The 72089-nt window shown below is 33.7% G+C and overlaps 3 protein-coding genes and 3 long non-coding RNA genes across 15 annotated transcripts; 2 read left to right on the forward strand and 4 right to left on the reverse strand.

The window, feature by feature from the left end:
• Positions 1–5653: 5653 nt before the first annotated feature.
• LOC114915903 (uncharacterized) lies at positions 5654–6647 on the reverse strand. The gene is made up of 2 exons (XR_003804091.2): positions 6158–6647; positions 5654–5937 (listed from the first exon to the last, which is right to left on the reverse strand). It is a non-coding gene; the product is annotated as an uncharacterized LOC114915903 (long non-coding RNA).
• Positions 6648–19736: 13089 nt separating this feature from the next.
• Positions 19737–22246, reverse strand: LOC114915904 (uncharacterized). Its single transcript, XR_003804092.2, has 3 exons — positions 21173–22246; positions 20600–21101; positions 19737–19966 (listed from the first exon to the last, which is right to left on the reverse strand). It is a non-coding gene; the product is annotated as an uncharacterized LOC114915904 (long non-coding RNA).
• Positions 22247–32996: 10750 nt separating this feature from the next.
• On the reverse strand, positions 32997–39747 carry LOC109791535 (protein pns1). Of its 8 annotated transcripts, XM_083062456.1 has the most exons (8): positions 39436–39747; positions 39129–39227; positions 38703–38843; positions 37607–37674; positions 35137–35291; positions 34742–35053; positions 33754–34655; positions 32997–33630 (listed from the first exon to the last, which is right to left on the reverse strand). In XM_083062456.1, the coding sequence occupies exons 1-3, from the start codon at positions 39745–39747 to the stop codon at positions 38808–38810; spliced, it is 447 nt and encodes a 148-aa protein (XP_082918582.1). In that variant the 3' UTR covers positions 32997–33630; positions 33754–34655; positions 34742–35053; positions 35137–35291; positions 37607–37674; positions 38703–38807. The 8 variants fall into 8 exon arrangements, 6 of the variants coding, with proteins under 6 accessions (XP_082918582.1, XP_082918578.1, XP_082918571.1 ...); XM_083062452.1 differs by lacking the exons at positions 39129–39227; positions 39436–39747 and having other exon boundaries at positions 32997–33270; positions 33358–33630; positions 35137–35181; XM_083062445.1 differs by lacking the exons at positions 39129–39227; positions 39436–39747 and having other exon boundaries at positions 32997–33270; positions 33358–33630.
• Positions 37973–38839, forward strand: LOC145950759 (uncharacterized). The gene is made up of 3 exons (XR_014428618.1): positions 37973–38284; positions 38378–38563; positions 38711–38839. It is a non-coding gene; the product is annotated as an uncharacterized LOC145950759 (long non-coding RNA).
• A 55-nt stretch (positions 39748–39802) lies between the features above and the next one.
• On the reverse strand, positions 39803–40942 carry LOC145949244 (uncharacterized). Its single transcript, XM_083070352.1, has 3 exons — positions 40847–40942; positions 39931–40512; positions 39803–39862 (listed from the first exon to the last, which is right to left on the reverse strand). Exons 1-3 carry the CDS (start codon positions 40940–40942, stop codon positions 39803–39805), a joined length of 738 nt encoding a protein of 245 aa, XP_082926478.1.
• A 4614-nt stretch (positions 40943–45556) lies between these two features.
• Positions 45557–49483, forward strand: LOC145950762 (uncharacterized). 3 transcript variants are annotated; one of them, XM_083062467.1, is made up of 7 exons: positions 45557–45730; positions 45839–45960; positions 46089–46134; positions 46268–46335; positions 48029–48352; positions 48601–48702; positions 48790–49483. In XM_083062467.1, the coding sequence occupies exons 5-7, from the start codon at positions 48065–48067 to the stop codon at positions 49330–49332; spliced, it is 933 nt and encodes a 310-aa protein (XP_082918593.1). In that variant the 5' UTR covers positions 45557–45730; positions 45839–45960; positions 46089–46134; positions 46268–46335; positions 48029–48064; the 3' UTR covers positions 49333–49483. The 3 variants fall into 3 exon arrangements, with proteins under 3 accessions (XP_082918593.1, XP_082918589.1, XP_082918598.1); XM_083062463.1 differs by having other exon boundaries at positions 45557–45960; XM_083062472.1 differs by lacking the exon at positions 45839–45960.
• The last annotated feature ends 22606 nt before the right edge of the window (positions 49484–72089 follow it).

Here is a 72089-nt window from a genome sequence, read left to right on the forward strand (position 1 = left end):
CTGCCAACACAGTGCACTGATAATTAAGTTCAGCAAAATGTCATAAAAGTAGTGTTTCATTTAATTTCTGTTCGTAATGATAGGGACAAAACTGGACATTTTATTTAGGGAAAAAAAAAAAACAAAAAACAAAACAAAACAACACGTTACAACATCAATGATTTTTCACAACTTTTAAGAGAAAACCAAGTACAGCAAATTTATTCGCATTGAATCTGCTTCCAAATATATAAAAACTACTAGCTTTAAATAAATTTGCCCCAGAAGACCAACACTTGGAGACCAAAACTCTACTTTTATTCCTTTGCGTCGTTCTTTTTGTACTATATATATTAATTTTACTAAAAAAAAATTGCTTGATCTATTGAAATTAAAATAATACTGTATCCAATCCTTTTTATAAGAAATAAGTGGGGATGTATTTTACATTGTAACTTATGTATAACCCGGTACATGTACTTCCTTAGGTAGTACATATAATTGGAAATATATATGTAAAAGAAAATAATAATAGAAAGAGTGTTGATTATGAGAAAGCATAAGGAGAGAGAGAATGGTGGTGTTTGGAATTAAAGTGGAAACATAAGGGAGTTTCGAAGAAAATAAAAGCATGGTGACTTAGCATAAGATTTGGGTGTGAAAACACAGCGTGGGAAAGGTGGTGCCTTGGGCAACAAGTAGTAGTGTGTTAAGGTTTTTGCAGACTTGAATGGGTTGTGTTAGTCGAAAGAGAGAAACCGTCAATGATTTGAAATGGGTGAGTTGTATTGTATGCTATTGTTCCCTCCATTTTCCCAGAACGTAATGGAAATATTATATTCTATTTCTATATCAACCATCCGCGCTTATCACACGCCTTATCCCTGAAAGGAGTCAAACGACGTCGTAGACCTAACATCTTACTTATTTGGCCCAAGCTTTTCTTCCCTATTTTTGCCTTTCAAATAGCCCTTTTAAGAATATATTCACAATATTCAATCTGTTTGTTTAAATTTTTTTAAAATATCAAATATTTCTTTTAGAAAGTAATTTTTAAATAAATATTTTTAAAGAATAAAAACTAATTCATTGAAATAAGTAATTTAGAATAGAGTTTAAAAAACGAGTTGGGTTTAGGGATTGGCCTGTCTAACCTACAAAAATAGGGATAAGGTCACTTGTTAAGTCTACCATTCTGTTGTAACTCGTTCTATCCATCTTACTAACTTAGCGTGACAATGAAATAATTTGCTATAGACCACTTTTATTTTCTACATATAAATATGTAATGCACAATATATTAATGTGTAAAATCAATCATTGAAAAGGCAATGTTTGCTAAATACCTAAAAGTTAGTCTAATATTAGGAAGAAAACCTTAATTATAATAGATTATACATTTAAAGTTTTAAAATACAGTTATTTTTTTTTCCCTAAGTAATTAGATAAGAAAATTTTCTTTTAGGCTAATCACTGTAAATCAACTACTATATATAAAATCATGAGCGATTATTTTATGTGAAATTTATTTTTAGGAGTTTGTTTTTGCCAAAAGAATTTTTAGATATTTGGTTAACTTCATACATAATTCAATTTTTATTTATCATAATTAATTATGAATTAAATTTTAATATTTTAAAAAAATTATCAATAAATAAAAATAATATTATACTATAATATAAATTATATATCATACATATAAAATAAATTTATATATTTTTTCAAATTTTAAATATAATTTATATATTCAAATATAATATTTATTTATATACATATTTAATTTAATTTTTTAGTTATATATAATAAACATTTAACTTGTATATTACATATGCTAAAATATTAGTTATTAATATGTTTTAGAGGCTAAAATACTCTTTTAGTCCATATAATTTTATTGACTTTATCTTTTAGCTTCTATAGTTTAAAATATACAATTTTAGTCCTATATTTTTTTTAAAATATTTTTAGTCCATATAATTTAAGATGAATCTTTTTAGTTCCTATATTTATAGTTTTGTAATCCTTGTAGTTAGGATCGTGTTTAAAAAAATTTAGACCTAAGAAAAGTTTTTTATTTAATTTTTACTCTAATTTAAATAAATAATTTTTATTTTTATTTTTTTTATATTTTTATATTTTTATTTTTATTAATAAAATTATTAATTAGAATTAATAATTAAGAATTTTCAACACCTCATACAATATGATAACTCATTTAATCACCATTTTGTAGCATATTCTGTAAACATATATTGCACACATTTAAGAAATTAATTTTTTAATATATTTAATACTTTTAATGAAATACTAATTTGTTTTAATTTGTTAGTGATTTTTAAAATTTTCAAATTAGTAAAAAAAAAATTATGATCACTTATATAAAATTAATATATTTTTTTTTTCAAAATCATACTTATTAAAATTTAAATATATTTCTTAAAGTGATTTCATATTTTAAAATCCTTTTCTAATATGGTGTGGATAAAGTAAAATAAAATAACTTAGTATTTATACAAAATAATTTATTATTATTATTATTTAAAATTAATATTTATACGTACTAATCCAAACAATTTTAGGAGATAGAAATAATAATAGTTTTCTTGTACGTATCCACTCTTTCAATGAAACTCTTCTTTGTTGTAAAAACAAAAAAAAATTCTTGTAGCGTTAATTTGCATCCTCTGTTGAAGACCATTGGAATTTTTCTCTTCCCTCGCCATAAACCTTATATATATATATATATAATGATATAATATAATATTAAAAATTATTTGTACACATGTTCAGAAGAATTTTTGAAAATTTTTTTGTTAAAAAATATTCTTTATTTCTAATTAAAAAAAAAAAAAAAAAACTCTCAACCATGTTGTAGCTGTATCCGACCTCTCTCTCGTGTCGTAAAATAGAAAACCTTTATAAGATCGAATATGGAAAAATGCAACAGTGTATTATCACAATTATTGAACGTAAATATTATGCAACAGTATAGTCTTGTTTTAATTCCTGATTATTTAATATAACGGAGTTTCTGCGAGCAAGGCACAATTGCAGGAAGCAAAATCATGGACCCGTAAAATTCACTAGTCATTGGTGAATGTTATACAAAGAATACTAACAAAATGAATAGAAATATATTCTTGCCAAGAATAAAAAAAAAAAAAAAACAAAAAACAAAGAGAAGACATTTGATCTTTGTATTACTAATCTTCCATGCATCACACAGGAACTCTAGGGGTAATAATAACAAACAAACAAATTCAACAAATCATGGTAAACCCTAAACTAGTTAATAACATGCTTCCATTCCCATGTCTATATCCATCCCTATGCCTATACCTGCATTAAGAAAAGGAAAAACGAGGACATTATTATTCGAGTTAAATATTTATATATAGCTATAGCCAAAGGGACGAGAATATTAATTAATTATTTAAAGCAAATTAAGGAGATAAAAAGTGTGCAATTATATATTATTTGCAGATGATTTAGGGTTAGTATTAGTAGTAGTACCTTTTACGAGATCATGATGATCTATTCTTGGGATAAAAGATCTCCTTCGCAGTTGGAGGCTTCTTAACCCTGGAGCTTGAAGAGGTTGAGCTACTTCCACATGGTGGAGTCTTAGTGGGAAGAAGAACCCTTTGAACATTGAGGTTGCTGGAACTCATGTTGCACACAACTTTTGGCAAATCGAAACCAAATTTTCCTTAGGTATTACTAATTGTTATTGGATATGCTACAATCTCAAATACACACCTAAGAGGTATATTTATATTGATTGATTTAAACCAGAAAACGCGTTTTAATTCGTGGCCACATTTAAATCAATTAATAAGAGGGTCTTACCAAGCAATGCAATGGTAATGGCCAGGGAAATTTCAATTTCATTTTTCCATTATATTGTGAAACAAATAATAAAATGGCCTATTTTGGTAAGCAAGATAAACATAAATTGGTGACTGAACCGTGTAGAGTTTCTTCGTGCCGTGCATTTGGGTTATATTAGACTGTGAATTTACACAAGTTTTCGACGAACATGCATGCATAATATGTATCCTCACGGCTCACGCGGCTTTGATTTGTTGTGCCATGAATGAGAAGAGGGTAGTTAATTAATGTTTGAATTATGTCAACGGTTTCTTTGTTAAAAGAACGTTTGTCATACGTCACGTCCTGACTCTCTTTTCGAGGCTATTCAGATGAAGCCCTCATTCCTTAACTAAACCCAAAATATTTTATGATTAATTTGATTTCATAGTCGAGATAAATATTAGTTTTAATATGTTTCGTCAGTCAAATCTATATTATTTTGAGATTTTTTTTTAAAAAAAAAGGGTTTTATTAGGATATATTCTCTTATATGTGTTTTGATATTTTATATAAATTAAAATGATCAATTTTCATATAATATAATTCGATTCTTCATTTTTTTTTAATTACAAATTAATAGACTCGAACAAATTACAATTATCAGGTTTTAGTTTTTAAAAACTTAAGTTTTTATTTTATTTAGGGCTCTAAATCAATTTAATTTGATAGTTGTAATGGTAGTGTTGATGATAATGGGAGTGCTAGTGACAATAGTAATTAGTGGTAATGAAAGAATCATTGTTAAATAATGTGAAAATATATTTAAAAAAAAAAACTAAACCCTAAATTCATAAATATTGTTTTCTCAATTTAGATAATGAATGTAAAATATTTTAAAAAAATTAATTAAAAAAATTTATTAATGTAAGACTAAATTTTAAAACATTGGTGCGAAAGAAAAAAAATATTTTATTTTAAAAAATTACATTTCAGAATAAAAAAAATCTCTTAACCATTTGAAGTTACCCTAAGGACCCGTTTCGGGTGGTTCAGGTTGCAAGTTTTTTATTTTTAAATGCAATTTTTAAAGCAAAACATGTTTAATAAAAATGCTTCTGAAATGGTTTTTAAATTAATTTAACATGTTTATACTTTTATTTTCAAAAAATAAATAGAATTGCAAATTTTTGTTTTTAGTGTTGTTATATATATTATGCTATATATATTAGACAATAATCCTTCCTTTGTTACCATTAACACTCACATTACCACCGCCACTAACACCGCACAAACAAATTATAAAATTAATTTTAATAAGATAGAATTTGATTTTATTTTAAACCTAAAAAAAATTGTAAAAAAAAAAACTAAAATCTAGTTGTAGTTTCTATTTTTTTTTTTTAACTTACAGCTAATTAAAAATCGCTCCAAACCTAGCTTTTGGATTTTAACTGGCCTTACACGCCAAATTAAATAGTTCTATCCTTTTCGTTGACTAGAAAGAAAATTTTTTTAAAAAAAAGAAACAATCTTTTTATCATTTATTTTTTCTTCTAGACTACTTTCCTCACGCTTCTGTTATCTTATTGACTAATTAATTCAACAAGAGATATGACAAAAATTAACTAGCAGAGTTATTAGTAATTAATTAAGAGGGATTCTTTCTTTCACACATAGTCATCACTATATTAAGGATGTGAAGGTAATTACGTAGCGTAAAAACAATAAAAAAATAATTAAGGACGTGAACTTGAGACAGGAAACAAACTAAATATTTGAATCCGAGATATAGAAGACATTGATTTTTACCTTGTCAATAACTCAATCACGATCTCAGGTTAAGGAACAAAAAAACATTAACTTCATTTCAAATTCTGTATACCACTTTATTGCTCAACATTTTGATGAGTAGTACTATAGCTAGCACAAATAAAAAAATAAATAATAGCACAGTATTCCCTACATAAATAGAGATTATAAACTGTGCAACTTTAATCCCCATTATTGGAAGCATGACATATAGGAACCCTAAGTACAGGAACAAGGAAAATAACAAATATAAAGTAACGAAAAGTGACTATTTGGTATAAATGCTTCTGTTCTTTTTAGTATTAATGCTTCCAATATTGGCCCTTCCACGTAAACCTGCATTAAACAAAATAAGCAACACTCTCAAACAAATATATACGAACCAATTAATTTATAGCAAAACATACATGATACATGTATTTAATTTTAATTTTTTTAATATAAATATAATATTATAACGAAATATTCATTACTTAAAAGATATATGATACTTATTTTTGAAACATAGCAAATAAAAAAGGCTAGATTTTTCCTTATTATCATATATAAAGAGTACCTTTTCATTTGAAATCATCTATTCTTGGGATAAAATATATCCTTCGCGGTTGGGGCCTTCTTACCCCCAGAGCTTGAAGAATTTGAACTAGTGCCATTTGGAGGGGGCCTTGTAGGACAAATGGACTTTTGAATGTTGGGGTTCTTGGAGCTCATTTTAATCAAGGGTCTTTAGAAAGGCAAAGACAAAGGTTTGTTAAGGAAATGACTTGTTTCACGGTTATGAAATTGGCATACTACTTCCAATACCCTCAAAGAGGTATTTATAGTGAAAAGTTGAAGCCATTCACTCTTTGGCTAACTTAAATAAGCTTGGAACTTACCGAGTAATTTGAGAGTAATTAATAGGGAATTATATTGTCGATTACCACATATAATTAATTCTATAATTATACTTGAACTTACCGGTTGTCCAATAGATAATTAATTCTTTTTGGTATAATTAATTATTTCAAAAGCTTAAACTATCAAGTAAACATAAAAATAGTTATATGATTTTCAGTTCAACAAATAAAGATCTAAATCAAATTATAATTAAATTTTGATTAATCACTAAATGGATAATAATGTTTAATTTAAGGATTTTTAGTATGTTATTGATTTTCTGTTCAATAATCTTAGGGTATCATTCCCTATTTACTAATTTACTCATAAAATTTATATATATATATATATATATATATATATATATTACCATTCAACTCCTCGGACTTGGAATATGAACAATGCACGGTTGTTACGAATAATTTTAATTTTTCCAATAAAGAATGAGGTGATAATAATCAAAGTGATCGGTTGGTCATAACCACTAAAATATCATGTTGTGAACTATTTCAAAAAAAAAAATTGTAAACCAGATGGCATATATAAGAATTGAATAGTTATATATATATATATATATATATATATATATATATATATATATATTTATATATATATATATATTATTTTATTTTTTTATTTTTGGTTCGTCTTTGGAGTGTCCAGGGCCGATGCAGTGACTAATTAGGGAGGCACCTCAAAGAGTGGGATAGCTGGCCCCAAGATTTAACGCGGCTGCATACATAAGGCAGGATTTGAACCCTGACCTTGCTTAAGCGTGGATCAACCCATACCTCTGAACTACATACTTGGGACTTAGTTTTATATAATATATACATATATACATAACCTTTTTAATGAAAAATTGAAGCCATTCCACAATCTAGGAAGGAACTTACCAAGTAATTTGATAGAAATTAACATGATTTTCCATCGTCCAATACTACGTATATATGACGTAAGTTGTGAAAACTAACCCAAATAAAATTGATGATGCATGTGTGTGAAGCAAGGTCATAGTTGATATATGGTAAACTATACAATTTGGTGACAAAGTAGACTAGGTCGTACCGTGTGCTTTTGCATCCTCTTTGGTTATAAAAAAAAATCACTTATTTTTTCATTCTTATTTTTGTGGAAATATCATTAACCAACGTATCCTTACAGCCAGATACAAACATTTTTTCTAATTAATTTTTATATATAATTTAAGTATTTATTTTATTTTATTTTTATAATAAAATAAACATGTTTAAGTGTTATTTATTTTTTATTTGATAAAATATTTTTTTGTAGTCTTTGTTACGGAGATTATAGTTTTTTCTCTTATGAAAAAATATTTAAATAGAATTTTTTTAATTTTTTTTAAATAGTCTTTTTATTTTTTATTTTTATTATTTTAATGTTAAAAGTTATATGTTGTGTAAAAATCTGAATACACTTGAACGAGATAAATAAAATGATTTGTGTATGTGTAACATATCAACAAGATTGTGCAGTTGATGAAAATTTAAAGAAATTAATTTGTATTATTTATATCAACAAGATATATCTGCATTTTAATAATTCATTACTTAAAAACTTTATAGTTATACGTATTTGAAAAGGAACAATTTAGGAATAAAATTATTTTTATCACATATTTAACCTATAAAATATAGTTAATAAAAATATCATTTTTTTATTATAAGTTTATGAAGCTTTGTAATAACATGTGAAAATAATGATTAAATATTTGTAATATGGAGTCTTTAATTAAAAAATATATTTAATTTATTTTCATGAAATAATATTTTCTGCTATATATTATTGAACTAATTAACAAAACACACAATTACAATATTTTGCTACTTTAATGTTTATGTATAACTTAGATAAATTCTTATTTTTAAATTTGTCACCGTCACTCACAGCCATGGGAGTTGTTTTGCGTTAATGGAGGCAAGTGCTTTATCTTTGACAAGTCTTTTTTCGTGGACAATTCAGTTCAGATAGATTCTCCTATTGTATATCTGAAGTCAAAATTTGAATGATGTAAATTAGAAGGATATTTCATTACCTTTTGCTTGTATTTTTCTATTTATTTTAAACAGGGGTTATAATTACACTGATGTAACTTTTACCAAATATTATACCGCTTAATAACTTTATATTAAATGTAAATTTTGTAAATATAATCTAAGAGTAAAAAAATTTTAATCTAATGGTTGGATTTACAAAATTTACATTTAATATAGAGTTATTGAGCGGTGTAATACTTAGTAAAAGTTATACTGTTAGTATTATAATCATCTTCTTATTTGAAAAGTACGTTTTAATTTAAAAATATCTTAAAAATTATATTATTTAATCATATTAATTTTTATTTTCCCAATTGAAATAAACACCTAAAGCTATTTGCAAAAAATATTCTAAAGCTAAATAATAAAAGTTACATCTGAAAAAAAAAAATTGATTCAAACAGATGAAATGAGGTAGTGCCGTGTGCTTATTCTCTCTGGGTTGTCGAAATCACTTAATTTTCGTGGAAATATCATTTGCCAGCGTATCACAGTTCATAGGACTTTGTTTTGTGTTAATGGAAGTAGTTATATCTTTGACTGTTTGAATGTGTTAAACTTTTTAATACGAGAGGGAAATTAAATAGTTTTTTCTCTAGGACCTTTCGTTGACAATTCAGCTACAGATGCCATTAATATTTATGAATTCATATTTTTTTTGTATGATACACGGCAAGATATTTCATTACATTTTGTTTGTATTTCACTTTACTTATTTACAAAGTGTTTTATTTTAAAAAAAAAATTATCTAAGAACTTTTAAATAAATAGATAATTAAAAATAATATTGTGTCTCATTATAAATTATTTTTCATAAATATAAACTGTAACTAATTAAAGATTAAATACAAGAAGAGAATTTTTTTTTTGAAAGATTAACATAAATAATTTTTTTACTAAAAAAAAATCGAAGTCTATTTTGGAACCCCTAGTATTAATGTGGTCGGAGCAATTGCTCTTGTCTCCAAGACTCAGGCCTGACTTGAGTAATGTACATGTCAAAGAAAGGATTCAAAGACATTCTTATCAACCAGCAAGGTCGTGTAAGTCCAAGGTCAATAAAGCATTTGCCTTAAGTCTCCAATAAAATACTTATATTCACATCTTATTTATAATTTTAATAAATTATTTGGTAATATTATGTTATCATGATATAATGTTATTTACCATTATTATTATTAAAATTTATAATCATAAAATATGAATATAAATATTTTTGTAAATTATTTAAATGCAATCTTATTATTTATGTACAAAATTAAGAAAAATATTTTACATCTATTTTGAATTCTACCTCTTTCCATCCAAAAAAAAGTCATTGAAATTAGTATAAATTTATTGAATACATTCATTATTAAAAAAAAGAAAAAAAGAGGATTTTTTGGTAAAAAATTTAATAATAAAAACTAAAAAAATAAAAAGGTGTATTAAATTAAAATTTTAAATATAAACTTTATTTTAGGCCTTATAATTTCTAGATGGTCCTCAAAGACAGAGACATTCCATGCATATATATATATATATATATATATATATATATATATATATATATATAATTAAAATAATAAAAAAATAGAAATTAATTCAAAGATCGGTTATATGGGATAATTAATTAAAATGGTTAAAATACCTATTAGTTTTTTTTGAATGAGTTTGTTATACGGAAATGAATTCCAAAAAAAAAAAAATTAACTTTATATGCTTGGACGACTAACATAAATGAATATATTGTGTGATTATTTAATGTCGAATAAACATATTTTGCGATTAACAATTAAAAAGAAACAAGAATGTAAGAACATTATTTGATGTCAATAATTTTGGGATAACTAACATAATTAAGAACTTCCACTAAAATAAAACCCAAATATAAGATTATTTTATGTTATTTTTGGATTAACAAATACTTATTGAAGGGGAATTGTTGACAAATTAGTAAATAATTTTTTTACCAAAAAATAATTGAAATAAAGATTTGTTAATAATATTTAATGATAGTTTTTTTTAATTTTTTTTTACTTTTAATTTTTCAGTTATTATTGATATATAGAACAATAGTTACCAAAATTAATGTTAAAATTGACTCAACCTTTTTAATTTTTTAAATATTTGAAAACTGAAGAATAATTCTCTTAACAACCTTAACAAATTAAGTAGATATGTCCATAATAACAACTCATATATATATATATATATATATATATATATATATATATATAAAGAGAGAGTTATTGAATAATAGTCGATGTAACTTGTAAAGTTGACCAAGAGACTTTAACCTAAGTATGAAAATCCCCCATATGTACATATGTGTTCGTTGGACTTTTTCTATAAATAAAAAAAAAAATTATTTTACCATTTTGGTACTTCTCTTTAATTATCATTTTGCCATCTACACTAAGATGGTATATCTAATATTTTACATATTTGATTGGAAGTAAAGATGTAGAAAGGAGAAAAAAAAAAGAGAGAGTTATTTTTGTTGAGTAAAAATAAAGGTAAAACAACATTTATTACAATTAATGGAAATTCTTGTTATGTTCGCTGGATGTGCTGCGCGTTGCTTCTAAACCTCAATACGCTTTTAATAGCAATTTTTTTCGGGTGAAACCCTAGCATATCTCTTCCAGTTCTATTATAGTTACAGTTTTTCACGACTAAATTTTGTCCATAGGAAAATTTTCAATTTCGAATTTTATCTTCCTTAGATAGTCATTTATAGTTTAATGGCTGTGAAGCTTCTTTAGCATCCTTAATAGGCCTTTTGAGTTTTCTTTTTCCCATTAGTTCATGGGGTCAATGGAATTCTTCAAATATTTTGGCCAAAATCGAATGTTTCTGTTGTGAACACCATTTATTTTTATTCTTTCCAATTGGTAGGTAAAAGCTCTCTCTCTCCGTCATCAACTTCATTAATGTGCTGTTTGATAGAGGAAAAATAGGTAAAAAAAAAAAAAATAGAATGAAGAGAGAGTAGAAATAAGTAAGGTTGTTTGATTGAGGTTTTGAGGAAAAATAAAGTAGAGAGAAATTAAGTGGTGATGAACCCCACTCTTTTATTTCTCTCTCTTCTCTCTTGTACATACTTTATTTCTCATATTTTTCACTTATTTATTTTACCTATTTTTCTTCAACCAAACAACTAAACTTTTACTATATTTCTTATATATTTTTATTCACTTTTTATTTCTCGCCTATTTATTTTCTCCATCTGTGAAACACACACTAAGGGACTATGCGATCTAAGTTTGATATTGGTCAGAGAAAATTTTACTCCTTTTCCCTGACGCATTTTAGTTTTGCTATAGAAACTCGAAAGAGACTCGTCACCTAACCTTAATTAACTAGAATTCTACAATTTTCTTCTTAACTAACGGCTAGCTCCACAAGTTTTTCATCTTTGGAGACTAAACCCAATTATGTTCGACCTTGTGACACTTTATCGATCGTGTCATAAATTAGTTAAATAAACATGATTGTTAAAATAAGAAAAATGTCATGCAAAATTTTGGATTTTTTTTAAACATAAGGTAAAGGATAACATAACATGTATACTATTTTTTTTTTTAAATGTCATGATGCCAAGGTCATGATTTGTTGGAACTAATTCTCAATTTGAGCGTCCAATTAAAGGTTACATGAAGAGTATTTGTTTTTAGTAGTGTTGAAACTATTGTGTTTGAGAATCTAATACAGCATATATAAGATATAATTATGTCTCATATGAGAGACAAGTGATGTATAAATAGACTAATAAATAAACAATTAAACAATTGGGGGCTAAATGATATAAATGGGCTTAATGGAGTAGTTTTGAGAATAATTGTTATTTGATAGAAATAACGATCTTTAAGAGGTTATAAATATCTACTAATGTAAAACAAGGTCTACACCCCTAACAAAAAGTATTCTCTCAAACTCTAGTCATCACGAAAGATAGAAAGAATAGAAAAAAGAGTCAAAGGAAATGAAATCATGATTTTCTTCTCAAGAAGATCAAAGTGTTCTAAGGATCAAAAGAGATTTCTATTATGAAAAAAGGTATATATTATTCCTTATTATTATGTGAGAATCAGGAATTTCAAAGATCATTTTAATTTTCTATAATTGATAATATTAGAAAATTATAAAACTTTCAGGGTACATACATACATACATATATATATATATATATATGTGTGTGTGTGTGTGTGTGTGTGTGTGTGTGTTGTGTGTGTGTGTATGTTGTATTATTTGATTCCGATAAAATAATTCTTTATTTCTCTTCTCTATGTTAAAAAGCTAAACTTTCATGTGTTGTCTAAAATATGATTTAGTTGTGGAGACTCTTATTAATGGTCTTTTAACTACTTCTAGAGTGCTTACGTAGTGTGAAAGTTCCACAAGGGTACTCCTCAAATGTTAAGAGTCTGGTGTCTATGCAAGATTTGAAGTTAATTGGTTTAAAGTCTCACGATTTTCATGTCTTAATGCAACAACTTTTGCATGTGGATATTCATAACATTTTACCATTTTCTGTTAGAGTTGCTATTACTCGATTGTGTTTATTCTTCAATTTCATTTACAACAAAGTAATTGGCCCTGTAAAGTTAGATGAGTTAGAAAATGAAGCAATCACAATCTTGTGCCAATTGGAAATTTATTTTCCACCTTCATTTTTTGATATCATAGTGCATTTGATAGTTCATTTGGTTAGGGAGATTCGATTGTGTGGCTCAGTTTATCTTAGATGGATGTACCCTATTGAGAGATACATGAAGATCTTAAAAGGATATGTCAAGAATCAATAACGCCCAGAAGCCTCTATTGCGGAGAGGTACATTGCAGAAGAAGCCATTGAGTTTTGTTCAGGGTACATGTCAAAATTAGAACCAATAAGAATTTCTAAGACTCTACATGATGGGAAACATTTTGGTAAAGGTACTCGAAGTTTAAATATTAGAACTGTGAGTCGAACAGAAGTTGACCAAGCACATTTGTACATATTGAACAACACCGATGAAGTAATTCCTTACATATCGCAACACATAGATGAAATCAAGATAACACACCCCCGAATGAATGAGAAATGGGTATTGAATGAACATAACAAGAGTTTCTTAGCTTGGTTTAAGAAAAAGGTTTACGGTGAGGTTAATGCTTCTAATACACTTTTGAGACTCGCTCATGGGCCTAACAACTATGTCATTACATTTGGCGGGTATGACATTAACAAAATATTGTTTCTATACAAAGATAGAAGATGACAAAAGTAGAGTACACAATAGTGGGGTTACAATTCAGGCTGAGGCTGTGAACTTTGCTAGTTCTAAAGATAAAAATCCCATTACAGCATCTATGAGTTATTTTGAAGTCATACAAGACATATGGGAAATTGATTATGTTACGTTTGGAGTGTCTGTGTTCAAGTGTAAATGGGTTGATGGCAATACGGGTGTGCGGACAAATGATTTAGGATTTACTTTGGTTGATTTGAACAAGGTCGGATATAAGGATGAACCTTTTATTATGGCATATCAAGCAAGACAAATTTTTTATGTCAGGGATCCATGTAATGAGAAATGGTCAGTGGTCCTCGAAGGAAGAACCATACATGGAACTCACGAAGATGAGTCTCTAGATATGCATGAGACATCGTCTTTCTCAAGTAGATCATTTGGTTCTATTGCGGACAATGAAGTGGACAAAATACATGCTATTCGAAGTGATCATGATGAAGGAATATGGGAAAACATACCAACCTAATAGGTTTTTGTTTGTGTATTATTTGTTTTTTTATTAGTTGTTTTGTTGCTATATTGTTATTATCTTTTTTACTTTATTTATCTATTCAGTTAATTCATTGTTTTAATAATGAGAGTTTAATTTTTTCAAGATTATGGAAGATTCAGGGTCTGGCAGTGGAAGGAGGGAAGGTAGATCTGTCACCCGATTGTCTAGGTTGACAGCTAGACACATTGCCAAGGAAAGGACACCGGTTGAGGTGGATCCTCGTTTTGGCAAGGCGCCAGGCCCAAATGCTACCAAGTTTAGGAGCTATTTGGGAGTCCTAGCTCGATGTCATGTTTCTATTATCATTCCATCATGGAATGACGTTGAGGAGAGCTGACAAGAACCTCATGTGGCAGGATATTCAGGTATATACTTTCACATCCATTCAATATTATATAACTTAAATACATTTTTTATTATTTGTTGTTATTTTGATAGCAAAATTTTGACATTCCCAACACTGAGGTCATGAGGAGGAAGATGTTATCTGCCCTTGCCACCAGGTGGAGAGACTTCAAGACTTTCTTGACATGGGAGTATGTAGTTGGCCATGGAGAGCGACAAAATGAGACTCCCTGTCTAAAGTACCAGATCACTGATGAGGAGTGGATGCAATTTCTTGCCACTCGATTGGACCCTTCTTGGTAGGTTAGTTATTGATAACTCTTACATTGACACAAATAATTAAGGTATATTTTAATTAATCTCATTTTCTTATTTGTATTATTGTAGGCCAAAAGAGTAGCTGCCTAAGAACGATAGAGCAAGAATGATGCACCCCATCTATTGTCAAGAGGGGGATATGAATTAAAAAAATGATGAAGGATAGGGTAGAGGCATCAGAGGTTGAGTCTGCTGACCGTGTGGAGTCACCTCCCCGCTATGAGATGTGGATAGCAGCCCGAACAAAATCAGAGATGGGCAAATGACTTCTAAGTCTGCAAAGGTCGTTACTGATAAAATAGTAAGTAAAAATATACAAACTAAGACTCTTCATTTCAACTCATTTAAATCATAAGTGTAGTTTAGGGTATACTTATTGTTAATATGTTGCAGGAGGGTTTAGTTGAGCAGACCACCCAGGGCTCATTTGTTCCCCATGGTCGAGATGATATCCTGCAACGGCTATAGGAAGGCTAGAGCACGCAATGCGTGTGCGTGGTGTTGGTGGTTCTTTGAGTCACCGAGATTACTTTGGTGCACCACCATCGAGGAGTAGTACTGTTGAATCTTGCAGTCAGGAGGCTATGTAGAGAACGGAGATGCAGTTTGAAGAGAAATTGAAGAACATTCGAGAAGAGTTTGAACAGAAGTTTGAACTTTTGGCTCGTTCTCAGCAACAGACTGTAGTTGCTCATGATGGTGTTCGAGTCAGCAATAAAGGGAGTTGTGCTGCTCCAGATCCCTCAAGAGAACAGACTCACACTGATGTACCAAACTAGTGTGAGTTATATGTTGAGGATGACCCCTCACGGTTAGTGGCTATTAGCCGAGTATTTGAGGGTGGCTCAACCATCCATGGTGTCCCTCTATAGCCATACTGGACACGGGTTGTGGTTGACCAAGTTCAAGATGCTACTGCTCCAGTGCCTTGCCCAATACAGAGGTTCAACTAGTGGGGCAGGCAACCGACACATTCTTAGCTTGGCCAAAATGTTTGGTGATGCCGCTTTCAGCACGAGCAAAGGTAATTCTATTATTGCTCTTTTATATTCTTATAATTCTATTATTGTTTAACTAATTTTAATTATTTCTTTAGGATTTTATCAATCGTGGTAAGGAGGTCATGAGAAAAACTCATGTTGATCATGCTAATATCGCAGAAGTTAAGAATGATCCCATATCTAGGCTTCTAACCATATTACCACGATTAAAGAAGAAACCAATTCAATTGTAGTGGGACATTAGAGTTTTTGGGGTTGATAGCTCTGATGTTCCACTATACATATCCCTGCCCGATGCATTAGAGATTGTTGGGGGAAACTCCATGTTAAATATATCTATCATATAGCTATGGGCCATGTAAGTGATATTTTCTTTTATGAGTCTAAATGTACAATAATTACATTTAACTTATAATAATTAATTGTGTTAGGTACATGGACAAATTGAGTGTGGAGCAAGAACAAGCACAAGTATATGTATTGAGCCTCAATCCATCCAAAAATAGGAAACACTCAAGTCCAGATCCAACAATATATGCAAACATGGATGAGTGAATCAGGAAGAGATATATACATGGCTCCATACATTGACGGGTTAGTTTTTTAATTGGTTTTTTAATCATGGTAATTTTATAACTAATTTGTTTGTCATACAATGTAGGTCCCATTGGCAGTTAATGGTAATCATTCCTAAGGAATACATTGTGGTGTGGTTTTGTTCACTACATCGAAAACCAAGCCATGAAATTAAATGTCAATTACAAGGGAAACTAAAATTTTTCATTATGTTTTAAAACTGTAATTATATATGTTGGCTAACATCTATTTTTATTTCAATTAATTAGAATCGTGTCTGGAGCTAATATTTTAAGTGGAAGAGGCAAATCAAAGACATTGTACTTCATATACCCTAAGGTTAGCAAATTAATTAATAGAGGCAATAATATTTAAATTTATTGACTTTGGAAATAATAGTTATTTGTTTTTCATTTTAGTGTAATAAGCAACAAGACTCGTTTGAATGTGGCTATTACATCATGTATTGGATGAGAGTCATAGTTTCTGCGGGTATTACTGATTCTTAGGCGCATGTAATTCATAGCAACATTTATTTAAGTATATTTACCTTTACGATAATTAACATTGCATATTAATGAAACTTAAATTAATGTTTCAGGTCTTTCAAGATCCATCTCCATTACCCGAAGATGAGATCATCAAGATAAGAGAACAATGGACAACTTTTTTTCTTCAAAGTATATAATAGTTAGATTTCTAAGTTTAGTTAGTTAGGTATTATGTTTCTAGTTTGATAACATTGACAAACATGTTTTATAGCTTTTTTAGGATAATAGGATTTACATTGTCATAATTTATGCTTTTTAAGATTTATATATTATTTTCTTTTTGTCATTCAATTTTGAAATATAATTTGAATTTGTATTCTGGACTGCCTGGTTTAGGTTTTGTATTTTGGACTGTATGCAGGTTTTGGGTATATCAAAAAACAACAAAAATTTAAAAAAAAAATGCCAGAATTTACATCGGACTACACCATAGCCGACGTAAATTTACGTCGGACACACCATGTCCGACGTAAATTCTTGCATCTATTTTTTAACATTTGAAGCCCTATTTTACGTCGGTCATAGGGCATATCCGACGTAAATTTACTTCGTCTGTCACAGCCAACGTAAATTTACGTCTCTCGCATTAACGTCGGAGTCGTTTCTGACGTAAAATCCTTAAAATATCCGATGTTAAAGACCCTTTTTATACTAGTGAATGCTGTAAGACACATGATGATATACGATATTAAAAAATTAAGAATAATAATTATAAATGTTAGTATATAAAAGTTGTCAAGGGAATAATTGGTAGAACAATAGAAACTTATTTGAATTTAGAGAGCAGTAGTAGTGGTGGTAATTGTTGTTGTTGTTACAATGAAGTCTCAATTTGCCTATTTATAGGCATGGTTCTAATTCCACCCCTGCTCCTTGATGCAAAATTCGGTAACTCCAAGCATAATCCATAGTTGTTCAAAATTTGCTCTTGGTAGTGCCTTTGTAAATATGTCTACAACTTGATCTTCTGTTGAGCAGTATTCAAGTTGACTTTGCTTAGTTATCTCTGCTTCTCTGATGAAGTGATATTTGATGGCTATGAGTTTTGTTCTTTGATGATGAACTGGATTCTTTGCCATTGCTATTGCTGATCTATTGTCACAGTAGATAATAGTCGGTCCATCTTGTTGTTCACTCATTTCTTCAAGTATTCTCCATAACCATATTGCTTGACTTGTAGTTTTAGCTGCTGCTATATACTCTGCTTTTGCTATTGATTGTGCAACTATTGCTTTCTTCTTTGATGCCTAAGAGAAAAATCCAGATCCTAGTGAGAAGGCATATCCTGATGTACTCTTCATGTCATCTATTGATCCTGCCCAATCACTGTTGGTATAGCCAATCATCCTTGATTTGGTCATGGTTTTCTACCATATACCAAACTCCTTTGTGCCTTATAGATATCTCAATATTCTTTTTCCTATTCCATAGTGAATTTGACTTGGCCTTTGCATGAATCTTGATAGAAGACTTGTGGCATACATAATGTGATCGAATCACACTAAGGCCAAGAAGACCAAAAGGTGATATATTGAAGAAGGCAAGAAGAATGAGTTAGTTTTGAAAATCATAAGAGGAGTGGGCCTACTTTTAGGCCTTAGCTCCTACATTTTTTTTATTAGTATAAGATTTATTCCTATTTTACCCTTATCTTTAATTTCCTATTATATCCTTATATTTTAGGTACCTTAGACATAGGATTTATTTATCTTGTATTTCCTATTTTACACTTGTATTTTGGAGTGTCTTAGTTATAAGATTTATTTTTACTTGTATTTCCCATTTAACCCTTGTATTATGGGGTGCCTTAGATTATAATAGGATTTTATTTTATAACTAGGGTATTTTATTAGGGTGAGAAAATAAGGCCTAGATGTGTTTTTTCATAGCCTTGGATTTATTTTTTGACTTGGCAAGGTTTAGGCCCAAGTGGAGGGCACCTACGTTGCATGGTCTTATCATGCACCTAGATATAGCTTAACCAAACCCAAAGATTCCATCATTGGCCACCAAGTAGCATCTAGGGTTAATTTAGGTTTCATTTGAAGTGCATTTGGATTGCACACTACAATAAATGAGCTACACAATAGAGGTTATTTTTACATTTAGTGGAGGGTTTTACCCTCCACAAAATAAATCGCAGAGGTTTCTAAAAACCTCTGTAGTTACATTCACTGCAATAAATTAGCGGCACTTTTTAGAAACCTCTAGTATTGTGAGTGTTTAGCGGCAGTTTTGTTAAAAGAGGTTTTAAACCTACACTAATAGTGGAGGTTTTTTAAATGATGTTTTAAAGTTATGCTAACTGCAGATGTTTTTTAAAGGAGGTTTTAAAGTTATGCTAACTGCAAAGGTTTTTTAAAGGAGGTTTTAAAGCTATGCTAATGGCAGAGGTTTTTTTACTGGAGGTTTTGAAGTGGAATAATAGTAAAGATTATTTAGTGGAGGTTTTAAAGTAAATTAACTATTACAATCATTAATCAATATATTTTTGTGGAGTTTCTAATCCTCCCTATTTTCCTATGTATAATAATTTTTATACTCATTTTAATTGCATAATTTACATGTATTACAATTTCCCATTTTCACTTTTGATATTTATAAGAAACTTAATGAAAAAAAATACACATAAAATGGATGAAGAAATTCCATTACTAATAACCAAAAACATAACATATAGTTCAAAGATTTATAATTCAAACTTCTATTATAAATCCAAGTACAACATAAAATCCATAACATTGTCAAATTAGCCTCATACTAAACTTTAAATCCAAAATACTTTATATGCAAACTAAGGGTTGCTAGCACCAAATGATCCTCTTGCATCCAAAGGTGTATTAGGAACACTTGAAGCATCGATTGGCTGATATAAGAAAAGAAAAAACACTCAGTCAAGAAAAATATATATCACAAATATTATATGATAATGACAATTCCAAACACACATGACTATATTATCCAAGGACCAAAATAGACCAACCAGTTAACGTAACCAGCAACATAACCCATAGTTAAAACTAGAACTACAGACCAACAACTCCATGAAGCCAAAACATAATAGCAACACCAAACCAGAGATGTGTAGCAGCCAACTAGTTCCTAACCCAATAACCAAGGACTAAGAGTAGTCCATTTAGACTCTAAACAACCAAAACTAGAACTAAACCAACAAAACATCTAGCCAAACCAAAAATTGCAATAGAAATCATATTTCAAACCATGCAACCAAATATTATAAGCCAACAAAGCAACCAACCAAACCAGAAATTGCAGTAGAAATCATGCAACAAACCATGCAGCCAAAGACCATGAACCAACAAAACAACCATTCTAACCAGAAACTACAACAGAATCATGATATAAACCTTGCAATTAAAGAGTATGAACCAAAAAAATAGCCACCAATACCAAAAATTGCAACATAATCATGCTACAAACCATGTAGATAAAGATACCACACATATTATATAATAATATATGCACATTAATTACTTACATGTGTTTCAGGAGTGAAATAACTAGCTAATTTTTCAGGGATCCTTCTTTCATGTAGGCCTTAAAAGCTGATTCTAAATTGTTGTATTTCTCTTGCCATTGGTTTAAAGATGGAAAGGCAACACCAGATGAAGAAGAGCTCAAGCTAGAAACACAAAGTCTTGTATTCTTAAATGTATTAGAAGGAACAACACCCAATCCCATGCATCGTACTCTCCTAGAGTGCTCTGGCCCTAGCACTCTACCAACAACATCTAGAGGAGAAACTTCATATTCATCAACTATGCTTTGAGTCAAACCTACTTGAATTTGTTCTTACAAACATGTAACAATATCAAATATAAAAAAGTTTTAAGATTAAACACAATCCTTGAAATCAATGTTTCTAAAGAAAAATTTACCACTATAGTCTTTGCTGCATCATTTACAAATGATCCATCTTTCCTTTTATGAGTTTCAATATATAATTGTCCATGACTTGGTACCTTCCGTGTTTCTAGCAACTAAGATAAATAAAGAGTGAGTAAATATTGAAAACATTTTAATTAGTAAAGTTAACATTTAGTGTCATTACCAACTCATTTCTTCTTCTAAGATTAACTTTGGAGCCACCAGTGTGTGGAATAACTTGCTTGCTTCGAATTTCTTTATTTCTCTTATAAAGTTCCTATAGGCAAAGCAATTAAAAATTTTCAACTTCACATAGTAATCATATAATTATCCAGAAAAATAAATTAATATTTAAAACAATCAAATTTGTACCTATGTTGATGGTTTTTTACGATAATGAACAAAACGAGCCTATTGATCTTTATCTATGCCTATCGGCACATTTCTTATGATTTCATCTCTTGTTTTGGTTGGATCATTGAATTCATTCCACAAGCTTTGCCTATTTGCAGCCCATTTCCTTCCCATACTCATTTTGCAATACCGTTTTGCACTAGCTTCATTAATCTTAAAATAAAATCGAGGCTAAAAAAAGTAAAAATTTGTCATTATCATATCAAATTTAATCTTGCATAAGCAAAATAATAGAGAATATATGCAAGCAAGTACAGATATGTAGACCCCTAAAATTGTCCGGGTCGGAAATAAAGCTTGAAGACTCTCGAAGACTGAAGGAAGATCAGCCAGAAGGACTCCTGGAAGGCCCTAGGAGGGTTCTCTGTAGGTCTAGAGGTCTTAGAATAGCTCAAAATAAGGAAGTGGAGGGAATGAAGCCCAATACGGCCGTATTGAACTTAATACGGCCGTATTGAAGCTTCAATACGGCCGCAGTGAACTCAATACGGCGTATTGAAGTTTCAGAAACTTCAATACGGCCGTACTGAAATCAATACGGCCGTATTGAAGCTTCAATACAGCCGTATTGAACTCAATACGGCCGTATTGAAGTTCAAAAATTTCAATACGGCCGTATTGCTTCTGTAGGCCGTATTGCGCCTATTCCCTATAAATATGACGTCAATTGGACGTCATTCCACACTTTTTTCACATAGTTTTAACCCTCTCCTTGAGTATTCTGGGGTTTTTGAGCAGTGTTCTGCCCTAGAAATCACTCGGAGAGTTGATCCGACAAAGTTCTTGAGCCCCGAGCCATTTTGCTTGAGGATCGAACCTAGTCGAAGGGAAATCCTCCGGATTTCCATAGTTAAAAGTTTTAGGAAGGAGCGAGCGAGCTTGTAGAGCGAGGGAACGCCAAAAAGCTTCCCAGTTTTACTCAATATATAAAAGCACGCTTCAAGAGGTTTCTTCTTAAATCCTTCCTTTTACTGCTTTCTGTGTGCATATTTAAACTGTCATCATGTAGATAGTTAATTTATAATCGCTTATAATAAATAGGGGTAATTTAGTAATTTTACGTTGTTATTTTAGAAAATAATCTGTCATAGGGAACCCGAAAGGGGCGCTGTGGGGTGCTAACACCTTCCCCACGCGTAACCGACTCCCTTACCCAACTCTGGTTGTAATGGCCAAAGTTGATTTATAAAATCAATTGCCTTATCCCTTTTTCCAATGTTTTGAGTAAAACATTGGTGGCGACTCCACGAACCCCCCTTTTACGAAAACCACTAATCCATGGAGGGTCCCGCTTGGGATTAATATGGATTGGTGAGACATTTTAATAAATAAATTGGATAAGATCGACAAGGTCTCAGTTTGAGAACAAGTCGTTCTAATAATCCAATACATTTTCAAAAACTAAAATAAAAGCGAGCTCGACCGTCTTCGCGACCGCCGAGGCCCGTTTGGGCCGGTGGCGACAGATGGCGACTCCGCTGGGGAAGCTTCGAGAGTCAGTCCCATTTAGTGACAGATTATTTTTAACAAATAATAGTTAAAATTACTTCATTACCCCTTGCTTGTATGATAACATGCTTTATATATTTGGCTTTAAATAACTGTTGTTTGTTTAAATTTCCGCAATTGTTTGAAATAAAAATTGCACACAAACCTTTGCACACAACAGTTCCCTCTATACCCGGGGGCATGAGTGGTAATCCATAGGGAGTGGATGTTAGTACGGCCGGTTGAATGGGTCTATAGGAGCCTACGAGACCGTTGTCGGAAAAACATCACTCAAGGTGATAACCATGAACTTGAGTCCGACAGTGCGTTGGAGCTTTCCATCGACTTACGACGAGAGGAATTGGGTCCCTATAATGGGGGCACCTTGGGGGCCTTTGACCAAGTGAGAACAGTTAGATCCTCCTTGAATATGCACTTTTCTGCAGGAGACCCCTACCTCGTGATTCGCTCGTGACTGTTCGTGGATGAGTGAATTGTTTGTGCATTGTTTATGTGAAATTGTTTGAGCATACATTGCATTTCTTTAAACATACAACATTCCTATTCTTTTAAAAATAAGAATAAATAGGAATAAGAATCTTCCATTATACGGTGTTAACATCTACCTTCATTACATTCATATAGGTAGTTTCCCTTTTCACCCAAAAATACAAAAAGATACAAAATATCAAAAAATAATGATATTTACCCAAACCAAGCAATATCATGCATCATGTTAGGAAAATCCAAAAAAAAAACATGATAATGCTTAGTTAAATAAACACTATGCATGCATATTCATCCCCATCATCTCATATCATGCATTTTATTGTAGATCATGGAGGGATCTAGGGGAGTGCAAGGGCAATTGAAGAAAGTGGACTTCTTATTGTACCGTGCCGAGAGGTTGGATCACCTCTGTACCTTGATGCCACGAGAGGCTCGTTTGGAGTTCGAAAAATCCTATGGACGAGTTCTCGACTTGATGAAGATTTGTGTGGATCCATCTTTTCTGAGAGCATTGGTCCACTTTTGGAGTCTCGATCTACATTGTTTCGAGTTCCCCCAGTTTGACCTAGTTCCTACTCTCGAGGAGTACGAGCTCATGCTACGATGGCCCAAATCAGCTGGGGTCTATATCTTTCATGATAACCATGTGGCCGTGGAGAGAGTTGCCACTCAGGTCAAATTACCATCACGATCAGCTGCCTTAGTGGGGAACGGCAGTATTAAAGGTTGGAAGCTTGCTATGATTGAAGACCACCTTTCTTCCTTGGCTGGTGAGGGAGATTGGTTAGCTTTCAACAAAACTCTAGCGTTAGCTGTATTTGGGATGATCCTTTTCCCCTTTTACGCTAACACAGTGGACCATGCTGCGATGGACGCTTTCTTCGCTTGGGACGTACACATGAAGAGTCCCGTGCCTGCCATTCTTGCCGACACCTTGTTCTCTGTTCATTTGTCTCAACAGAAGCAAGGAAAAATCATCCGATGCTGCACCTCCTTGTTGTATGTGTGGGGCATCACACACTTTTATGCCTTTAGTCATATGGGGACTTTGCCCGATCCGTTGAGAAGTTTTTCGAAGATCCCCGTACGCCGCCGATATGCTTCCGAGTGGAAGGAGGAGATGGAACAGTGGAGTATTGAACACTTCACGTGGGTTTGCCCTTGGTTCCGTCCAAGCAATGTATTGATGAGATGCGGCAGTTATCCAAGCATACCATTGATGGGCCTCAGAGGTTGCATAGCTTACTCACCAAGATTGGTTATGAGGCAACTGATGAGGACTCAGATCATTCCTACTATAGAGGAGCTTGGAGGGTTGTGTTTCTCTTTCGATTATGAGCATCAGAAGGACATGCACGCTGTCATGAAAGCGTGGGAGAGACCAACCTATGAGGGAGATCTCGAGCTTGGAAAGCCTCGGGTATCCGTCTCCATTGATTATGAGGAATGGAGGAGCAAGAGGGGGGTGCCTCAACCATCCACTTCTTGTGCAACCACAGCAACAAGGAAGGCATTGCAAGAACAAGTCGACGCCTTGACCAAAAAGCTGGAAATTATGGGAGCTCAAATGAGAGTTCTTGAAGAGAAAAATGAAGAATCCAGTTTTACTATTGATGGTCTTCAAAGGCAATGCAAGAAGAAAGACCACGAGATAGAGCGACTCAAGGATGAGTGTGCTAACCTCAATGAGGAGACTACTCGGGCATCCAAAATGCCAAAGGTTGAACCGAGTAGTCAACTCCAAGAAGTCAACGCAAAGATAGCACACCTTGAAGCCGAACATGCAAGGCAGGCACAGTTGATCAAGAACATGCAAGACGATCTGCTCTTGACTCGATCCGACGCACAACAATGGCGGGAAGTTGCTCAACAACAAACCGCAAACCTTTCCGATTTCCGCAAAAAGGAAAGGGAGGGACTAGCACAAATGGCTAGACTCCGAGAAGAGAAGGATCGAGCCGAAGACGAGCTTAACGAGTTGCAGGCCATGATCAACTATCACACTCAAAAGGCGAAGGACGCTCAGAAAAGTAGTGATGATATGAGTCAAGCCGTCCATATGCAAGTTGAAGCAATAGCACGCCATGTGGAGGAAGCCGAAGACGAATGGAGAAGAAAAATGAACCCGCCTGTGGGTTTTTATCGGCTTTTCTTATATTGTAAAAAATTGCTTCAAAGCATTGTATGATAAGTTGTACACTTTCTACGATCAATGAAATCAAGTTTTGTAATTTATGAAATCTCTCAATTGCCTTTGCATTTCATAGTCATTCATTTGCATTTATCTCTCCTGGTAATTTAATAATAAATATTAATAAAAAGAAAGAAATAATCGATGCGTATGTTCAGAATGGATCGCACGCCATTGGTCATTAAATGCAAACCAACAACTGCACCAAGCAAGCACACGGCGACTCCGTTGTTGGTAATCAAGACAGACGAAAGGGAAGGTCCGACACTGTTAAGGATCATCGCTCCAAGGCCTTTCCCCTACAAAACAAATAAGGTTGTGCCATGGATATACGATGTCCATTCTTCTGCCGACAGCGATATCTCCAACATCGCTGGACTTGGGGGCATGACTAGGAGTGGCAGGATCTACTCTCCCGAAGATCTGCACGATAAAGCTCCCAAGAATAAAGGAAAAGAAAAGGAGAAAACCGAGGAAGATAGAGAATCCGAGGAGGAGACTGATGAGCTGTTAAAATTCATCAAACAAAGCGAGTACTCCATTGTGGATCAACTTCACAAGACACCAGCAAAGATCACTTTGTTGTCGTTGATCCTAAGCTCCGAACCGCATCGGCAAGCTCTGTTGAAAGTCTTGAACGAGGCGTATGTATCACACACCATATCCCAAGACAAATTTGAGGGAATTGTTAGTCACATCACGGCTAATGATCACCTCACCTTCACAGATGAAGAGATCCCCACCGAGGGATCGCACCATAACAAGCCCTTGCACATCTCTGTAAAGTGCAAGGAGTATCACATCGCGAAGGTCTTGGTGGATAATGGATCTTCCTTGAACGTGATGCCAAAAAGAACGTTCGATCAGATGGCAATCAAGGGAGTCCAAATGCGCCCAAGCAACATGATCGTTCGAGCTTTCGACGGCTCTAAAAGAGAAGTGGTGGGAGAAGTCAGTCTTCCAATCCAAATCGGACCCACTATCTTTAACGTCGAATTTCAAATAATGGACATTACTCCTGCATACAGCTGTCTCCTCGGCCGACCTTGGATTCATGATGCGAAAGCTGTACCCTCTACGCTCCACCAGAAAATCAAGTTCATCGTGGGTGACAAACTGGTGACCGTGCAAGCTGAAGATGACATACTCATCAGTAAGCCATCCAACATACCTTATGTGGATGCAGCAGAGGAAGCTTTGGAAACCGCCTTCCAAGCATTGGAAATCGCCAATGTTGAAACGTTTCCCCGAGAAATGAAGAAGGTAGCCCATATGCTCACAAAGAACGGATACTTGCCAGGACAAGGATTAGGCAAGAACTCCCAAGGAATCCCGGAGCTACCCATTATCAAGGACAATCCGGGGAAACAAGGGTTAGGATACAACCCTATTAAAGATCAAAGAACGAAGAGGAATCAAGATCCTTCTCGACGTTCTTTAAGCCAGATCTTTAGGAAGGCTGGTTCACAAACGTCAAGGCCAGCTGTCGTCATCAAGTGTCCTTTTCCTTCTAATAGGGATGTGTAAATTCAGTGACTATTAGAGATCACTCCTCGGGGATAGCCCGACCCCCGAGCCTCGACAGGGCACATGTTTCCACTATAATTATAATAAAATCATTCTTCATTAATTCTTTATTGCTTCTTTTCTTGCTTGCAATAAAATTCTAAACCACGTTATTTAACCCTGTTTGAATAAACATAAGTGAGGTTAAAATCGTCTTAATAAAAATAAACCCGCATCTTTTTATGTGGAAGTGTGTGACAACTTGGAGCACCTTTCCTTGGCCTCAATAAGTGCCATCATGGATAAAGAAATCCTAAAGACAAAAAGCTCGGCAGGAAACCCAAAAAGGGGACTGCGCAAAAATAAGAGCAAAAGACCCGCTAGGAATCCCACAGAAGGGTGACCTAGGCAAAAATTAGGGTTACAAAATAATGAACAAAGACAAAAGCCCGCTAAGACATCACAAATAGGTGTTTTAGGCAAAAGTTAGGGCCGTCAAAAAAAAAGAAAAACAAAATAAATCCATGATGGTACCATCAATTGAATTCAACAAGGAGCTCAAGAAAAGCTATCCAAGTTGTCAAAGCACAATCATTAATAACAAAGATGTGCTTAACTTCATAAGTGTTTAATCGAACAAACCTAAACACAATAAGCCTACCATTGGCCAGCCATTCTTACAAAATCCATTTTTCAAAAAAATAAAATAATCCTCTCTAAAACACAAACTTTTGAAAATATATCCTTTCCTTCTTTTCTCTCTTGTCCCAACGATTTTTGAATAATCTAGTGGAAACATGGAGATATAGTGGTCAATAGGAGGGTTGACACATCTCTTAAAGAAAGGGAAGAATCATTTGGTTGATGACACCAAAATCAAAATACGCATCATTCCTCGGTAACAGAAATCGGCAGAGCACAGTCCGTCTGGAGGAATGGCAAAATCCAAACAGAAAAACGCATCGGTTAATTCTTTTGAAAAAAGAATCAAATAGAATTAGGTGCATCATACCGCATACATGCATACAGATGATAGGTGTACTGGAAGATCACTTATTCTCTATTTCACAAAAAAAAAAAAAAAAAAAAAAAAAAAAATCATCAATCAATGCGCCCGTATTGAGTTTAATACGGGCGTATCAAGGTGAACGTTGAAGCAACGTTTCGTATTCAATACGACGTATTAAACACAATACGGGCGTTTTGACGCTCAATACGGCCGTATTCCATTCAATACGGGCCGTATTGATTGCCACATTTGTACAATAACGGTAAAGCCAATACGGCCGTATTATATTCAATACGGCCGTACTGGCGAAAACTTCTCTATAAATAAGCCTCCCCCCTCTCATTTTTGCATACCAATCTTCATTCTCTGCATATTTTGTTTGTGAGTGCACCCTAGACAGCTTCTCAGAAATGGCAGAGTCATCCCGAAAAAGACAGAGAGCCCCAGCTCGACGTGAGATGACGGATCGACACAGGCAACGGCTGGAGCTCATAGAAACATTCAACTTCGAGCCGTCAAGGGTGCTCGACTTTGACCTTCTCCGAGCAGTGGGCTTGGAGGATGATGTCAGGGGTTACTTCGGCAGCATAGGATGGGGATTTCTCCTTGATTCCCCTTCTCAGCTGTACTTGACAGCCACGAAGGAGTTCCTGGCCTCCGTCGGTATTACTGAGTCGATGAACAGTTATGGGGAAGATGTCTGCTCGGTTGACTTCTGGATGAATCAGGGGTACCGCTCCTTGACTTTGGACGAGTTCAATGTCCAGGCAGGATTTTTCAGCCGCACTGATCAGCTGGAATTTCGTGATGCCATATGCGAGTGGCCTGATCAGTGGACTCCGGTTGACATGTGGAGATTGCTCACTGGCCGAGAGGATTACCATTCAGGGGTAAAGGGCTCCCGGCTTCCGACCGCTCTTCGGATCTGCCACAAGATCCTTACCAGTACTATCCATGGCAGGTCCAAGAGCCCCGAGTCGATTACTCGTCCGGACCTGCTGGCATTATATTGCATGGCCACCGGACGGAAGGCCAACCCTGGATATTTCTTCCTCGAGCATGTGAAGAAGCTGGGGACACGAGAGGGAGGAGAGTCTAGACAGGGGTATATCTTGGTCGCCCCACTCCTTTCACAGCTGGCGGAGACATGGGGATGCCCCGATGGCGAAGAGCCAAGGGCGCTGGCGCCAAAGCTAATCGGTGCTACCACTTTGATTAGCATGAGGATCATTACTAGATCAGCTGGAGGGTTTGTACGAGTAGATGGCCCCGATGCCTACGCCGACATCCTCAATGACCTCGACTTTGAGGGTAATGGCAGCCCACAGCCAGAGACCGGCACCTCGCAGTCGGATAGGGCCTACTTTGATGCCTGCTTTGACGCTTTACAGCAAAGCATCGATACTCGATTCGATGCTTTTCAGCATAGCATCGGCACATGGCAGCAGAGTACAGATGCTCGACTAGACACCTTGGTGCAGGGGTTTGACAACCTCTCCGTCTGGATGCATCGTCGCTTCCCGGACCCGCCACAGGACCCGCCGGCAGAGGAGTGAAGACCGGCTTCTGTTTTCTTGCTTTTTTATGCATTAGTTTGGTTGGGCTTAGCCCCATTTCTCAAATTTTCCTTGTACAAATTCATTTTTAGTAATGAAATTTGCCACTTTTGAATTCAAAATTCTCTAGCAATTTAAATTCTGTACAGCAAAAGCCAAAAACATAAAAAAGGCAAAATACAGAAAAAGCCAAATCAGAAGAAAAGGCAAAATACAGAAAAAGCCGAAAATAAAAAAGGCAAGGATACAGAAAATCCAACAAACAGTTTGTACAGAATAACTGAGCCTGGAGAGGCTTACCAAAATACTCCTCATCCCCCAACTGTACAGAGTAAATGAGCCTGGAGAGGCTCGCAGAAATAATACTCCCCAGAGAAAACCTCAACTCAAGCTCATGGAACGAATCCCCAGCAAGAGCTATCAAAGCAAAATCGACGCAATCCCCAATGGAAGTGCGATCATCCAAACAGTATATACAAGTCAAAGGACTTAACACTTCCTCAGTGGAAGATAGCTCTCCGACTCAAAGCGCTGAGTGAGGCTAAGCCTGCAGAGGCTTCCTAAATAATACTCTGGGATACATAAGATCCCTCATTCCCCAATCGCCTACTCAGAGGCATCCCTGCAAAAGGAGAAAAAATCAAAAAATATCAGTAAATATTTCCCAAGCGGAATTCGGCATGCAGCCAATCATCAAACATCAAGATAATTCGCCTACTCAGAGGCATCCCTGCAAAAGGAGAAAAATCAAAAAAAAAAAAACATCAATAACTATTCCCCAAGCGGAATTTGGCACTCAGCCGAACACTGAACTCCAATTCCTCAGTCGCCTACATAAGAGGCACTCCTTCAAAAGGAAAAATCATAAAAAGATCAATAATCATTCCCCAAGCGGAATCCGGCTCTCAGCCTATCATTGAATATCAAGATGATCTGCCTAACAGAAGAGGCCAATCACAACCAATGACAAAATCCCCTGGCGGATAACAGCCTACACAGAGGCAACAAAATCCAAAAATTAAAAAGAGTTACCCGAATAAGGATAACCGGGATACTCCACCAACGTCAAAAGGACGTCAGCCAAACATAAGGCATCGCTCAACTCAGAGAGAAAGAGCATCTGTGTCTATACCCCAAGGAGTCAGAAATTCCCCAAGGGTACCAACAATGCAATGCAAGTTGGGGCGCAGGAACCTGTGAATGACTGCACATCCCCTAGACGGATCCCTGCGTTATCCAGCCCTCAGTGGCACAAAATCAAAAAAACAACCGTCGAAGCAGCATCGTGGACTGTGGAGACAAAATCATCACAAATCCCTGAAAAGGAAATATTCACGCTACCCCGTCGTCACAAACACGGAGGTATGCAGCTTCCGGCTCGAGCAATGAGCGAAGCTATCTCTGGAAAGGAGATACTCACTGCTTACCGTTGTCACAAGGGTACTTAGCTTCCGGCTCAAACAAAGAGTGAAGCTAAGCCTGGAGAGGCGGTACTCACAGCTTCCAGCTTGGGCAGCAAGCAAAGCAAAGCCTGGAGAGGCGAAACTCACACTGCTCACCGTCGTCACAAAGGTGCTTAGTTTCCGGCTCGAACAAAGAGCGAGACTAAGCCTGGAGAGGCGAAACTCACACTGCTCACCGTCGTCACAAAGGTGCTTAGTTTCCGGCTCGAACAAAGAGCGAGACTAAGCCTGGAGAGGCGAAACTCACACTGCTCACCGTCGTCACAAAGGTGCTTAGTTTCCGGCTCGAACAAAGAGCGAGACTAAGCCTGGAGAGGCGAAACTCACACTGCTACCGTTGTCACAAGGGTACTTAGCTTCCGGCTCGAACAAAGAGTGAAGCTAAGCCTGGAGAGGCGGTACTCACAGCTTCCAGCTTGGGCAGCAAGCAAAGCAAAACCTGGAGAGGCTACTCGACAATTTTCCACCGGAAGACGCTACAAGTCAGAAGGTCGGCGCATCACCCGGACAATTGGGTCAACTCCTTTACTTGTCAGCCGATACACCAAAAGGCCGTCCGACTAAGTAAAGGGGGGGCAGCTGTAGACCCCTAAAATTGTCCGGGTCGGAAATAAAGCTTGAAGACTCTCGAAGACTGAAGGAAGATCAGCCAGAAGGACTCCTGAAAGGCCCTAGGAGGGTTCTCTGTAGGTCTAGAGGTCTTAGAATAGCTCAAAATAAGGAAGTGGAGGGAATGAAGCCCAATACGGCCGTATTGAACTTAATACGGCCGTATTGAAGCTTCAATACGGCCGCAGTGAACTCAATACGGCGTATTGAAGTTTCAGAAACTTCAATACGGCCGTACTGAAATCAATACGGCCGTATTGAAGCTTCAATACAGCCGTATTGAACTCAATACGGCCGTATTGAAATTTCTGAATTTCAATACGGCCGTATTGAACTCAATACGGCCGTATTGAAGTTCAAAAATTTCAATACGGCCGTATTGCTTCTGTAGGCCGTATTGCGCCTATTCCCTATAAATATGACGTCAATTGGACGTCATTCCACACTTTTTTCACATAGTTTTAACCCTCTCCTTGAGTATTCTGGGGTTTTTGAGCAGTGTTCTGCCCTAGAAATCACTCGGAGAGTTGATCCGACAAAGTTCTTGAGCCCCGAGCCATTTTGCTTGAGGATCGAACCTAGTCGAAGGGAAATCCTCCGGATTTCCATAGTTAAAAGTTTTAGGAAGGAGCGAGCGAGCTTGTAGAGCGAGGGAACGCCAAAAAGCTTCCCAGTTTTACTCAATATATAAAAGCACGCTTCAAGAGGTTTCTTCTTAAATCCTTCCTTTTACTGCTTTCTGTGTGCATATTTAAACTGTCATCATGTAGATAGTTAATTTATAATCGCTTATAATAAATAGGGGTAATTTAGTAATTTTACGTTGTTATTTTAGAAAATAATCTGTCATAGGGAACCCGAAAGGGGCGCTGTGGGGTGCTAACACCTTCCCCACGCGTAACCGACTCCCTTACCCAACTCTGGTTGTAATGGCCAAAGTTGATTTATAAAATCAATTGCCTTATCCCTTTTTCCAATGTTTTGAGTAAAACATTGGTGGCGACTCCACGAACCCTCCTTTTACGAAAACCACTAATCCATGGAGGGTCCCGCTTGGGATTAATATGGATTGGTGAGACATTTTAATAAATAAATTGGATAAGATCGACAAGGTCTCAGTTTGAGAACAAGTCGTTCTAATAATCCAATACATTTTCAAAAACTAAAATAAAAGCGAGCTCGACCGTCTTCGCGACCGCCGAGGCCCGTTTGGGCCGGTGGCGACAAGATAGAAAAAATATAAGTAGTGTAGAAATAACAAATTATATATGACTAATTATCATACCTTTAAAATTGTTTCAAAGCAATCATCAAAATAAGATTTAGGTACGCCTGAAGGTCTAAACCACCTATCATAATCCATAGGAAATAACTTGCAATCAGCAGCCAATGTTCCAAGAAATCCAGCAAGAAAGGCTTGTGCTTCACCAAGTGCTTGGCCTTGGTTATCAAAATCCACAATGATGCGTAACTCCCTAGGTAAGTTATTGACTCCCCTAACTTTCACCTTAATCTTCTTAACAGTGTCTTCAAAGTCTTAAATAATAAAAGTACTTAATAATAAGAAAATTTGATATAGTTTATATTACAATAATTATAAGTGAAAATACAATACTTATATACCTATTGCCTCAATAGTCCAACATTGTGTAGACACACGCCCAACATGAAGTCTAGTAGTTTCATCTTCTTGTGGAACTTCAGAAGTTGATACATGAGAAAGTGGGACATTAATAGTTGGGACTTCAGGAGCTTGTGAGGAATCACTTGGTGTGGAAAGAATTTCATAATTCATTACTAGAACTGAATGTGTTGGAGCTTGTGTCAAAGGTGCATCACATTGTGATTGAGGTGCTGATTTTTGTGGATTTCTAAAATGCTTCAACTTTGGCATGACTACATCAAGAGAAAAATAAATACAGAACAATTAAATTAAACATTATATAATATCAAAATTAAAACAAGTTTAAAATAATCAATAAATGAAATAATCACAAAATTTACAAGTCAAATTATTACCTATAAAGAAGTGCAAAAGTAAATAAATATAGTCAGACAAGTGTGAATTTCTTGCTATTTTAGGAGTCAAACTTCAATCAACTATATTATCATTTAGATGGTTTGTAGCCAATTGTACATATTGATCATCAAGCCTAGAAAATTGTTCAAGCTCTTGCTCTTCATATGGCTCATTTTCATATGCATTTTCTTCTACTTCTTCTCCCATGTCATATAAATCTCTTGGCTTCATATGTACAACAACATTCCATCCTTTATTGACTACATCATCTACATAGTACACCATTTGTGCTTGAGATGCTTCAATGAATGGTTCATGTTCTTCACGATCGCCAACATGAACCAATCTATCAAAGTTAGCACAATTAAAATTCCAACAGTCCTTTTTATACCCTCTATCTCGTGTAGTATCATCCCATTTACATTTGAAAAGGATAACACTGAATTGACCATAGTATTTAATCTCAATGATATCTTCTAACTTCCCATAATATGGTAAGTCTGCTTGCCTTATGTTGCCATCAATGCTACTTGAAACACATGATGTGTTAGATGTTAAAAAAACACCACTATTTTGTGTTTTTAGTCCCTCTTCGCAAGCCAAGGTTCGAAATTTGAACACATTAATGTTATATCCAATAAATCTTCTTGCATTATCCAAAGGTCCTCATGCTAGAAACTTTAGATCAGTAGACATTTCACTTGTTGTGTCTGGATTCATAATCTAGAAAAATTGGAAGTCAAAGTTTAAAAAAAATGGTAAAAAAAGATATCTAACCACTAAATGACTAATCACCCTCTTTCTAAACCAATCAACAAACTTTTTATTGACTTTCTTCTCTATCTCCGTAGATGAAGGACTTCTTCCTCTTGAACTCCTTTTTATGAATTGTCTAAATTCACTACATAAATAATTATTATAATCAATGCACATGGCTATAATATTTTAAGTAGACTAATAATAATAAGTTTATCTCATTTTACTCACTCTACAAATGGTGTGACTATTGTGTAATTGAGGAGCACATACAGATGAGCTTGCAATTTTTGCATTGGAGTTAAAGTGAACATTGAGCAAGCTCCTACTGGTTTACCAATTTGTGGGAAGATAGAAGACATAAAAGAAGTCTCATTATCAATTGGATCATCACAAACACATTTAGGTTTATTGAACCTTGTCTCAATATCTTCAATGTACCGAGAACAAAAGGTAAGGGACTCTTCAGCTAAATACCCCTCAGCTATGGATCCTTCAAGTTGTGCCTTATTTCGCACAAAGTATTTTAAGTGACCTCATTCCCTACATAAATGATTAACAATTAGAGAGCACTAGTAAGATATTTGTAATATGACATCAAAAATTTAAGCTATTAAAATGTTTACCTCTCCACTGGATACATATATCGATAATGCATTGGGCCTCCATAACTGTGAAAAATGACGGAGGGAATAACATTTCTAAGTGGAATAGTGTAACCATAATGCGATCTTGGAGCAATTGAAGTTCTGGGAGATTTAAGCCTTTACCACACAGCATTCTAAAAAAAGAACAAAACTTCACTAAGATAGAAGTCACATGGTTTGGAAACAAGTTATGAATTGCAAGTGGTAGCAATTGTTCCATAATAATATGGAAATCGTGACTTTTCAACCCAGATATTTTGTTAAGTTTCTAATCAATACATCTGGAAATGTTACTTGAGTAACCATCTGGTACTGTAATAGTCTTCAAAGTTTCCAAAAATAACCTTTTGGTATCGCGGGTCAGTGAAAACAAAGCAAGGTGATATCTTCCATTATCATCTAGCCAAATATCATGCCTTAAGCCTATTTCTTTTAAATATTTTTTGGCATTAAGGTTGTCTTTTGATTTATCCTTCTCATGGAGAAATGTATACATCACATTGTCACATATATTTTTCTCAATATGCATAAAATCTAGATTATGTCGCAACAAATTAGACTCCCAATATGGAAGTTTAAAGAATATGTTTTTTTATTCCACTGTGCGGGTTCTTGTCTAGATCTTTTTATTGTTCCATTTTGAATGGCTCCACTTCCAAATGTAATATTAATATGTTCCACTTGTCGAAAAATGTCAGATCTATATAATTTTAATGGTGGGTTTCGTTCTTCTGTGTTTTCATTAAAATGAACACGATTCAATCTAAATTTATGATTTCTGCTTAGAAAACGATGGTGACCCATATAACACCATTTTTTACAATTTTGAAGGCAACAAGGTTCCGCATCAAAATTGCAAGTCGGGCAAGCTAATCCTGTGTGTGTTCCAACCAGATAACATGCCTAAGTCAGGAAAGTCACCAATTGTCCACATAAGAGCTGCTCGCATTCTAAAATTTTCATTCAATGATGAGTCGTAGGTATCCACACCATTCCATAACTCACATAACTCCTCTACAAGAGGTTGTAGGTACACATCTATGTTATTTCCAGGACCTTGCTTTCTCGGAATGATCATTGATAGGATGAATGAAGTGTGACTCAAACATATCCAAGGTGGAAGATTATATGGAATTAAGAACACTGGCCAAATGCTATAGGAAGAACTCAAGGTCCTAGCAGGATTAAAGCCATCAGTAGCAAGGCCTAAGCGACCATTCCGAGGATCTGAAGAAAACTCAAGATTGATTAAATCAAAAGTCTTCCATGCCTCTCCATCTCTTGGATGCCTCATCAACCCATCTTTATTGTTTTCCAAAACATGTCATCTCATATCTTTTGCAGTCTTACAACATGTGAATAATCTTTGCAATCTTGGTTTCAATGGAAAGTAACGTAAAACCTTTGCGGCTAATTTTTTCTTCTTCTTGGGTTTCCATCTAGATTTACCACAATCCTTACAAGCATCCAAACTTTTTTCATCATCTCCCAAATACAACATGCAGTGTTTTGGACAAACATCAATTTTTTAATAGTTAAGACCAAGCTTGTTAATAATTTTCTTGGCCTCATAAACAAAAGGAGGAAACTTTGCTTCTTCAAATGCGTCTTTCAACAAATCCAATATCATAGTCATTGCCCTGTCACTTAATCCACACAAAACTTTTATATGGTATAATTTGATTATAAATTCCAATTTTGTGTATTTGCTTCCTTCATACAATGTTTGACTCCCATCATTTAAAAGCTCATAAAAGCCATTATAATACCACCTTAACTCATCATTTAATATTTCATTTTCATTTAATGGTCGTGATGCACCTATAATAGAGGCATGTTGCCTGTATTGTTCAAATGCGTCATTCATCATCATTTCCATTAGATTTTGAGGTTGAACACCACAATCTTGGAAAACATCTTCCATTTGAGAAGATTCCAATGCTCCCTTTTCACCATGGAGATCCCATATAACATAGTTTTGAGGAAATGGTTTATAAAGTAAGTGATCATCAACTATGTCTCTAGTTTGCCATTTCATAAACCCACATTTTGGACACGGGCATCGAATCGTATCTCCTACAGCTCCATTCTTAAAAGCAAAATCTAAGAATTTATTCAAACCAATGGAGTAATCAATTGAATTTTGGGGCTTTGAAATCCATGACTTATCCATTATTAAGGATACCTAAACAATTTTATAAGAATAATTTATCAAGCTTTGCTAATATAAAATAGTATAGTATGCATAAAATAAAGCAAGACCACCACAAAATTATAATATAAACTATATAAAAAAATATAATAATTATTCAAACTAAAAGTAATGATGAGTGGAAGGAGAAGCATAACCTAAGATTCAATGCTAGCTTTTATGTTACAGCTACTACCATGTGAAAAAATAATAATCAGACATTTTGAATAAGAAATAATGGAACCAACAAAAAGTTACCTCTAAGAACCAATGGAACCAGCAGTGTACCAAAAATGCAACAATATAAGTCTGACAATAGAATAGAGCTGCCAACCAAAGACCAAGGGTATAATTAGAACCAAATGAATTATAAAAAAAAATATAACTAAGCATTTATTTATTCATAATTTATTCATAATATTTAATTTGATATAATATTTTTATTTTCTCGTACTCAGACAATTGTATTAAATTATCATTCAATATCTTATTTATATATATAACAATCATACTAAAAATCCGAGTAGATTCTAATTAACAAAATTAGCAAGTACTAATAAACACATATAAATACAAACAAATATAAACACATATTTATACAGACATGATACAATAAATATCTGGATCTGGGTTTTTCTTTTCTTTATTCCTTGGATTTCATTTTCTGGGGTAGTGTTGGATCATTCTTTTGTCTCATTGTGTACTTTCATGTGTTTCAGATTCATTTTGAGGACACTTGAAGAAAATGGAAACAGTGTTGCCTCAGAAGCAAGCGGAGGAAGCAATAGTGGCAAGCTTAAACGAGACAAAGAGTGAAGTTGGTGTGAGGGAAGAAGCAGAGAAGAAGTTGCAAGAGCACTCCAGCTTCAGCTTTAAGAGCCTCCTCTGTCATGGAGGCTCTATTTGGGACGCATGGTTCAGTTGTGCTCAAATCAAGTAAAATCAAAATCACCAAAATAAAACAAACTTTATGATCATTTTGTTATTTTATGTCATCTTCCATGTCTAAATTAATTGGTCATATTTTAGGTGGCTCAAGTGTTGTTGACACTGCCCTGTTCCTTCGCTCAACTGGCCATGCTATCCGGGGTTTCGCTTCAGATTTTCTATGGAATCTTGGGAAGTTGGACAACATATCTAATCAGTGTCCTCTATATGGAGTACCGTTCCAGAAAGGAAAAGGAAAATGTCAATTTTAAGAATCATGTCATTCAGGTATTCTCATCAACACCAAACTTTTAAATTAAACTTGTGTTTTTTCACATTACATAAAATTATTCACAAATACCACTATATTAGAAGTATATGACTAATATCATATTAACTATTAACTATAGTCTAAATTGAAACTCACTGTTTCAGTGGTTTGAAGTGCTTGATGGGTTGTTGGGTCTGTATTGGAAAGCAGCGGGATTGACTTTCAATTGTACTTTCCTTCTCTTTGAATCTGTGATTCAGCTCATAGGATGTGCAAGGTTAGATCCTTTCTTAATTTCTACAAAAAAAAAAGGGTTAATCTTATATGGTTTTGTTCTTATTACACAACAAAACACCTTTAACACTCTCTTCTGGTTCCTGTTGCAAAAACAACAACATATATTACAGGTTTCTATAAAATAATATTACTATTATATAGTCATGTAATAAAAGTTTATTTTAGTGTCACATCACAAAACATCATTGTTTTGAGTCTTTTGACCAAAACAATGTATGCGCGACATTAAGTCAACGTTATGATTGTTATCTAAGCTTGATATATCTGAAGCTGCTCCAAACGTACAGGGATGGTGCAGTCAAATTGAGTGCTCTGTGGATTCTCTGCATAGGCAACATAGTAAGCTGAAACACATGCTTGTGGCCATGACATTGCCAACCGAAACTGCATAGGAGAGGACATGTAAAAAATGAGATGTAAGATTATGATCATACTAATCAATATTTTAGAAAACAGGTTAAAGAATATTTAATAAAATAATTGAATTACATGAAAATGTAAGTGCTAATTGATTTTCATCTTTCTGGTATATGAGAAAGAATGAGTGAGAGAAAATATTCTAGTGATCAAATGCACCATTGTCATTTCTTACCATGAAGTAACCAATTAAGAAAGCATAAATGGATATTTCTGTAGCATAGCTCTTGTGTATTACTATGCTCCAAATTCCACTCACTAGGCTACACATTGCACCCCCTGCCATTCCACTAAGGAAACAAAATGAGCCAGTGAGATCCAAGTCTATGAGTTGTTCCAAACCAGCCCTATTGAAAATGTCCCAAGTGTCAGAGGATGCCTGCACGAACCCCTTTGTATAAACTCCAACATGCACAAAACCCCATCTGTTTCCACGGGTTACAAGAAGTGATGCAATACCCATGTAGCAACTAACACATGAAAACATGACTTCACCATTATCTCCTCCAAGGGAAACACTTCCAGTTTGGTACTTAACTGTGTCATGCAATGCCACTCTTGTGTCCATGATTTCTCCCCCAAATAAGTGCATATACTTCACCCTTGAAATGGTAACTTGCAACACATTCTTCAAAAATTGCATGGTCCACCCCAGGCTCAAAAGGATCACCAAGATGAGCAAGGCAGTTAGCATGGTTCTGTTTTCAATTGCTCTAGCTCCTCCAATTCCACACACCGAAAAACAACAATAAAGAACACCAATCAGAGTTGAATAGAATGCCCACCTCATGCTTTTAGCAGGAGGATTAGCTATTGAAACTGACAAGATTCTCTTTGCATAATCAAATCTAGGACTGACCCAACAACCATAAAGGGATTGAATTAATGCAGAAACCATAGCAACAATACCAACAGCAAGACTTGGTGCAGATCCAATGTATACAAACATAACCCCCATTGCACATGAAAGAAGGGGACTCAGACAAAATGCTGCTCTAATAGCCTTTGTTGGATTCCTAGCTGTAATCCATTGCCATTTGAAACCAACAATTCCACCACATAATGTTGCTATTAGGAGTGGAGGGTACCACTGCTTTGGGTGGAAATGGTGGCTGCGAAAGGCATAGACAAGGCCATAGATGGTGAGGGAAATCACCAATGCTGCAATTAGGAGCAGGTTAAGGTAGAAAAGAATCTTGAAGACCTTCCCCGCCAGTGTTGCGTTTGGAAAGCTTGAACTTGAATCTTGTGCCTGTACAAGGAAAAAAAAAAACCAAGTTGAGATGGAAAATTTTCAATCAACGAAGGTGTATAACAAATGCAATGGTTATATTTCTAGCTTACATATGAAAAAAAAAAAAAAAATCTATGGAGTTGAATAAAAGCAAATGTCTGGTCTTATTTCTAGACACATTAAATGGCAAGAAAGGACAAGAAATGTTGTATATAAAAAGAACCTTGATGGAGAAGGAAAAAACGGCAAAAGAGTAGCTAGGAGAGAGAACCAAAAACTCGTTTGAACAAGAAGAAATAAAAAACAGATATGAATATGATAAAGAAAAAAGAATTAAAGAGAGAAACAAAACCTTGATGGGGTTTGTGGATGAAATCCACTCTTGTTGAACTTGTATTTTCTCTTCATCTGTGACTTTGATCACGTTGAAGTTGTTCAAATTTGTCATAGTGTGGCAATTTTATTATTAAATGCACTTAGAACTTGGAAGTGCGCATACAGGATTACAGGGTATTATTGGTTTTTGATTCAATGTTTTTGGCCTTCTCTGCAGTGAAGGAAATTTCTTTGGAAACTAAACGATGTAAAAGTACAACAAAGTCTTGTAATCTTCTTGCTTCAATATGTAGAACTTGTGCAAATTGAAGCAAAAGATCAAGTCCACCTGACACAGTGAAGTGATTTCCAGGGGAAAGCGACGAGACTTTAAAAGTTCTAAGGAAAAGGTGAGATAAAGCATACGGCTCTATTAGTTAGTTCTTATCCATGTTGGGAAAAGAAGCAGCCTTCAAACAGCCACAGCGGAAGCATACACACAAAAATAGAGAAACAAAAACAAACTCATTTTATTTCTCTCTACTTACAATTTTTACAAGGACAAAATTGCAAACCCTCTCATACACAAGTTTTTTTTGGAAAAACTTGGAAACCTTCATACACAAGTTTTCTAGCAAAACTTGGAAACTCTCTCATGACACACAACTACCCAAGTCCCCAATACACCCATTGGAACCTATGTTGTTGTGGTGAGTAGACACTAACTATCACCTCTTATTTATAGTAGTAGTCTACCACTCCCTTCTTCAAACTACATGATGTGGGACTTTGGAGGATACCCACACACTTTGGGCACAACATTCCTCCCTTCAAGACTCTCCAATGTGGGACTTTGGAGGATACCCACTCTTTGGGCACAACAATCCACTGTTGATTAGTTTGAGACGTGTGAAGATATTCAAAACTTTTGCACGTAAAATTTGACTGATTTATTCCTTTTATTAAGAGAGATAATAAGTGCATAGAAAAATTGAAAAAAATCTGAATTTATTATTTTCTTATTATATTTACAAATAAATAAAGTTTCAACGATATCCATTTAATTATATCTGACAGTTTATTCCTGGTATAAAAAAAAATCAGTTTTTTTTTTCTTTATTTTAGATTTAGATGCTGCTCAATTAATTAGAAAATTTTCTAAACCTTGGCTTAATAGTCACTCCATCACTACAGAGAATGTGTTGTTATTTCATTTGCCGGTTGTTACAGACAAATCATTTTACATAGGTTATAATGATTTTCGCATTCGGATGTGAAATTAATATTGTTTCAGCTGATATATATGAATCAATGTAAAAAATGATTTCTTATATTGATTAAAATCAAACCTAGTTTTTTACATTAATTAAATTATATCATATTTAATATAGTTGATGTCAAATTAAAAAAGTTTAATTATTATTTTTTTCTTTATAATTTCATTTTTTTTTTAGTTTCTATAATTAAAAACATTTTATTTATTCTCTATACATTTTAATACCTTCTACCCTCTAAATATTTATGAAGTATTAAGACCCATCCTTAATAAAAGATAAAATAGAAAAAATTCAATTAAATGTGTAAAAGGATTCTTATGAATTAGAAAATGACTTTTTACATCGATTGAAATAGTACCCGGTGGAAACTAGTCCTTTATATTGATTAAACTACAACATATTTAATATACTTGATATTAAATTAAAAAATCTAATAATTATTTTGGTCTATATAATTTAATGGTTTTTATTTTTTAGTCTTTATTATTAAAAATATTTTACTTTAATCCTATACATTGTGATAACTTTCTACTTGAAAACATTTATTAAGCAATATCTTACAAAAAATTTGTCCTTAATAAAAGATAAAATAAAACTCTCAATTAAATGTGTAGTAGGGTTATATGTCTCATTTACTAAATAAATTAAAAGCTCTTAAATATAAAAGGAAAACGAAACAAGATATAAGTTTGTAGATGGATGCACAAATTGACTTTTACCAATTTTCAACAAAAGTAAAACATAATAAAACAAACTCTAAGTCTAAAATAAATATCCTCAAAAATAATATTGTGGAACTAATGGTTCTCAAAAAAGATATAAAATAAGCATTAATATCCTCTAGCTACTGAGTCACACTAATAAGAGCAAGACTCGTAAAAAGATAAAATCATCTCATAATACGTCAAATGTCTCAAACGTTTCACGCAAGGATCTCAAGTCAAACATTAACATTTTATATCACACAACGCTTAACCAACTCATATCACATCACACATAATCATCTCTTCTTACATATATATAAAGTTCGCATGTCATGCCTAAACATCTCATATCATGTGCATCATACAAAAGCACCTCATATCTCATATGGATATAGTCTCAAGCACAAGGTCTTATAAACATAATTTCACATCTTCATTATAACCCACTCATAACTTATTCACAAATATTCCCTCTCATACATTCTCTTTCTTAACTATTAATATAAGTATCTCAAATAATTCCAAGATTAAACACTAAAAGATAAAATAACTCACAATTACAATTCACAATCTACCTTTTTTTTTATTTATTATTATTATTATTATTATTATTATTATTATTATTATTATTATTATTATTATTATTATTATTATTATTATTATTATGCTTTTCTGACATTGTGTGGTCTAAATTTGATATTTATGATATCTAGTTGATCTTAATTTTATTGGAAAGATAAGATTAACATCCCAATTTTTCATAAATAAATAAAATAAAATAAGTTGTTTTAATAAAAAGAAATATGCGCTTAATTAATTGAATTAATTGAGTTTATAACATAAAGAAATGTTTTATTTAAATAAAGTAAAATAAAATATAGAGGGGTTATAAGTGGAGAGTATTGGGTTGGACTCTGAACCCAACCTGAAAACATATCAAAAACAAACATATAAGGGATTAAGTTTTCCTTACCCATCATTTGAAACTCTTAGAGCACTTGCAACGGAGAACCTAGAGGAGGCCACACTACAAGAATTTTGCGGATTAGCGAGGGAATTTAGCGAGGGATATAATTCCTCTCTAATCCCTCGCTAATTAGCGAGCAAATAGCTTGGATTTATATTCCTAGCTAAATTCTCTCGCTATTTTGCGACCAACCTTTGTCTCCTCGCAAATCCTTCGCTAAAGTTAGTGCTTCTTTAGCAAGAAACTTAGTCCCTCGCAAATGCCTTGCAAATCCCTCTCCAAATTATGAGCCAAAATAAAAAAAAAAAATTTCATCTTGCGAGGGAGTTTTCTTGTCGCAAATTCCTCGCTAATGAGTTATAAGTATATCCCTCGCAAATTCCTCGCAAATCCTTCGCAAATTAGGGAGGGAAATTTTTTTTCGCTAATCCCTCGCAAATTACTACAAGAATTTTGCGGATTAGCGAGGGAATTTAACGACGAAATAGCTTGGATTTATATCCCTCGCTAAATTCCCTCGCTAAATAGGAACATTTTGCGACCAACCTTTATCTCCTCGCAAATCCCTTGCTAATGAGTTATAAGTATATTCCTCGCAAATCCTTCGCAAATTAGTGAGGGAAAAATATTGTCTCTAATCCCTCGCAAATTTAGAGAACAAAAGCCTTGCAAATTAATTAATATTATCTAATATTTTTTAATTATTGAATATTTAAAAATATTTTTAGAATTATTAAATATTATCTAATATTAATTTTAAAAATTATTAAATATTATCTAATATTTAATAAATTATGATATAAAGAATAAGATTTACATTATTTTTGAAATTATACTAAAATTTTGTTAATAATAAATATTATATTTAAAAGTGAATTATTAACATTTTTATTAATTTAAATCTTGTTTTAAAACTTGTTCCAAAGCTTACGTCTTATGACGATTAGTCTTCCACTGAACCACAAGATAAAACCCATGGAATTTAATTGTAATAAGTTAGTATTTTAAAATTAATTAAGTACGGCAACAAGAATTTCTTAAAAAAAATTCTTTTTATATTATTTAAGGAATTGAAAATGAAAAAAAAAATGGGTTCGAATTCTCGTGATTTTATTGAGTCCAAAAGGCCAATTGTTGGTGATAGTGGACAAAAAGCCATCCATCCCTTTGCTGTTCCCGAGTCCATCCATACTTTCTCTCGCTGTTTACTTTCTCTCGCTGTTTCACTTTTTTTAAAGTGAATTCACGTGAAAAAGTTATGTTTAAAAAAGAAATGAAAAAAATACAAACAAATGATTATTTTTACTTTTTTACATAAGACAATTGATTAAGAAACACCATAATCAATTACTTTTGTCCACAAATGCGGTTAAAGTGTATTTCTCTCCAATTTTACAAAAATAAAAATTTGTTCCCTAATAATCTGTCTTTCACACCTAATTTTTTATTTATTACCTATTTCTACTCTCATTAAACAAAATTGTTCACTTTTTAAATATTCTAAATTATTTTTAAATCACAATATTTTAAGTAAGGTTGTGCAAAACTTCAAAGACCCGATTCATTTCTTTAACATTATAGAGTTAAAACCCATTTCCAATCATCAATAGTTTCAATTAAAAAAAAATCATAAAAAGCTTAATAAACCTAACCATTCACACTAAATTTGTATTTGTGCGAATCCAATCACGAACTTGTTGACTAATGTACCATTTTGTTTTGTTTTAAAATTCATTCATAATCATCTGCACTACAAAACCAATCGCAACCGTCCAACGCAAGTTCCCGAGTCCATCCATATGATTAACAAAACGACACTGCCTGAGGAATTTATTTTCCTTTCTCTCTGTTTCACTTTCTCGCTTTTGCATTTTCTCCTCTAAACCAAAAACCTTGCGTTCTTCAAATTCTTCTTCTCCCTTTTTCAAACATTTCTTCTATGACTCTGTGTTTCTCTTTCTCCACACTTTCAGGTAGCATTGTATTTGCTGTTTAAGATTTATTTCCTTACTTTCATTTCTACAATCTTGTTTCTTTGCTTCTTCTACTAAATACTAATCGTGAATGTCTCCACCTTTGAGTTTTGTCCGCCACTACCGTGCTTGCCTAGGGTTTGCTCTCCGTCAATGTGCGTTTGAGTTTCTCCTTAACTCATTTCCTGCGATTCTTCTTTTTTTCGGAAGTACTAAATACTCGCCTAATGGTGCGTTTGAGTTTTATTTTTGTTTATTGTCTTTTGTTTCGGGCTGATTAATCTTCCATGTAAGACTTGGATCTGTCAGCAATAATGCTTAGTAGCGTTTGAGATACTAACTTTTTTTTCCCAAATAGTATTGTGAAAGACATTGAGAACATGGTTCGCTCCTACATTGAGAAGGTAGAGTTTCAATGATTATTGTAATTAACTTTGCTTGTAATTATCTAGTAATTTGGTATTTATTATTTTAGTTCAATAATTAACTTTATATTCATTAGGAAAAAACTGATGTGTAGTTGAAATTTGAAAACAGATGGCATTGTTGTTGCAACGGTTGATGTGATTCATATCACTCGTGTGGCAGTGGCGACAGCTAGTCAGGTATGCTTCTTGAACTATGTTTATACCCACTACTTTTGACTGCATTTTTTGTTATCACATGTAAAAATGAAATGAAATTTTATGTGTGTTTCTGATATTGCCTATTGGCTTACCTGAATGATAATAGAGGGTGCTTCTTTTTCTGTACTGAGTGATAATTAATTCATTGTTTAAGGTACAATGAATTTATTATTTTTGCTTGCCACAATTTTGTTATTTTATTTTTCATTACCGAATATGATGCCATATTAGCTTTGGGGATCTCAAGTATTATTCTATGATTTCCTATCAACTCTGGGAAGAAAATCAATGCATATATAAGGGTGCCAGCTACCAAGAGTTTATGAATAATTCACCAATATCATTAAAGGCCTCTTCCAGAACTAAGTTTTTTCTGTCCTGTCCTCACATATCTATGTATCTGAGGTTGATCAATTTCGACAACCCATATTTATTTATTATTTAAAAATCTAACATAAAGTTTGTAGTTACTTAACAGGATATATAAAACTAATTTGTATTGTCATCACATCACATGTTTTCTATTTAGTTTATATGTAAGAATTCACATATTCTAAGAACCACACTAATTTAATCAAATAATTGATTAGTACTGTAGTAACTAGTAACAGTAACCATCCAATGATAAAAGAAATGTAAAACCATATTTTCTGCATAACATGTGTACTACATATATAATATTGTTTAATTTTGCGTACGTTTTAAGTCTTCTTATTTAAGACTTGATTTTTTTTCTTCTCATACGCATTATACCTACTAGCTAGTCTAGGAATATGTTTCAATTAGTTTGCACTATAAAGCATATATATATATATATATATATATATATATATATATATTTCATGTTTAATTCAAATAACATTTAAATACAGTAAAAGTTTGGACTAATGTAATTGTTAGAAGCCAAACTAGTTTTCCTAAAACGTGGAAAATAATTCAGATTCTCTTTGAAAAAGTATTTATGTATTTGACATCTTTTTATAAAAATAAAAAATAAAGGTAGGCAACAAAAACTCTCCCATTCTTTCTAACTTGCCTTTTTTTTTCTTTCTATTTTAATATTTTGGCTGCATACACATACCAATAAGATTAAATGCATCATATAGTAATCATGCCTTTACTAATTAGCTTATAAACTAATCTATCAAAATCATGATGTTGTTCTAATATAAATTAATACCCAGAAGGATCCAGATCGAATAGTTTTTTGCTTCTAAGCCTCTCTTTTGGCATCATGATTAATCGCAAGAAAATTCATCTTGTTCTCACTCTGTGTAGAGATACACATGTAGGAACCCAAAAGGAGACAACATCATCTAAACAAAGAAAAAAGATATATAAGAAGATTGTGAAAATTAGCAGATCCAAAATTATCTAAGGTTTGACGTGAGGAGAAGTAATCAGGAGACTACAATTAGGCTTCACATTGCTATATTTTAATGATTTGAGATACACGGTGATGTTGTGACAAGTAATCATGAGACCCGATCGAAGTTGGATGTTGCGAAGAGTTGATTGCTTCGGCATTGTAAATGAAGAATTCAGACAAGGGGTTGATGGTTTCATTCGAGTTGCTACAAGAGACTATATTATATATTATATTACATGTGTGTATGTATATGTGTATATATATGTATATATCAATTAATTTACTTAATTCACATTGTTGTAGAACAAGCATCGTTTTGCATCAGATTACGATCGTAGTATGACAAGGAAGGTTTGGGATTTGACATGCATGGATCGATATCCTGACTATCTATCTAAGGCAAGGACAAAGGCAAAACAAAGGGCAAATTCAGATAATATTGAAGACTTAAAGGGTCATGGGCCAAGAGGTATAAGGACTGAGATGTGGGACGGATTAGTAGATATATGGGCAACACAAGAGTGGAAAAGGAAATCTATTGCGGGTAAAAATAATAGGGCGTCCAAACCCGATGCTATGGTGCACACTGGAGGGTCAAGAAGCTTTGGACGACACTTAAGAAAAATGGTATTCATAGTCAATACTTTTTCTATTAATATTGACAATTCATTTTTATGTTAAGCTCTGTCATAATATGTTACAATTGTATGATAAATGGCTTTTGGTTCTTTGTAATATGCTTGGCTAATTATACTTGATAAAAATTTCTTTTGTATCATAAATATTGTAACTTTATACTATTATGTTTTTATTGATTGTGGTTTATTAATTAAATGTGTTTATGTATTTATCTTAAATTGCATATTATTTCACAGGAAACAGAGCATAAACGTCCTATTTCTTATGGTGAATTGTACAACAAAGTTCATAAAAGAAAAGATGGTGAATATGTCTCTAACAAAGCCAAAAATTTCATTGTAAGAGTGTGTATATATTTTTAATGTAAAAATTAAACATTGTTTATCATCTATTACTATATATACCTTGATACATTTTTTTTGTAGGAATCATATGAAAATGCTATGGCTGAAAAGTATGGGGAAGACGCATCAAAGCATCCTATAGTTGACACTAATGTTTGGACACAAATTTCTGGTGAAAATAAGAAAGGTAGAATCCACGGCATGGGTCATAGCTTAGATCTTAGCATTACTATGCATGGTTCATCTTCAACTGTTGTAGGTCCCTCTACCACACCTGTTAGAGAAGACATCACTACATTAGCTACACAAATGTCTCAAATGCAAGAACAGATGCAGTCACAATTGAATCTACAAACACAATCCCAAATGCAATTGCAGACACAACTACAAGCACAGATGGAGGCACAAGCACAATATATGCAGGCACAATTGAAGGCACAAGCTGATATGCAAGCACAAATGCAGGCACAAATGAAGGCACAAGCAGAAATGCAAGCACTTTTGCAACAACAAATGCAGGAACAAATGCAGGCACAAATGCAGTTTTTGAGGAAAGAGATATTACCTGCCTTAAAGATGCCATCACCATCATCAGTCAAAAAACTTGGGAAGAATCAAGAATGAAAATGTTGAATTCTAGTTTTTTTTTTATTTACATTAGCATTGTTAACTCACTTGAAGAGTTTTATTATATTAGTTGGTATTGAGTATTTTTATTATGTTAGTTGGTACTGAATATTTTTATTATGTTGGTAATTCAGAATTGTTTTAGTTAGCCTTTAGTATTTTTATTTTATTTGATGCAAGTTGATGACACAATAATATATTTGATATGCAAAATACAGGTACTACAATCTTGATATCAAAACAAAACAATTATGCTAGTTATAGTATGAAAAATGCAGGTAAAGATGAATATATGAATACTAAAAATAAAATTGCGACAAAATAGTGAGGGATTAGCGATGATAACCAAAACATAACAGTAAGGGATTAGCGAGAGAATTGCTAGGGAAATATTGCGAGGGAATAGCGAGAAAATTGCTAGGGAAATATTGCAAGGGAATAGCGAGAGAATTGCTAGGGAAATATTGCGAGGGAATAGCGAGAAAATTGCTAGGGAAATGTAGCAAGGGAATGGAGAGGGGTTTGTGAGGGAACATTAGCGAGGGATTAGCTACAAATTAGAGAGGGATATTTTGCGACCCCTTAGCGAGGGAATAGCGGGGAAGCTTGATCGCAAATTAGCGAGCAAATAGTAAGCATCCTTAATATAATTAGCGAGGACCTTAGCGAGGGATTGGCGACAGATTTTGCGAGGGATTGGCGACGGATTAAATCCCTCGCTAATTAGCTACCTGTATTTAGCGAGGGAATGGTCTCTCGCAATTTCATCACTATTCCGTCGCAAAACTGATTAGCGAGAGATTAGAGAGGAAATAGCGAGGGAATAGTCCCTCGCTAATATGTAATTTTCTTGTAGTGACTAGAGAGACTATGGAGTACGTAGTGACTAACAAAGAATGTGCTTATGTTGCGAAATCGTCACTCGAGGTAAGATGGGAGTGCGAAGTCAAATTCGTGGGCATATGTGAGGAGTAGGGGTAGTGAGGTGGTCCTTAAGCCTGTTAAGTTTCTAATTGAAATTTTATAGATGTTTATGAATGAATTATCATGTTGAACTATGATTTTGCCTTGTGATTTCATGCATAAACCTTGGTGAATTGATTGTGATGAATTGATGTGTTTTTGGAGGGTTAGGGTTATATGCACGAAATTGGGGGCTTTGACTTGATTGGATTAATCTAAGTAAATTGATGATCATGTGTTGTTCTACATGTGGTATAAAGTTGTTTGACTGATTAAATTAAGAAAAGAAATCTATGGATGTATTTGGATTGATTGGAGAAACCGAGATCATGTATCTCGTGATTTTGCAAAATGCAAATGACTCTATGGTAGTGCAAAATGTTCCTTTTTGACACTAAGTGCAATGAACCCAGTTTATGCACTAGGCTCAAAGAGAGCCACATCGACCACAAGGATGTAGAGCGGTCCCTGACTTCTTTGCGTTAGGCAAGGGGTATGTCACCCGAATTCATTTTGACATTTTTTTAGAGAAGGTAATGTCAGGTGCACTAGTACACAATACACATTTTACGTCGGCTATTTTAAGGGTTTTTACATCAGAAAAGCTTTCGACGTAGAAGCGGGAGACGTAAATTTACGTCGGGGCGCGAAAACCGACTTAAATTTACGCCGGACATGCCACGGTCCGGCGTAAAAAAGTCATAAAAATTTTTAAAAAAAAAAGAAAAAAAAAGAAAAAGAAAAATGAGTGCAAGTAGAACGACCTGTTCTGCTTGGAGAACGGCTCGTTCTGCCTGCAGAACGGCCCGTTCTGCTTGATAAACCCAGGAGCAGGTTCTCCAAATTCGGACTTCATCTTTTAATTGTTCTAGCGCAAAGCTCCTTTCATCTCCTATATATATCTTCTTCTTAGAGCCCAAGTTTCTACACAAATTCTCAGCCTAACCTAGTTGGATCCGTGGATGTCTCTACTACTTGCTGACAATCACTCTTCATCTTCTCCTCTTTTATCTGAGCTTGATTCTATTGATTACAAAAAAAAATCTTGAAACTGGTTATAAATATAACCTCAAATAATCACTCTAAAAATAAGTTCCACCAATCCCTTAGCTAAACAGAAGCAACTTACCTCATAGAAAAACAGATGGACATATGGAACCAACGCGAAGAAGAAACCAACACGAAGAAGAAACCAACGCGAAGAAGAAACCTCCGAAGAAGAAAAACAGAAGAAGAAACTTGAGAGGCTTCGGAGGGATGAGGTGCAGAGAAGAAGGTGCATAACGCGCGAGAGAAATAAATTTTTGAAATCTAGCCATGCACGCACACCTTCTTTTAAGCAGGCTATTGGTTATTTGGGTTGGTCCCTTTAAGGTCCGATGTAAATTTTAACATCTACGTCAAACACAATGTATAACCGACGTAGATGTTAAAATTTATGTCGGTCTCTTAAAGGTCCAACGTAAAAAAGTCATAAAAATTATGAAACATGCCACCGTATTTTTATTACGTCGGGTGTTTGTATTTCTGACGTAAAATGGGTGACGTAATATCCTAATTTTCCACTAGTGGTGTGAGATCTGAATCATGCTGGGTGGGTTAGCTCTAGAGGGGTCTCTAACTCCTCAAAGTTGGGCGTGGGGACATCCATGCCACGCATAATTCAGGTTCTTGACCTCTTTACACTAGGCGCAGGCACTACCACATTGAATGTGAATCTAGTAAAGAGATTCTTGTTGGGCACCACATAATATTAAGAATTAATTATATTTCTAAATAATTTGGTAATGGGGGATCCTATAGAAGTGATTAAAGTTAGAGATAAAAAAGAAGAGAATAAAGAGGTTAGTAAGCATGATAAAATTTATACATGAGGAAGAACTATAAGTGCATAAGACTAAATGTATAGCTTGAATTAATTAATAGTAGAGATGTTGTGATAATGATGTAGAAATGATGAATGTTGTAATGTGTGACGAATGATGGTGTTGACGTACGAGGATAATATCATGATGATGTATGATGATGAGATATGGTGATAAGATGTGATGTTGTTGAGCATGTAATAAGTTTAGGCTGTTATAGGCAATGTTATGTATTTTGTGGAGCCCAATCATTCATGTTTTGCTAGTAAGGTAGTGTAAGTCTATATAGGTTGTCTTAAAGGTCATCTATAAACCTTAGAAGTGTTATTGTGGGAAGTCTCTAAGTGTGGGAGAGACAATCATGTACAATTGTAACACTTTGACTGAATCTTAATAAACATCCCATAGTTGAGAGTGAATTGGGAAGATCTCACTTAGTTTTTGATGATTCCATTCCATGGCTTAAAAAATGTTTAAGAATACGATTTAATCCTCCGACTTTTAGGTCTTACAAAATGACATAACCACCAAGTCTGGGCCATGGTTGGCAAGGCCAAGTTTTAAATATTTTTATATATTTCTAAAATAACTGTGTTTAATTTATATAGTTAAGCAATATATTTTACTATATTATTTGTAGTTAATTAATTTAAAAATATATTTTTTTAATTATAAAAAAATTTATAATTTTAATTTTTTTTATTAAATTTATTTTGAATTTCATAAAAATAATATGGTTTATATATATATATAAATTAACAAAAATGATAGTAATAAGATTATAAGACTATATGGTTAAGGATTAATTCTTTTGATTCTTCTAAGAAAAATTTAATTTTGATTATTTATATAAATATTAAATTAGTTTATTTTATTTAGTCATGACTTATTTGGAAAAAGTATGAATTCACTTTGAAAATTTTTATTTGAATTTCAATAAATAAGATTTTGAGATAAATATTGTATTAATTTATTATTAATGAACATGGAATATTTTTTCTAATTTTAAATTATTAAAAAAAATATTAACAAAATAAATTAGTATTGCATTAAAGTATTAAATTATATAAAAATTTATTTTTCAAATGCTTATATAAGGTCTTAGTGATAGGAGAGTTGAAGTACTATATATAAAGTCTTAAGTTCAAATTTTAATATCGTCATAATTTTAATATATATATATATATATATATATATATATATATATATATATATAACTTGGGAAGATCAATACATATTTAGAGAATATTATAAATAACATTTGTAACTATTTATATTATATTTTGTAAAAATTAATTTTTCTAATTTAATTTGAGACTATGTTTTAAATAATGATTGAATGAATTATTATTTACTGGAATGCTAAAATTTTTACTTATTAAATTTAATTAATAATTTTATTGATTAAAAATTTAAAAATAAAATAAAAATTGATTTTTATGAGGGTAAAATTTAAATTAAAAAATTTGCTTTATACATAAAATTTGTTAATTAGAACGACCTACATTATGGTATTGAATTTCTTTCATACTACCTTTATTTTTATATATAAAAATAAATACATCATCAGTAAAAGAAAAACGTTAGATTTTTTAGCTTTAATTAATAACATCAATATTTAAAATTTTATTTCAAATTTATCTATAAAATTAAATATTATAAATGGAACTATATTTAGGTCAAATTCTTCTTTTAGTTTCTCAATTTATTCAACTGATTTAATTTAATCGTTATATTATTAAAGGGTCGTTAGGTATTATTCTCATCATCTGAAAAAGACAATATAGATTCCGTGGTTCTTCAAAATTTTCTTTTAATCTTTTTATAGAAAAAAGCTCACAATAAAGTTTTGCAATAACCAATCTGAACATAACTCATAAGAATTGTATAGAATACGGAATGTTCGTAATGAGTGGTAGAGTTGCTTGCCCTATTAGTTAGGATGTATTTGTAAGATTAAATTCATTTTCTTTCGTATTATATATATATTTTTTTAAGATTTGTGTTAGGAATAAAATAGGTAATTTATAATTTTATTCAAAATTTTTAAAGATATTAGTAATTGATTGATTCTGTTTTTATATAAAGTTGTGTCTTATTTTATTTTCCTACCGTGTAAGTCTGTTATTATCGTTAGGATTATTGTATCCGAGGTATTGTTTGCTTTGACACTCGTTAGGCCGTCACAGTTTTATCATTTAAAAGGTGCTTCGGTGTGTTAAGGAAGGAGAATGTTTATGAACTACCCTTAGCCTAGACTCCTAAGCACATATCGGAACAAGCTCCCAGTCGATGCTAAGGGGCAAGAGTGGCCTAGGCCCTCTTTCTGTCGCCAAATGTTTCTACCATAAGTCCGTTTTCATCATTAGGGTCACATTCGAGGTATTGACCGTTTTGGTACTCGTTGAGCCGTTACGATTTTATTCTTTAAAAGGCGTCTCGGTGTGTTAAGGAAGAAGGATGCTTATAAACTACCCTAACCCTTAACCTCGACTCCTAAGCGATGTGGGACTTTAAAAATATTGAAATATATATATATATATATATATATATATATATATATATATATATATATATATATATATATATATATATATATATATATTATGGACTATGGAACCCATACGAAACATGGAAATTTCGTAGATAAGAGTCTTCCTTGTGAATCAGGGACCCTCGTGCAATCGTATTGGAGAAAGCAAATGGTAAAGAAAGTGATCGAGAAGATAATAACTTGTGAATTTTATTGTTTTATTAAACATATTCATTATAATGAATAGTAAAATCTATATTTATTAGATAAAAATAGTAAAGCATAAAATAGATCATATAATATTAATATATATGTATATGTTATTTAATATATTTTCATACAATAAACAATATAAATTTTATAATATTAAAATAAATAGTTTAACATTATTGGTGTATTAAAAAAAAGAGAAAAATATAATTAAAAGGAAATAAAAGACAAAAATAACTGTATATTTATTTATTGTATAAAAATACAGTAAATAATATATATATATATATATATATATATATATATATAATTAATTTACTAAAACAATTAATTATGTTTATGAAATAAAATTATTAGTTATTCATTTTAAACTAGATTAATATTAGATCAAGAATTTTAAATAGTAATTAACTCATGTAATCATGTTATATATAATAGTGTTCAATGGATAATTGTTAAGTTCAAAGATAATTTAGGCCCCTTGAACATTAAGTTTTTATATTAACAAATAACATATTTTTATAAAGAATAAATGTTTGTAAAAGGTCTTTGAATAATATTTTTGAAAAACTTATGAGATGAAGTTTAAGATATAGATTGTTGTATGATGTTATAAATCAGACGAAATATATAGTTTGTCTCATGTACATTAACTATTTATTATTTATTAAAACTAATAACAAAGGTTTTTTTTTAAATGCTTTATTTCTTAATATATTGAACCAAAAAGCCGTCTTGTAAGTCATAAATCTGTAAAAGAAAAGAATCATGTTTTCCTGTTAGAACTAAAATCCTTGAAATCGCAAAGACAAATAAATAAAGTCACTACTATAGTATAGCTGCTCTGCATCGACATTGCTTCTACATGCTTAGTTTGGTATAAAAATTTGAAAAGTAGTCTTCTTGATCAAATAAAAGGTACCATTTAGTGAAATGAATTTAATGCTTACATTAAATGAGCTAAACGGTCACTTACCATCACAAGGAAAAATGATAAAGACAGACAAAACAAACTTGTGAGCTAGAACTAAAGTGTTGTAATGATCATCTTCTTTGAGCTACTATATAAGAAGATTCATAGCTCAAGAAAGAAGACATAACACATATATAGATACATTTGTACAAAAACACACTCTTCGTAAATCTATTCTTTCTTGTAAACACTCATTGTTCTATATTGGTTGTATAACGTCTAAGTGAGACGAATACAACACTTGTGTAACCTTCATAACCATTGTTATAAGGTTTAGCCTAAAGAGGCTTGTATGAAAAAAAATACTTATTTTTGAGTCTAAAGAAGCTTGTTTGAAAAAAAAGAAAACTTGTTTTGAGCCTAGAGAGGCTTGTCTAAAAAAAGAATATTGGTTTTGAGCTTAAAGAGGCTTAACTATAAAAGAATATTTGGTTGTTAAGTTTGAAAAGGCTTGTTGTTAAAAGAATACTTAGGTAATTGCTTGAAGATACAAGTTAAAGAATACTTAGAGTTGAGTCAGAAGTGACTTGTTAAAAGAATACTTGTATCTTTGTTTAAAGATAATGGAACTCAATCTGATACGATTGAGAACTTGAATAGTCTTGGTGATTGAGACAAACCAGTATAAAAATATTCATTGTTCCATATGATTTCTCTTTGCGCTTCATCTGACTCGTGTTACTACTTCACTACAAAAAAGAGTGATTTTTTGATACACACTATTCAACCCTTTTTAGTGTTTATCTTTTCTCCACAATTTGGTATCAAAGCTTAACCTTTGACTAGGTTGAGCATTTAACCATGCTAAAGGAAAAAAAAATTCATTATGGGAAGTAGTGAAGGACAATACCTACCCAAAAGAGCTTTCTCACAAGGCCCCTTGCCTTTAATGGAGAGGACTAGTTGTATGGATCGAATGAAGATGTTTATCAAGTCTACCCAATACCACCTCTAGAGAATCACCACTCAAGGTGATGTTGTTGTTACCAATCCTAAGAATGAATATACTTGAGATGACTAAAGTTAGCGGAAAAACAGATAGAAGGTGGAGTTGAATATGTGTGTGTGTATACGAAGGAATTTTCAAATCATTTTTGCAAGATTAATGTTCTTCGTCCAATGCACTTTTAAACGTTAGTTGTTATGCAGAATTTGTTTAACATAAGGTCAATGCGTTTGAAGGGTTTATCGTCTGCTAAGGAAAATGTTTCATAATGATAATTATTGAAGTTCTTACATTTTCCTTTTCAAGATAGTTTCGATTAAGGATAAGCAGTAGATAAAACTTTTCAGTGTATTATATCTATTAAATGAACTTGCGTCTTCGTCTGGAAAGTGGTTTTAACTATATGTAAATATAGGACGAAGTTTTTCACAAAGATTTACTCGGTAAGGAATATTCGTTCCTAGTTAAACAGGAAGAGTAATACAATCATTTTATATTGGTTCACTCAGCTGAGCTACGTCCAGTCTCCTTCAATTGAAGGGTTCCACTAGATATTAATATGAAGAACATTTAGTATTATTGTCCACTCCTGGACCTAAGTATTCTCGACCACTCTTGGCCCTGAGTATTCTCGACCACTCCTGGCCAGCCAGCTTCACTCATTAGCGCTAGTATTCTTACACCACTTCTGGTTCAAGTATTAATTCTCGACCACTTCTGGCCCATTGGCTTCACTCACCAATGCTAGTATTCTTAAACCACTTCTGGTTCTCCAAGTATTCTCGATCACTTCTGGCCTATTGGCTTCACTCACCAACGCTAGTATTCTTAAACCACTTCTAGTTCTCCAAGTATTCTCGATCACTCCTGGCCCATTGGTTTCACTCACCAATGCTAGTATTTTCTTCTCTGCCACTTCTGGCTAGTAGTGAGTATTCTTTGAAAAGCCCCTCCGGGCTTTACAAGTATTCTTTCCCTAGCCTTTTCAGGCTTTACAATGTATTGGTTAGACAAGTTTAGTTTGAGTGTTTGGGTTACTCTCAAGGATGATAAATATGTTTCTACACTCACTGTGGTTTGATGTTAAGATGAACATATTTGAAATTCCGTAGTTTACTGAGAAGAATACATTAATGTAATTTAGACTTTATACACACTTTCTTTGGTTTCGTTGAACGATGGGCTGAATATCACTCTTCTTTAAGCTTGCACCATTTCGGGTCAAAAACAGCCAACCACTTAAGGTTTGATGTTGAGACCTATATATAGTCTTGTGAAATCTGTCCGTTGCAAGTGTTTGTTGAAGCAGACATAGTCGTTTACGGCCCGTTTGATCTTGTCATTTAATGCTCAGATTCTTGCATTAAATGTTGATTCTTGTGATAGACCTTGCGTCAAGTGTTCTTGATAGACCATGGGCCAAGGGCCCAATCACTAGAGCTATAGCTAGGAGCATTCAAGGAGAGCTGGACCTCTTGAAGACTAGTGGGCTTCTCAAGCCCAAGGTACTCTTCACTTAGACTACTCTATCATGAAGAGAAGGCCTAAGTTCTACTTGTGTATAGTTTGTACATAGTCTCTTGTACAGGTCTATTTTTGTCTTTGTATTTGTGAAGCACTTTACTTGCTTTTATTAGTCATTGTATAATGGTTTTAGGGTAGGTTACTTGGAGAGTTTAACTCCATTTAACCTCTTTTGTTGATACACTCATTTTCTATTTTTTTTCAGTAGGAAAAAAGGGGTGGCATTTAGCAATGCTTGAGGGTGTGATTAGTAATTGGGCCAGAATTGGGCTTAGGCAAAATTTTACATATTGGACTCATTTTACTCCTAATTTTTCATAGCTTTTATTTAGCTAGGTTTCATCTTCATAGGATGAACCTAACTAAACCAAATCAAACATTTTTGAAATAACCAAAGTCAGCAAATTGAGCAAAATGACACCATGGCCGCCCATCTTGCCTAGCTACCTTGGCCAGAATTACTATTCACCTTCTCCAAGCTTAGAAGCTTGTAGCACAAGCTTCTCCTTAGCTTAACCTTAAGTTAACCTTGGACGATCAAGTTAACCTTAACCATGGTTCCTAGTGAACCATGGTTAAGGTTAGCTTGCTCCCAAGCTACCTCTCCCTATATATTTGTAACTCCTTCATTGTAGCTCACTTTTGAACATTTTGAGAAATAGAATTCATAATTCTCCCTCAACTCAAGAGTCTTTAGTTCCATGGAGAACAATTCCTAGTTCTCTCTCAAAGGTTTTTCAACCTTAAAGCTTGGTTCTTCAAGCTTCTACACTTGTTCAAGGAGTGGCCGATCACTCTCAAGCTTGTTCCTCCTCCATTGAAGTTCTTTCAATGGAGATTATTCTTCATTCATGTGGTTAGCCTCAAGAGGAGAAAGGTCTTGGACGGTTCAACTTGAAGAACATCAATCTCCTTCAAGTAGTTCCATCAGTTCTTTGTCTTTGTAGCTATAGTGGCTAAGTTTAGTAGAGACCTAGGAATCTTTTTTTCCTTTTCTAGTCTCATAGCTGTGAACTTTTGTCCTTGTCTAAAAAAATAATGTACTTTTTCTGACACATGCATGCTTTTAGTTATGCGCTTTGATTTTCTCCTTTTCTCTTTTCTTCTTACAATTCAGATGACTTCGTGTGTTCTCTTGTGAGTGCGGACAATATTCAAATTTTCTTTTGAAGCTTGATTTCTTAGCTGATTTTGTCACAATTTTCGTCTGTGTCTGATAGTCTATATGTAACTCAAACTTCAATCTTTGTCTGAGCATTTATCATTAACGTATTGACTTTTCCTTTCGTCTTGGTCAACGTTGTATATGGTTAGACTTTCCATTTCTTCTGGACTTTCCATTTTTGAGTCTTTATGTGTTGCCTTAGATTGTGCTTGGCATGGTCTTGTTCTTGATTTTGTTGAATGCTTATGTTGGCCTTTCGTCTTGTATCGTCTGATGCTTATGCCTCTTTGTCATTTTGCCTGATCTTATTTTTTTTTTCTGAAACACTAACACACTTGTTATAGATAACAACATATATTATATTTGTCTCACTCAAAACCTTTTTGGGAATTTCTTCGTCTAACTTAACAATGACTACAACACATTGCAACTCAAGATTAAAATAAGATACATTCGTTGCTTTCTTCTCATCTAGAATAGAGTACAACAAGTTTTGCAACTGCTCAATAACTAAAGAAATGTGGGATGCCATCAGGGTAACTCATGAGGGTACTAAAGATGTAAGGCTCAAATGAGCTGCTACACTTTAGAGACACTATGAGTTGTTCTCTATGAAGGAGAGCGAATCTATAGATGAAATGTTAGGAAGATTCCAAAAAATTTTAAATGAATTAAAATCCCTAGGAATTGAGTTCTTTAGAGCTCAAAATAATCTCAAGATCTTAGACAACCTTCCTAAGATCTAGAAACCCAAAACCACAGTTATCTCAAAAGCACACGATCTTAAAGTTCTCACTCTTAATGAACTTCTTGGAGCCGTATGAGTTCACAAGGTTCAGTTGAACAATAAAGACCATCCCAAAGTAAATATTGTTACTTTAAAGGGTGGTGAGACTAACAAGAGGAGGAAAAAAGAAAAAGCTTTAAAGGTATAATCTAAGCGCAACAACTCAAATGATAGTTCCAAGAACTCCACATTAAGAGGTTCAAGGACATGCTAAAAAAGTAAAGAACATTGAGAAACTTCAACATAAAAAAGGACAGGTTCAGAAAGTTTAGTCAGACTGAAAATAAGGAAGTTATCTACTACGAGTTCAAGAAACCTAGTTACATGAAGGTTGATTGCTCTTGCTAAAGAAAAATGTGGTCTTCCAAAAAGAAGTTTAAGAAAAGCCTAATGACCGCTTGGGAAGTTCTATACAATAATAGTAGCAGTAGTTTAGATAATAAGAAGGCCAACATATGCTTCATGGAAGATGTTGAGTTAGACGTTATTGACAAAGAGGTAAAAACTTACTCAAGCTACATTTTTGAATATGATGATGATGAGATGTCCTAAGAGACTCTTTTAGCAAACTTTCACATGATCTTCCTTGAGTACAAGAAACTTAGAGAAAAATAAAAGATTTTAGGAAAGGAAAATCTTGAACTCAAGAAGAAAATGTCAAACGCTGTACGAGAGATAAAGTCTCTCAAGAACAAGCTCACTACTTCATCCCACTAGAGGTTAGAACATTGGAGCTTGAAAACCTACAACTTAGGAAGTACTTAGCTAAATTTGTCGATGGATCTTCTAAGTTAAACATGCTCTTAAAGAATAAAATACTTTTGTCTAACAAAAATGATCTTAGCTTTGATCCAAGTTCAGGGACATCTGAAGTCAAACCCAAGGTCTCTTTTTGTACAATCAATGGAAATGGAGATAAAACTCTAGGTAGACAAAAGAGTAAGACTACGGGCATGGGGACTAAAAAAAAAAGGACCCAAGAAAATTTGCATACCAGAAGCTTAAATAATCTTTGTTATAGATATCTTTAATGGGAAAATGAAAGGATTGACATTGGTACAAAGAAAATTTTTGCTCACGACACATGATAGGAGAAAGATCAATGTTCCCAACCTCTAACTACATGAAGAATCAATCTCCTTTGTGAGTGGAAAAGGAAAAATCATATGTATAGGTAAGACATGTAAAAACTTTATTCCTACTATGAATAATGTTTTATATGTTGAAGGTCTAAAGTATAAACTACTAAGCAAAAGTTAATTTTGTGATAATGGGTATATAGTAGTCAAATAAGATGATAAATCTATACTTTTTATTTCTTAGAGAAAGAATAATTTCTATAAAGTAAATCTAACTAATTTGAGCAAATAAAATGTAATATATCTAATATCTAGAGAAGATGAAAAATGGATTTAGCATAAAAAGCTTGGGCATGTCAATATGAAACATATTTCAAAAATAACTAGCAAAGGTTTAGTGAAAAGACTGCCTAAAATCTCTTGGAGAACTCATCTTTTCTATGAAGTATGTTAGAAAGGGAAGTAGATTAAAAATCTTTGAAAGCCAAGAAAAATTTTCCACTTCTAGACCACTAGAATTGTTACATATGGATCTATTTGTTCCAACCAGGACACTCAATCTAGGAGGTAAAAAGTATGGATTTTTCATTGTAGATATCTAATCTAGATATACATGGGTATACTTCTTAGGCAACAAACATGGGTCGTTTAATGTCTTTGAAATATTTCGTAAGCATGTTTAAACTAAAAATGGTTTTTGCATTATTGCCATCAAAAGTGATCATGGAGTTGAGTTTGAAAATTCTAATTTCAAAAGCTTTTGTAACAAACATGGTTTCTTTCACAAATTCTCCTTCTCGAGAACACCTGATGAGTAATTATTTTCCCTTATTTTCTTACCTTTCTGTACTTATTTCAATCTCCGATTTGTGCTTAATTGTTGATGTTCTGGACTGTTTTCTATTTGGGCTTTAATTGGACTGATAATTCATATTTTAACTAATTTGAATTTTCTGAATCTAATTATTCTAAAATTTTATTTTCAGGGCAATTTAATAATTATCTGGGCTTGGAATTAATTTCTGGACTTCAAGTGGAGCTGCCATGTCATCTGCCATGTCACTGCTGCACCATTTTCCACCTCAGCATTCAGTTTTTGTTTTTAGGCTATTTTATTGTTATTGGGTCAGACATGTAATGGTTTTGGGCCCAATTTCATTTTTTTAGGTCAGGACCCTAGGGTAGGGCTGACTTGGAGCCTAGCTTGAATATTTGGAGGTGACTACGTGATGGAAGAGCATGGGCTAAAGGCCCAACCACTAGAGCTATGGCCAGGTTACTTGAAGATTTGACTGCTTCAGAGCTTAGTGGGCCCAATGGGCTTGGTGGGCCAAGGGTGCTTCTCACTTGGGCTTTTATTGATTGAACACCATGTTTAATTGTACTTTCTTAGTATAGGAATCTATTTTCATGTTGGTCTTGTATTTTGACCATAGATTAGGGTTTAGGAGTCTTGGGGTTAATTTTGGGCTTCGTGGGCTTTGGGCTTTTGATACCCAATATTGGACTCATTCTTTTCCTTGTAATTTTTTCTATTCATTGTATTCATTAGACCAATGTATTTCGGTCATTAGCATAGGTTAATTTGAAGTATACATTAAATAGGAGAAATAGGTTTTATTTAAGTATCATTTAGAAGTAATTTGATGTGAATTTGAGTCACATGGATGGCATGGTGTGGATCCGGCCATGTGAGCTTCAAATTCACTCCAAATCACTCCTAAATGACACCTAAATGAAGGTAGCAACCGGATTAAGCTTGTAGGATGTCAAAGTTTGAATTTCAAATTTAAATTTTGAAATTCAAACTTGGCGCCAACTTTGCTAGCCTAAGTTGCCGCCAATCTTAACCTAGTTTCTCTCCTATATATGTAACACTTCCCTCCATTGTATGACACTTTTGAATATATGAGAATTTCTGAATATTTCTTCAGCTAATTCCCTCAAGAGTCACCGAGTTTATCCAAGAGAGAAAACCTAAGAGAATGCCTTCAAAAACCTTAGGAAAACCTAGTTTCCTTCACTTTGAAGTGTGCAATCCCTTGAGTTCTTGAGCTTGGATGATTCCTTCTTCTAATTCCGCAAGTGTTCTTCATCTTCACGAGTTCTTCACGAGTGCTTCTATCTCCATTGAAGAAGATCCGAGCCTAGGAAGAGCTTAGGAGGAGTTGAGCTTCACTTCTTTTACTCACTTCCATCAATTTTGGTATCAAGAGCAAGGTCTTCATTGGAGATAAGTGTTCTTGAGTTTTGGTCCGATTGTTTTTGTGTTCTTTGTGTTCTATGTGTCTTGATTGAGTTTCTTTTCGGATCTACATGCTTTATATCATAGTTTGTTCCATAGATCCATTGGTTGATTGTTCTTGAATTTCTTCCTCAATCAACTTGTTTAGGAACTATTTGCTTTGTGCTAATTTTGATTTTATTTTGAGTCTCTCCATTCCGTGTATGTGTCCGTGATTGGACTCCATGCATTGCATTAGATTTTGGTTTTTAATCCATGTTTTGTCTTAGAATGTTTGTTTAGTCCTTATATGTTCAAAAATTCCTTGAATAGCATGTTGACCTAATTTTCTTTTAGTACATTGTTCATTGTTTTGGTTTCGGTCATTGTTCATTTGTTCTTACCTATATGTGCTTTTTCTTTTGCATTATTGTGTTCATAATTTGCTATTAGTCCTAGCAAGTTTCCTTAGAGTTAGGTTTCCTTTATGTACTTAAGTTTTCAATTCACTTTCCATTACAAAATCTTATAAAATTTTTTGTGTTACCTAAAAATTTCAAGTGTTTAATCTTACTTCTAGTGCACTAACTTTGTGGATTCAACTTTAAAAAAAAAAATTAGAGGCTGAAAACAGAGAAAAACAGAGCCTAAAGTGTTTTAAAAAGATTAAAGAAAATTGTACAAAAGAATCCAAAACAAAACCTAAAGACTAGTGCACTAGTTTCACATTTTCACTTGGATTTTGACCTAATTTTTGGCTAACTTGTAGTCTCGGTTTCTATAGCTTGGAATCATAAAAAAAATTGAAACAAAAGGCAAACAACTTCTATGAAGTCTTAATTTGAGACTAGAAAAAGAAAGAATTAAAAAAAATATAGAAGACAATTTAAATTGAAAAAGCCGTGAGGTGTACATTGCTGAAAAATCACTTGATTCCTTGATTTTTGTTTTGACTACTACTTGTGCTATACTTATCCAATTGCGTTCAATTTTTTTTTGTTTTGTTCATCTACTCTAGTACCTATCTAGAAACTATTCTAACTGAGTGCTAGCTTCATTTGGAGTCTTATTTTTCAGTTTTACTTGTTGAACCTCTTTGAGTCTTGTCTTACACATATTACTCTTGAATTTGGTATAAGATTTTCAAATTGTGCTTTTGTTGCTTGTCTTGTTTTCTTTCTTTAAATTTCCTGTGCTGGAAGTGGCCTTAAATCCTTGCTCAAGGATCAAGCATTTCTCAACAAAGAGTAGGAAAAATTTTGGACACTATAATCACCAAATTTGACCTAATTTAGTGACCAAAATCCTCCTAAACTTCCTTCACTTGAGTGACCAATTCCTTCACCTTGTGAGGTAGCCACTTTAACCTCTTTGTTGTGTTTCTTGTGTAGGTCCAGGAGCATCATATTGAAGGATTAGTGGTGGATTAAACACTTGGTTAAGTGTTGGAAAACTTATACATCAATCCGTCACTAATTGGTTGCCAAAGCCGCCACTTTATTGTTTTCTTAGGCTAGTTTACATTTTTGCTAAATCTTTTGTATTTTAAACCAATTTGTAAAGCTTGGAGGGAGTATTAAGAAGCTGGTCAGGTATATCTACATCCTTGATAGCCTCTCACGTGTAGTACTAGTGGAAGTGGCTTGGAAATTTCATATGTTTCAAGCTTCCACTTAGGGTTATACGACTAGCTACTTATTCTTGATTCTTTTAAGTTCCTTGTCTTTTAATTGCTTTATTTTTCTGCCTATTTTCGTCTAGAATTGTGTAGTCTTATTTGGTCACGTTTATCTTATCTTCAAAAACAAACAAATTGAGAAAAACATTCAAAATTTTTGTGAAAAGTTTTGGGGAATTGGAAATACCATAAAGGAGTTTAGTGATTTCCACTTGAAAAGGCTTGGTTATTAAGTGGCTCTTTGTAGCTCACCTCCCTTGATAGTGCAACTTGTACACTTAGACTTCCAAGTGCTATCCTCAAGTTTCTCATTTATTAAAGGAATTTGATGATATATTCCCTAGTGATGGTCCAAAGGGCCTTCCTCCTTTTAGGGGTATAGAACATCAAATTGATTTTGTGCCTGGGGCTAGTCTACCCAATAGACCAGCCTATAGGACAAATCCACAAGAAACTAAGGAGATAGAAAACCAAGTTCAAGAGTTATTGGATAAGGGGTGGGTTCAAAAGAGTTTGAGTCCCTGTGCTGTGCCTGTATTGTTAGTGCCCAAGAAAAATGGAAAATGGAGAATGTGTTGTGATTGTAGGGCCATTAACAATATCACAATCAAGTACAGGCACCCAATCCCTAGACTTGATGATATGCTTGATGAATTGCATGGTGCATCTATATTTTCTAAAATTGATCTTAAGAGTGGTTATCACCAAATAAGAATCAAAGAGGGTGATGAGTGGAAAACTGCTTTTAAGACCAAATTTGGATTGTATGAGTGGCTAGTTATGCCTTTTGGTTTAACTAATGCACCAAGTACATTCATGAGGCTTATGAATCATGTCTTAAGAGAGTGTATAGGAAAATTTGTTGTTGTTTATTTTGATGACATCTTAATCTATAGTAGGTCTCAAGATGATCATTTAGGACATCTTAGAGAAGTTATGATGATCCTTAGGGAAAACCAATTATTTGCAAATTTTGAAAAATGTACTTTTTGTGTGGATCATGTGGTTTTCCTAGGGTTCATTGTAAGCAAAAATGGGGTTCATGTGGACCCCGAGAAAATCAAAGCCATTCAAGAGTGGCCCAAGCCTAAAAATGTTAGTGAAGTTAGGAGTTTTCATGGATTAGCAAGTTTTTATAGAAGATTTGTGCTTAACTTCTCTAGCATTGCTTCACCCTTGAATGAGCTTGTTAAAAAAGATACTTTATTTGATTGGACTTCAAAGCATGACCAAGCATTTCAATTACTTAAGGATCAACTTACTAATGCACCCATACTAGCTCTACCAAATTTTGAAAAGACTTTTGAGCTAGAATGTGATGCATCAGGAGTTGGCATAGGAGCTGTGTTATTGCAAGGAGGACACCCAATTGCCTATTTTAGTGAAAAACTAAAAGGTGTTTCCCTTAATTACCCAACTTATGACAAGGAGTTGTATGCATTGGTTAGAGCTTTACAAACTTGGGAACACTATCTTGTGTCCAAAGAGTTTGTCATCCATAGTGACCATGAGTCACTAAAATATTTAAGAGGACAAGGTAAGTTAAATAAAAGGCATGCCAAATGGCTAGAGTTCCTTGAACAATTTCCATATATTATTAAATTCAAGAAAGGAAAATCAAATGTTGTAGCTGATGCTTTATCTAGAAGGCATACTTTGCTTATGTCTCTAGGTACTCAAATTCTTGGATTTGATAATGTTAGGGAATTGTATGAGGAAGATCTTGATTTTGGTGATAATTATAAAAAATGTCAACAAAAAGCCTTTGATGGTTTCTATATGGCTGAGGGGTATTTGTACAAAGAAGGAAGATTATGCATACCTCAAGGATCCATTAGGAAACTATTAATTAAAGAGAGTCATGAAGGTGGGCTTATGGGGCACTTTGGTGTTGAGAAAACCCTTAGTTTGTTAAAAGAAAAATTTTATTGGTCCCATATGCGAAAAGATATCCAAAGACATTGTTTTAGATGTTTAGCTTGTCTACAAGCTAAATCTAAAGTAATGCCTCATGGTACATACACACCTTTTCCTGTTGCTTCTTCTCCTTGGGTTGATATTAGCATGGATTTTGTGCTAGGTTTACCTAGAACCCAAAGGGGAATGGATTCTATCTTTGTGTTAGTGGACCATTTCAGTAAAATGGCTCATTTTATTCCATGCCACAAAGTAGATGATGCAAGCAACATTGCAAAACTCTTCTTTAGAGATGTGGTTAGACTTCATGGGCTTCCTAGGACTATAGTTTCAGATAGAGATACAAAGTTCCTAAGCCATTTTTGGCGTGTTTTGTGGTCAAAACTAGGAACCAAACTTCTCTTTTCAACTACTTGTCATCCTCAAACAGATGGCCAAACTGAGGTAGTGAATAGATCTCTTGCTACTATGCTTAGGGCAGTCCTAAAGGGTAATCACAAATCTTGGGATGAGTTTTTACCACATATTGAATTTGCCTACAATAGGGTAGTCCATAAAACTACCAATATTTCTCCTTTTGAGGCTGTGTATGGGTTTAATCCTTTAACTCCTTTGGACTTGATACGTCTTCCTAATGTTAAACATTTTATTCATAAGGAAGGGGCTTCAAGGGCTGATTTTGTTAAGAAACTTCATGAGAGGATTAAAACTCATATTCAAAATCAAAATGAGAAGTATGCTAAGCAAGGAAATAAAGGCAAGAAACCTATGATATTCGAGAAAGGTGATTGGGTTTGGCTTCATTTAAGAAAAGAATGTTTTCCAAATCAAAGGAAGTCCAAACTCAGTCCTAGAGGAGATGGTCCCTTTCAGGTCTTACAGCGTATCAATGACAACGCTTATAGACTTGATTTACCCTCTGATTATGGAGTCAGCACCACTTTTAATGTTAGTGATCTTAAACCTTTTGTAGGTGCTAGTGATGAGGAGGAAGAGTCTTCAGATTCGAGGACGAATCCTTCTCAAGAGGGAGGGAATGATGGAAGAGCATGGGCTAAAGGCCCAACCACTAGAGCTATGGCCAGGAGGTTACTTGAAGATTTGACTGCTTCAGAGCTTAGTGGGCCCAATGGGCTTGGTGGGCCTAGGGTGCTTCTCACTTAGGCTTTTATTGATTGAACACCATGTTTAATTGTACTTTCTTAGTATAGGAATCTATTTTCATGTTGGTCTTGTATTTTGACCATAGATTAGGGTTTAGGAGTCTTGGGCTTAATTTTGGGCTTCGTGGGCTTTGGGCTTTTGATACCCAATATTGGGCTCATTCTTTTCTTTGTAATTTTTTCTATTCATTGTATTCATTAGACCAATGTATTTCGGTCATTAGCATAGGTTAATTTGAAGTATACATTAAATAGGAGAAATAGGTTTTATTTAAGTATCATTTAGAAGTAATTTGATGTGAATTTGAGTCACATGGATGACATGGTGTGGATCCGGCCATGTGAGCTTCAAATTCACTCCAAATCACTCCTAAATGACACCTAAATGAAGGTAGCAACCGGATTAAGCTTGTAGGATGTCAAAGTTTGAATTTCAAATTTAAATTTTGAAATTCAAACTTGGCGCCAACTTTGCTAGCCTAAGTTGCCGCCAATCTTAACCTAGTTTCTCTCCTATATATGTAACACTTCCCTCCATTGTATGACACTTTTGAATATATGAGAATTTCTGAATATTTCTTCAGCTAATTCCCTCAAGAGTCACCGAGTTTATCCAAGAGAGAAAACCTAAGAGAATGCCTTCAAAAACCTTAGGAAAACCTAGTTTCCTTCACTTTGAAGTGTGCAATCCCTTGAGTTCTAGAGCTTGGATGCTTCCTTCTTCTAATTCCGCAAGTGGTCTTCATCTTCACGAGTTCTTCACGAGTGCTTCTATCTCCATTGAAGAAGATCCGAGCCTAGGAAGAGCTTAGGAGGAGTTGAGCTTCACTTCTTCTACTCACTTCCATCACTACGTGAACAGTGCAGACACTTTTTCATATTCACGTTTTGCTTCCCTGTAGCTGTTCCTTCACGTTTTTGTTTTCTCCTTCTGCAAAAAGAAAAACTCCATTGTTGTATTTACTTTTTTTTCTCTCTGAAGCTTTTTGTTCTTTTACGTTTTGTTCTTTGAGCTGCCATTGTTGTGTCATTTTCCTTCATTTCCGTTTTCCTTCTCTGCCTTACTGCATTTTCGTTTCTGTTGCTGTTGTATTTTAATGGAAGGCTAAAAACCCCTGGGTTGGCTTCTTGTTGTGGATTGTAATCTCTGTTTGAGGTTGGGTATATTTTTCTGTCTCTATTTCTACTTTGTTCTTCTCCATTTAACCTCTGTTGTGTCCATGCTTAATGGGTTGTGCTTCAAGGCCACAATTGCTTAATCTGTGAAGAGGTTGATGTTGTATATGTTTGCTTAATTCGTGTAGGGAAATATTGAGTTAATCTTCACTTAGTTGATTAATTCGGATGGAACAAGGATTAAGTGGTTAATAGAGCAATCTTTGAGAACCAGGGATAAAAGAGTTGCAATCCATCTCAAGGAGCCAATTTGTTTTACTTATTGTTTTATTTTGTATTATTGTATTACAAACTGAAAACCTGAAAGCAAACCCCCCCACTGTGTGTTTAAGCCTTTAACAGTAGAAGACGGTCCTTGGGAAACGACCTAGGAGTCACTTCCTAGTACTACACTTAATTGTATTTATTTGGCCGGATACAGCTCCGACCACAAATGGCTAGAATTCCTTGAACAATTTCCATATATTATTAAATTCAAGAAAGGAAAAGCAAACATTGTAGATGATGCTTTATCTAGAAGGCATACATTGCTTATGTCTCTAGGTACTCAAATTCTTGGATTTGATAATATTAGGGAATTGTATGAGAAAGATCTTGACTTTGTATTAATGATCAAAAATGCCAACAAATAGCTTTTGATGGTTTCTATATGGTTGAGGGGTATTTGTACATAGAAGGAAGATTATGTATACCCTAAGGATCCATTAGGAAATTATTAATTAAAGAGAGTCATGAAGGTGGGCTTATGGGGCACTTTGGTGTTGATAAAACCCTTAATTTTCTTAAAGAAAAGTTTTATTGGGCCCATATGCGCAAGGATGTCCAAAAGCATTGCTTTAGATGTTTGGCTTGTTTACAAGCCAAGTCCAAATTGATGCCTCATGGTACATACACACCTTTGCCTGTTGCTTCTTCCCCTTGGGTAGATATTAGCATGGACTTTGTGTTAGGTTTACCTAGAACCCAAAGGGGAATGGATTCTATCTTTGTGGTTGTGGATCGTTTCAGTAAAATGGCTCATTTCATTCCATGCCACAAAGTAGATGATGCAAGCAACATTGCAAAACTCTTCTTTAGAGATGTGGTTAAACTCCATGGACTTCCTAAGTCTATAGTTTCAGATAGAGATACCAAGTTCCTAAGCCATTTTTGGCGTGTCTTATGGTCAAGACTAGGAACTAAACTCCTTTTTTCTACTACTTGTCATCCTCAAACAGATGGAAAAACTGAGGTAGTTAATAGATCTCTGTCTACTATGCTTAGGGCAGTTCTAAAGGACAATCACAAATCTTGGGATGAGTATTTGCCCCATATTGAATTTGCCTACAATAGGGTAGTTCACAAAACTACCAATATTTCTCCTTTTGAAGCTGTGTATGGGTTTAATCCTTTAACTCCTTTGGATTTGATACCCCTTCCTAATGTTGAGCATTTCATTCATAAGGAAGGAGCATCAAGAGCTGAATTTGTTAAGAAAGTACATGAAAGGATGAAAAATCATACCCAACTCCAAAATGAGAAGTATGCTAAACAAAACAATAAAGGCAAAAGAACTATGATCTTCGAGGAAGGTGATTGGGTTTGGCTTCATCTAAGAAAAGACCGATTTCCTAAACATAGGAAGTCTAAACTCAGTCCTAGAGGAGATGGTCCCTTTCAAGTCTTACAGCGTATCAATGATAACGCTTATAGGCTTGATTTACCCTTTTATTATGGAGTTAGCCCTACTTTTATTGTCAGTGATTTAAAACCTTTTGTAGGTGCTAGTGATGATGAGGAGGAGTCTTCAGATTCGAGGACGAATCCTTTTCAAGAGGGATGGATAGAAGAGCATGGACCAAGGGTCCAACCACTAGAGCTATGGCCAGGAGATTGCTTGAAGACTTGACTACTTCAGAGCTTAGTGGGCCCAAAGGGCTTGGTGGGCCTAGGGTGCTTCTCACATGGGCTTTACTAGATTGACACCATGTTTATATTGCGAATTCATAGAATATGGATTTACTTTGTTTTGGTCTTGTATTCGACCATAGATTAGGGTTTGCACACTTTGGGCTTATAATTGGGCTTCATGGGCCTTTGGGCTTTTGACACTGAATATTGGGCTCATTATCTTTCTTGTAATTTTTCCTATTCATTGTATTTCATTGACCATTGTATTTAGGTCATTATATTAGGACTTAAGGGGGATGTTTAGTTTAAGTGAATTAGGCAAAACTAGGTTTAATTTAGTATGCATTTAAGTTGCATTTTGAGTCACATGGATGGCGCCACCTTGGTTGAACATGTGTGACTCAAATTCAACCCTAAATTCACACTAAATCAAACCTAAATACACCTAGCACTCATGGGATCGGTCATACACGTGTGACAAGATTTGAATTTAAATTCAAAATTTGAATTCAAATCTTGGCGCCAATGTGGAGGCCTCACATGTGGCGCCAAGTGTAACCTAAATTCTGAAAATATAAAAGCTCCCTCCTCACACATTGTATTCACTTTTGAACTTCTGAAATTTGAGAGCATTTCTTTGCCAAATTTCCCTCAAGAGTCA

Source organism: Cajanus cajan, chromosome 1 (assembly GCF_000230855.2).
Source record: "Cajanus cajan strain Asha chromosome 1, NIPB_CcT2T_4, whole genome shotgun sequence".
NCBI classification, from domain to species: domain Eukaryota; kingdom Viridiplantae; phylum Streptophyta; class Magnoliopsida; order Fabales; family Fabaceae; genus Cajanus; species Cajanus cajan.

Bases quoted from the DNA above. Each gene is read 5' to 3' on its own strand.
- LOC109791535 (XM_083062451.1), bottom strand. From the start codon at position 33,628: ATGCCAAAGTTGAAGCATTTTAGAAATCCACAAAAATCAGCACCTCAA. The intron at 33,271-33,357 runs GTATATAAGTAT...TTATTATTTAAG, and splicing joins TTGGACTATTGAGGCAATAG to ACTTTGAAGACACTGTTAAG.
- LOC145949244 (XM_083070352.1), bottom strand. From the start codon at position 40,942: ATGACAAATTTGAACAACTTCAACGTGATCAAAGTCACAGATGAAGAG. The intron at 40,513-40,846 runs GTTTTGTTTCTC...TTCCTTGTACAG, and splicing joins CATCCACAAACCCCATCAAG to GCACAAGATTCAAGTTCAAG. The intron at 39,863-39,930 runs GTGATCCTTTTG...TACCATTTCAAG, and splicing joins TAACTGCCTTGCTCATCTTG to GGTGAAGTATATGCACTTAT.
- LOC145950762 (XM_083062463.1), top strand. From the start codon at position 48,065: ATGACAAGGAAGGTTTGGGATTTGACATGCATGGATCGATATCCTGAC. The intron at 48,353-48,600 runs GTATTCATAGTC...ATTATTTCACAG, and splicing joins GACGACACTTAAGAAAAATG to GAAACAGAGCATAAACGTCC. The intron at 48,703-48,789 runs GTAAGAGTGTGT...TTTTTTTTGTAG, and splicing joins ACAAAGCCAAAAATTTCATT to GAATCATATGAAAATGCTAT.